Raw genomic sequence first — 72089 nt, forward strand, 5'->3', positions numbered from 1 at the left:
TACCTCAGATTTTCAAACATGGTGTTCCAAGATGATGGTGTATTATGCTTAGTTAGGAGTGAGGTATGCCACAAACAATTTGTTACCCAGGTTAGGCAACGTCTCAAAGCTTTGGATTGCTGCTTTTTACAAATTAGAGCAGATTCAAGGACATCTCTCTGTCATTCCTCTTCCTGACTTGCATTCTGACAGGGAATTAGGCACACGTATAACAGGTTGGTGGAAAACGTCTTGTCCTACACTATTTTCTCTCTTGGTTGTTATGTACTAGACAAATTAGGCTCATTTTATTTTTTTTTAATTTTTAAAATTAGTTTCAAGTGTACAAAGCAATGTAATAGTTAGACATTTACACCCCTCACAAAGTGATAACCCCCATCCCCAAGCTACTACCCCTCTGACATCTTATATAGCTGTTACAATACTATTGACTGTCTTCCCTATGTTGTACTTCACATCCCGAGACTATATATACCTATATATTTAGTTATAGTTGACATTCAGTATTGAACCCACCAAGTCTTTCCAACCGCAGAGCTTTTGCCCATGTTCTTTCCTCTCCTTGAACATAATTGGAAGGTAATGCCCTGAATTTTAGCATTGTAAGTTCTTATCCTTTCAGTCTCTGCTAAAATGTTTCATCTTTAGAGGTAGTTCAAGGTTGGTCCTACCTGTTAGTTTCTACTTTAGATCCTTGTTTGTTTTTCCATGTCACCTATTCTAATCAGCAATTCTTTTATTCTTTTATTGTTAATTTTAATATTAGCTTCATAGGTGGAGGCACAGGTTTCACTTGTTTATCTCAATATTCCATTCACCTAGCATCCAACCTGGTAGAAAATAGAGGCTCCATTTCTATTTGTTGAATGGTGAATGAATGCAAAAATTGGTGTATCTAAGAAATTGTATTTTATCTTTGGAAATGGTCACTGTTTCATACAGGCAGTGGCCACCACTGGGGAGTGAATCATTTCTGTGATTGCATTTCATGTGAGGCCAGTTTGGAGAAGGAACACAGAAGACAATGGTGCAAGTCCTCACTAGTTTGAGGTTTCATCTGTGAAGAAATGGCTGGATTTGGTTTGTGAAAATGTAGTTTAATGCAGTAGAACTCATCTCTATGCACAAAGCAAAAGAGTTGCTTAAAAACCTCTGGATCCACTACTTTAAAGTAAATAAGGTCCCCAGTGACCTGAATATCTTTGTTATCCATTCAGTACATTAATAATATCATTATTTTCAGGGACACAATAGTATTAGTAGTCCTTTGCTTAATTTTAACACAATTTACTCTCCATTTTCTCTTGAATGTGGTGCAAGACACTAAAAAATGAAAAGGAGAGTTCCAGTCAAGACGGTGGAGTAGGTAAATGCTGTGCTTGCCTCCTCCTGTGACCACATTAAAATTAGAACTAAATTGTTGAACAGTCAACCTGGAGAAACATCCAAAGACTAGCTGAACAGAAGTCCTACAACTAAGGATATAAAGAAGAAGCCAGCTCAAGCCTGGTAGGAGGGATGGAGACACAAACAGGCTGGCTCCACACCCATGTGAGGCAGTTGAGAATTGAGAGGGATCTCTTGGCTGCAGAGGTCCCACTGAAGAGTGAGGGGTCTCAGCCACATACCAGGCTTCCCAACTTGGAGCACCAGTGCCAAGAAGAGGAGCCCCCACAACATCTGGTTGTGAAAATCAGCAGGGATTCTGTCTGTCCAGGTGAGACAGAAGGCAGCAGGAAACCCAGGCATCCTCTTAAAGGGTGTGTGCACAGACTCTCTCACTCCCAAGCACTCACCCTGGACTCCAGTGGAGGGACTGCGGCTCGGCAGGTGCCAGAGACACACAGGGAGAGCCTGAGTTGTGTGGCCTCAGGGTGAGGGCTGGAGGGAAAGCCACCATTGTGCCTGTGTTGAGCCCTCCTCCCATGTAGCCAGTGGGCAGATGCCATCTTTCCTTTGTCTAGCCCTCTTCCCACATTGTCGATTTTGAATTTTCATTGGCTTGGTGAGCTCTGCTCACTCCACGCTGGTGACTCCCTGGGATTCTGCTCCACCCAACTTTCACAAATCCAGAGGCTTCTTTTGCAGCTGTCAGGCAGCTGGTGTTGGCCAGCACTGCCATCTTTCTGCAACTCTTAGAGGTTCATGGGCTCCAGGCCGGTGGCACCTGGCCTTTTGTGGAGTGGGCTCAGGCTCAGAACTGGGGTAAAATCTGAATTTGCATTAACCCATTGAACACCACTTGCCTCATGCTGCTAATCCCCTGAGACATTGCCCCACCAAATTCCTGCACCACCCGAAGCTCTTTCAGCAGCTGAGCCTTATGGGCAGCCAGCAGGTAGCAGCAGGCCTTGGGGTTCCCTGGGCCTTTTGCTGAGCTACTCCAGGCCCAGTACTGGTGATGGCTGCCTTGGTTGCATCCTGGCCTATCCCATGCATCTCCAGGTCCAGCACAGGCAGAGAACAATTATAGATTGCTTTATATCTTCTACCAGGTAGCCCCAGACAAGTCACAGGCAGTGGCTGACCTTGGCCTGTGCAGGAGGCCCCTCCAAAAAGCCCCAGCACCAGAACACCTGGTGGCCAGCTACAAACTACAAGAGAATACCACTGGATTAGCCCCACAAGTGGCACACCAAAAGAGTGATCTCAGCAGGCACCAGAGCCTGTTGGGTGAATCCCGTTTGTTGGGTCAGCCCCTGCACAGAAGCTTTGTATGCTGTGGTCATGGCTTATTCTTACAGTCAGTAAGCCTGAGGGTCAGTCCCACCCACTCATGTGCCAACAGCAATCAAGGCTCAACTACAACAGGAAGGCACACACAGCCAACATAAGGGACATTCCTGTAGCATCTGGCTCAGGTGACCAGGGATATTGCACCACTCAGTCCTATAGGAGACCTACTACATAAGGTTACTAAGGTTGGGAGACATAGCAGCCCTACCTAATACATAGAAGCAAACACAAGAGAGACAGCCAAAAAGAGGAAACAATAAAACATGTCCCAAATGAAAGAACAGGAGAAAACTCCAGAAAAACAACTAAACAAAATGGAGGCAAGCAATCTACCAGATACAGATTTCAAAACTCTGGTTATAAGGATGCCTAAGGAACTTAGTAAGAACTTCAGCAAAGAGATAGTAAACATAAAAAAGGATATAGAAATCACAAAAAAGAACCAGTCAGAAATGAAGACCACAATAACTGAAATGAAGACTACAATAGAAGGAATCAGTAGCAGATTAGATGAAGCAGATGATTGAATCAGTGATTTAGAGACAAAGTAGCATAAATAGAACAGCAAAAAGAAAAAGGATTTAAAAAAAAAAAGATTGTTTAAAGGACGTCTGGGACAACATCAAGTGTAACAGCATTTGCATCATAGGGGTACCAGAAGGAGAAGAGAGGACAAGGGATTGAGAACCTATTTGAAGAAATAATGACTGAAAACTTCCCTAACCTGGCAAAGGAAATAGACATACAAGTCTAGGAAGTGCAGAGAGTACCAAACAAGATGAACCCAAACAGGCCCACACCAAGACACAATATAATTAAAATGCCAAAGGTTAAAGACAAAGAGAGACTCTGAAAAGCAGCAAGAGAAAGACAGTTAGTTACCTGCAAGGCAACTTCCATAAAACTGTGAGCTGACTTCTCAACAGAAACTTGCAGGCCAGAAGGGATTGACAGGAACTACTCAATGTAATGGAAAGCAAGGATCTACAACTAAGACTACTCTACGCAAAAGGGCTATCATTTAGAATTGATGGAGAGATAAAGAGCTTCCCAGACAAAAAGTTAAAGGAGTTTATTACCACCAAACCAACATTACACAGAATGTTAAAGGGAATTATTTAAGAAGAAGAAGAGGGGGGGTATAGAACATAAATATGAATAATAAAATGGCAGTAACTATGTATGTACCTATCAGTAATCATTTTAAATGTAAATTGTTAAATACTCCAATCAAAAGACATTGGGTAGCTGAATGGATAATAAAAGAAGGCCAATACACATGCTATCTACAAGAGACCTATTTCAGATTGAAAGACACACACAGACTGAAAGTAAAGGGATAGAAAAACATATTTCATGCAAATGGAAATTAAAAAAAAACTGGGGTAACAATATATCGACATAATAGACTTTGAAACAAAGGCTACAAGAGACAAAGAAGGACATTTCATAATGATAAAGGAATCAATCCAACAAGAGGATATAACCCTTATAAACAATTATACACCCAACATAGGAGCACTACATATGTAAAACAAATATTAACTAACATAAATGGAGAGATTGACAGAAATACAGTCATAGTAGGGGACTTTAACACCCTGACACCAGTGGATAGATCTTCCAGACAACATCAACAAGGAAATAGAGGCCTTAAATGACACACTAGACTAGATGGATTTAATTGATATTTTTAGAACATTTCACCCCAAAGCAGAATATACTTTTTTTTTCAAGTGCACATGGAAAATTTTCCACGACAAACCACATGTTAGGCCACAAAACAAGTCTCAATAAATTTAGGAAGATTGAAATCTTTTTACCAGGCATTTTCTCTGACCACATTGTGTGAAACTAGAAATTATTTACAGGAAAAAAACTGGAAAGCACACGAACACATGGAGGCTAAATAACATATTACTAAATAATAAATGGGTTAGCAATGAGATCAAGGAAGAAATCAAAGGTACCTTGAGACAAATGAAAACAAAAACACGATGACCCAAAATCTATGGGACATAGCAAGAGCAGTCCTAAGAGGGAAATTCATAGCAATACAGGCCTACCTCAAGAAATAAGACAAATCTCAAATAAACAATCTAATCCTACATTTAAAGGAAGTAGAAAAAGAACAGCAAACAAAACCCAAAGTGAAGGTAAACAAAACTGATAAACCTTGAACCAGACTCCTCAAGAAAAAAAGTAAGAGGCCCAAATAAATAAAATCAGAAACAAAAAAGGAGAATGACACCACAGAAATACTGTGAGCAGTTATATGCCAACAATTTTGACATTCTGGAAGAAATGGATAAATTCCTAGAAATATATAATCTTCAAAGACTGAATCAAGAAGAAACAGAAAACATGAACAGACTGATTACCACAAATGGAATCCAGTCAGTAATGAAAAAATTCACAAATAAAAGTCCTGGACCAGATGGCTTCACAGGTGAATTTTATCAAACATTCAGAGCATTAATACCTATCTTTCTCAAGGAATTCCAAAAAATTCAAGAGGATGGAAAGCTCCCAACCTCATTTTATGAGGCCACCATAATCCTGATCCCAAAGCCCAACAAAGACATTACAAAAAAATTAAAAAATTATAGGCTGATATCTCTGATGAACATAAATGTAAAAATACTCAACAAAATATAAGCAAACCGAATTCAGTAATACATTAAAAAGATCATACACCATGATCAAGTGGGATTTATTTCTGGGATCCAAGGTTGATTCACTATTTGCAGATCAATTAACATGATACACCACATAAACAAAATGAAGGATCAAAATTGTATGATCATATCAATAGATTCAGAAAAAGTGTTTTATAAAATCCAATATCCATTTATGATAAAAATTCAGCAAAGTGGGAATAGAGGGACTATACCTCAACATAATAAAGGCTATATATGACAGACTCACAGTTAACATCATACTCAGTGGTGAAAAGCAAAAATCATTTTCCTTCAGATCGGGAACAAGACAAGGATGTCCACTTTCATCACTTTTATTCAATGTAATATTGGAAGTCCTAGCCACAGAAATCAGACAAGAAAAAACAAAAGATATCCAAATTGGAAAGGAAGAAGTAAAAGTGTCATTATTTGCAAGTGACATGATATTATATAGAGAGAATCCTAAAGATTCCACACACACACACAAAGAAAAGCTTTTAGAATTGATAAATGAATTCAGTAAATAGCAGGATACAAAATTATTATTCAGAAATTGGTTGCATTTTTATACACCAATAACAAATTATCAGAAAATTAAGGAAACATCCCATTTACAGTTACATCAAAAAAATAAATACCTAGGAATAAATTTAACCCAGGAGGTAAAAAACCTGTACTCAGAATACTGTAAGACAATGAAGAAAGAAATTGAAGAAGATACAAATAAATGGAAACACATACTATGCAAATGGATAGAAAGAATTAACATCGTTAAAATGTCCACACTACTCAAAGCAATCTATAGATTCAACGCAATTCCTATCCAAATTACCAATGACATTTTTCACAGAACTCAAATAATTCTAAAATTTATATGAAACCATGAAAGACCCCAAATAGCCACAGCGATCTTGAGAAAGAAGAACAAAGTTGGATGTATCACAATACCTGATATTAAGCTATACTACTAATCAAAACTGTATAAAAACAGACATGTAGATCAATGGGATAGAGAGCCCAGAAATAAACCCATGCCTGCATGGTCATTTAATCTATAACAATGGAGGCAAAAATATACAATGGGGTAAAGACAGTCTGTTCAATAAATGCTGCTGGAAAAACTGGACGAATACATGCAAAAACATGAAACTAGACCACCTTACACCATATACAATAATAAATTCCAAATGGATTAAAGACTTAAATGTAAGCTCCCAAACCATAAAACTCCTTGAAGAAAACATAGGCAGTAAACTTGCTGACATTACTCTTAGTGATGTTTTTTTCTGATATGTAGCCTCGGGCAAGGGGAACAGAAGAAAAAATGAACAAATGGAACTACATCAAACTACAAAGTTTTTGCACAGTAAAGGAAACCATCAACGAAACAGAAAGACAACCTACCGAATGGGAGAAAGTATTCGCCAATGATATATCCAATAAAGGGTTAGTATCCAAAATTCATAAAGAACTCATGCAACTTAACACCAGAAAACCAAACAACCAAATTAAAAATGGGCAGAGGATCTGAATAGACATTTCTTCAAAGAAGATGTACAGATGGCCAATAGACATGTGAAGAGATGCTCAAAGTTACTAATCATCACAGAAATGCCAAATAAAACCACAATGATATACCACCTCACACCTGTCAGAATGGCCATCATCAATAAATCAATAAACAAGTGTTGGTGAGGATGTGGAGAAAGGGAATTCCCATGCATTGTTGGTGGGATTGCAAATTGGTGCAGCCACTATGGTAAACAATATGGAGGTTTTTTAAAAAATTAAAAATAGAACTACGTTATGACTCAGCAATTCCGCATCTGGGTATTGATCTGAGAAAATGGAAAACACTAATTAAAAAAGATATATGCACCCCTATGTTTATTGCAGCATTATTTGTAATAGCCAAGATATGGAATCAACATAAGTGCACATCAATAGATAACTGGATAAAGAAGATGTGGTACATATATACAATGGAATATTACTCAGCCATAAAAGGAATGAAATCTTACCATTTGCGACAACATAAATGGACCTAGAAGGTACTAGGCTAAGGAAATAAGTCTGACAGAAAAAGAGAAATACCACATGATCTCACTTATGTGTGGAATCTAAGGCAAAATAAATGAACAGACAAAACAGAAACAGATTCATAGATGCAGAGAACAAGGTGATGTTTGCCAGATGGGAGGGGGGTTGAAGGACCAGATGGGAGGATGAAAAAGGTGAAGGGATTAGAAGTACAAATTGGTAGTTATGAAATAGTCATGGGGATGTAAAGCATAGGGAATATCATCAGTAATGTTGTAACAACTATGTATAGTGCCAGGTGGGTACTAGACTAATTGGGGGGATCACTGCATAAATTATATAAATGTCTAACCACTAAGCTGTACACCTGAAACTAATATAAAATAATATTGAATGTCAACTGTAATTGAAAAATTAAGAAAATGGGTGGGGAATGGTGAAGGGGAATAAGAGATTCAAATTTTTAGATATGAAACAAATAAGTCATGGGGATGTAATGTACAGCATGGGGAATATAGTCAATAATATTGTGATAGCATAGTACCATGTCAGATGGTTGCTGGACTTATGGTGATCAATTCTTTAGGTATATAAATGTTGAACAACTATGGTGTACACCTGAAACTCATATAGTATGTTAGCTATATTTTAATAAAAATCTTTTTTAAGAAAGAAAAAATAAATTGAAAGGGAATGGGATGAGTTTTGTCTTGAGAATTGTATCTAAGAATTTCTCAATATGCTTTGAGATGAGGGGAACCACCTGCAGTTTTGCAAAATCAGTATTGAGAAACAATAAAGTAGGGTGGGCAATGTTTCTGGGTAACATGGGAGTGATGATGAACATTTCTGTGTAGACTTTTTTTTTACAGGCCGTGGCTGTTTGGAAAAAATTGATGGACCCTTTGAAGATGATGTTCCTGCGTGGGTTCAGGGAGGTTCCAGGTTCTGGGTGGGATTTGGTAACCATGGGCGACAGAGCAGGCTCAACATGTTCAGCCCTGGGTTGCTTGGCTGGCTGTCATGCGCTTTTGCCTCCTGTTGACATCACACACACAGACCTCACATGCTCCTTTCCTGCTGCTCCTGCCTGGGAGGAGAGCTAAGGGCATCTGCTTCAAGGAGTGGCAGCTGTGGAGCCAAGCGTTTGTCACTACCCTTATCTCCATGTGGAAGCAGCTTCTGTTAAAGTCAAACCAGAGGTGAGATAGAGCAGGCCTCTGGGTTCTTTCTCAGGGGGTGCCAGCGCTTTTTAACCCAGACTGGTCAAAAATTAATATCCCATCATTCTAGCTTGCAAGACCATCTTAATGCTAGGTCAGTGTGAACTCAATAGAATTTTAAATCACTTACACTAAGGATGCTGTGAGTTTTGCATGTATGTACAGGAAAAAAAAAGGTGGAGAGATGAAGCTATAGATCCCTGGGCCAGCTGTCAAAGAGAAACAGGCTTGATGGCGGTGACAGGAGCTAAGCCCATCCTTTTCTGTTCTTTTCAAGTGAAGGTGGGTTTGAGCAGAGAAAATCCTATTGTGCTGAATGATTCCGTCGGGAGAGAGGCGGAGACTTTGGAATATAAATGAATGGAATATGGTGAGTTGAAGAATAAAGGTTCTCCCTTATCCGTGTATTATGGGCTTCATGTGTAATGAGCATGCGTGTTTCCAGATTAACCCCAGCCTGCCAGGGCTTGTTTAATGGTATTATTATTAATAGCATCTTTGATCCCAGCATGTGTTTACCATACCTGTCTGGGGGGCATTTGTTCTGATTGGCGTTCTGTTGAGCATGTGAGGAAATCTCAGGAGCGAAGCAGGCAGACTTTTAGTCCACAGAGATCTGGGATTTCCTTGGTGGGTGGGAGACATGCTGGGGTAACTTTGGGCATGAAGGAGTACAAGTCTGCAGAGAAATGGATAATTTTAAAGATTATTTTGGGTCCAGGTTTAGTGTTCAGTTTTGAAAGAAGCAACTAATTTTGCAAATTGAATATGAAGCGAAACTAGATAATATAAATGTGGAGGGAAGAAAGAGAATAGTAGACGCAAGAAGAAATTTTTGAGACAGAGAAAGAGAGAGGTGAAGAAAGAAGGATTTGGGAGGAGGAACTTCAGTGGACAGCAAGGTTATGGGGTGGACGGAGAAGGAGTGTGACTATAAATTTGCCAGTGGTCTGTCCCCTCTCTCTGCCCTGCTTCCTTTCCTAATGGCTTATGTAGGAAGAAGTGGGACAGTGGGAAAAGTGTCCAAGGCATCAAGGACCATTCTTCCCTCTTCTCTTCATCCTCTCCTTTCTCCTCCTCCTCCTTTTTTGCTTCCTTTTGTCATCTGTTCCTTCCTTTCCTTTTTTGCTTCCTTTTGTCATCTGTTCCTTCCTTTCCTTCTGTGTTCATACATTTTGGGGAACCTGAGCCTGAGTATTGGAACTGCCTGTTTGGTGTCTGGAAAGTCTCTTAATGCCCCTGCTTCTGAGATCCTTCATCTGTACAGTGGAAATGAGTCACTGGTGCATGTGAAAAACTGGCCTACAGACCATGTACACCAGTGAAAGGCAACCGAGAGTACAAATTATTTGTGTTGTGAAACATGGTGTATGTGTGAATACTCTGAGAAACAGAACTACAAGAAATTAAAGGTATGGTAAAATGTGTGATAAAATAAGAAAAGTTCAGTGATAGTTGTCCTTCCTTCCTAGTCACTTCTTAGGCATCACGTGACCAACATGTTGGCAGTGGAGCGAGCCGTCGGGATGTGCAGGGAAGGGTATGAGGTCTAATTCCTTTTCTGAGATGCAGGGCTCAGGGTTTTTTCTCTCAGAAAAGAAGCTAAATATATTTATTCTGGGTAACATAAACAAAAGCATTACATGTAACTAGTCAATATTACTCTACTTTGGAAATAATAAACCCCAATATACTATTCTTTGAAGAGTCATCTCTCCTTCTTGCTCTTCCCATGGAGGGTCTTGACATCTGGTTATAAAAGGCATAAAGGAGAATGAGTTAAATAAACCAAGTGGCCAACCAACCCACCAGCTAACCAAAATAAAGGAATATGGAGAGCTCAAGTTTGAAATGTGTCTAGTGTTAGGTGAATTGTGAAATGTTCCACTAATCTCTTCTCACTCTTTTCATGGTTGGGAGGTGTGCCCTACCATCTACCCAGGCACTGCACAAGTTCCAGGTGGTGGAGGGGTTGACAAGATCTCCCCATGCATTGAGACAAGGGCAGGGTGTCCCTTTGCTCAATGGAGCAGATGGCTTTGTACAAGCTCTTCAGGTCAGCCCATGCTCTGGTTTCCCGCTCAGATCGCTGAACTGGAAACAAGCCTGTCCACAGAGACACTCACCTTCAACAGGAGTCAGCTGTCTTTTTGCCTTTTACATGTCTCCTCTTTTCTGATGTTTTGCCCTTGAAATGAGGCTTGTGAGTGTCCTGATAGTTGAAGCAGATGGACTGGTGTTTGCCTGGACTCTCCAAACAGTAGGCCTTCTGCTTTTCTTTTTGGTGAACAGCTTTATCTGTAAAATGACTGTCAACATGTACCCTGGCTGTTTGCATGACAATGTGAAATAAAGATGGCAGAGACTGGGAGAATGTCTGCCTGGCAGTTGCACTTTTGTGTGTGATTTTAGCGAAGCAGTGCTAAAATCTCTCAGACATTTCAACACTTCAGACTGTGGGAACCACATTTACAAACATCTTTTCATAACTAAGAAGACTTTATGTGAGAGAGAGGTCAGTGATCAGGAAGCGATGCTTGCTTTGAGCACGGAGATGCTTTACTGATATGAAAAAGCTGTTGGGATTCTCGCTTTCTCTCCTCCCTCTCTCCCTCCCTCCTTCCCACCTGCTGGCCCTGACTGCAAATCCCCTTGTAATTATCCCCATCACCGAAGCCTGGGAGGCTCACCTTCCACAACAGGGCATATTAGAGGGGCTAAATGTCTCTCGCCGCACACGGAGAAATATTCCTTTGTTTGAAGAGGAAGTTTGCTCATCCAAAGATTATGTTCTCCTGTGATTGTGCCATGATCGGAAGGGAGAGAGATTTTCGTGTTCCCTGTGACTGACTGTTGTGGAAAACATTGTAATATCAGGGTTTAGGTTGGCGAGGTAGATGTCGCAGAAGATTTTGAGGTGGTCTCCTTGCCATTGAAAGGTGGTATAGCCATTTTCCGGGATTAGAGAGGATGGGGAGGAAGAGGAGCTGCTCAGGGGCTGCCGTCCTGTTACGTGTGATTCTTCTGGTCTTTGGAAATCCTCCTCAGGCTCAATGGGACACATGTGATCTAGGCAGACCAGTCCCAGGAGAGACAGATGCCACTAATAAATCAGTTTGTTCTCAGTTCAGTGTCCCATGTGGACACTGCTGACCTTTAGGCCTATCAGTTAGGGGCATTAGAATTAGGATGGAAGCACCTATTGGTTCTTCTTGCCTTAGGTGTTTGTGCTTTTAACCAGAATTTTTTAAAATACAACAAAATGATGAGTGGAAAATGACTACCTGTACGCTTTGATATAGATTAAACATAGTTTATACATAAGTCACTGAATCAACAAGTCATTGGCAAATTTTAAGTAAGTTTCAACTATAGTGTAGTTTGGTTGTCAACTACTGAACCCGCCTCATTGGACTTTTGGTAAGATGTTAGTCAGGAGTGGTCTGGGGCTGGACCTACCTTGGTAGGGAGTCCAGTGTCCATGGGCTTGCTCCCGAGTCCTGTGAGGGCCTCAGGTCTGATGATCAGGCCCAGGAATGCTAAACACATCCTCAGCCAGGGCAGACAGAACTCATTGATCTTGCCCGATATTTCACGAAGTGTGGTTTCAGGTTGGATCCACTTTTTAGGCAGTCCAGGATTCCTGGGTCTTGTGAGGGTCTTGAGTCAGGCCCAGGAATGATAAATGCATAACGAGTATGTCTTTTCTCCCTGCCCAGCCATGGCATACCTAGCTAATTGATCAGGGCCTACTTAGTCTTGAGCCCAGATGCTGCCACTGTTCCCAGGTAGCGTCAGGGGTTGGCCTGGGAGATGCAGCCCATTGGTGATCATTGACCCATGATGTCCTGATGCTTGAATTGATGTCCTCATTTCAGGGCTTCTTAGCAATCCTATTTTCAATGCTTGAAGTTCAACTCTTAAAGTAAAAGTTCTGTCTAGTCCACACACGGTTGGTGCACTTTCTGTTCCTTATTGCTATTCGACAAGTTCACGTAATAAAAATGAACATCAGCATGGAAGAGTAAAAAGACAGTGGTGTTGTCTGTTCTGAGCTTGGGTCCCGGCTATTCCACTCACTAGTAGTGTGACCTTCAGCAATTACCTCTTTGAGCAGTGGGCTTTTATGTGTACAATGGCGATAACAAGATTTAACTTGCAAGATTATTGTGAGGATACAAGGTAAGATATATAAGTAGCCTAGCACATTTTCTGATGTGTTTTAAGCACTAATGCATGGTGGCCATTAGTGCTAACAGGTAAAGGAGACTAGTGCAAGTGCACAGCATGTAGTGGACAGTCACTAAATGCCACTTCCTCTTTATCCCATTTATTTCCATTATCACAGATTATTATTATTATTTCTATAAGTTTCATTTTATTGGGAAGAAATATCTCCTAGGGCTTTCAGGTTTGCTCCTGTTTGAATTAATTGATTTCTAGACATTCTGTATAGCTGCCATCTTGAGAGCTCACTTTGTCATTAGCCTAGAGATTCCCTTGGTTTATATTTGGTGATAGAATCTCTCTTCTGGATTTCATGTTTTTCATTTTTGGTTTACTTCCTCATTTGGGTAGAGCATATCTTCCAATGTCTTCCTGAAAATTCATGCATGGGAAATACATTTTTAAAGATCTTTCAGGGACAAAAAAGTTATTTTATCCTCCATCAGAATGAAGAGTTTGGGCAAAATATTGTAGATTGGAAGTTATTTTTTTTTCTCATAACTTTGGAGATATTTCTCAATTTTCATAACTTTGAGGAGAAGGTTGTAGAGAAGTCTGATAATATTTTGAAACTTGATACTCATGTGATTGATACCTGTTTTACCCCCCTCTTTCCAAAAGCTTGTATGATCTTCTCTGTCCCCAATATTCTAAAGTTTCACAAAGCTGTGTTTTTGTGTATTCTTTTATTTTTTATTTATTTTATTTTTTATTAATAGTTTTAGGTGTACAAAACAATACAATAGTTATACTTTTCACCCCTCACAAAGTGACAAACCCCCTCCCCCATCCACTGCCCCACTCCCACCCCTGCTATCTTACATATCTCTTACAATTCTATTGACTCCACTCCCCACACTGTACTCCACATCCTGTGACTATATATATATATATATATATATATATATAAAATTATAGTTGACATACACTATTATTCAACGGCAGCTTCAGATGTACTGTGCAGTGGTCAGGCCTCTACGTCATCCATGAAGTGGTTATGATTATTTTTTTATATGTGTGTTTATTTGTTTCTGAGGTCATCACCACTAAAAGGTAAGCTTCACAAGTGGCTCATTGATTTTGTTTACTGCTGTATCTTCAGAACTTAGCTCCATGCCCATAGCTGTCACTCAGTAGAAAATTGTTGAAACACTAAATGAGCTTCCTTTATTTTTCTTAACAAAATAATAATCTGCAAGAGACATGTGATACAGTTCCCTTCTCCAATGCCCCCTCAAAGGCTTGCCAGATAGCTCTGTGAAAATGCTGTCACCCGGGCACTGTAGCGAGGGGAGGGGTTAATAGGTTGTTAGGGCTTTATATCAGTCTCTTTAGGGTTGGAGGCTGCCTGGGAACCTTTATTCAGCTTCCCAGTGGGGCTGTTGTATGGGTCTAACTTCAACAGTATTGACGACAAAGGAGCTGTCTGACTCAGGGTTGGACTTGGCGGGGCTTTCCTGTTGAACCACCTCAGGCAGACGCCATAATGCTGTAGTGCCAGTAAGATGTCCACATGTAGCCACTCACCACTTGGGATGGGGCTTGTCTAACCTGGGATGTTCTGAACATGTGAAATATACCCCAGATTTTGAAGACTTTATATGAAAAAAAAAAGAATGAAAATATTTTATTAACAATTTTAAATATTGATGAGTTGTTGAAATAATGGTTATATTGGGTTAATGAGTGTCTGTTATTAAAACTAGTTTTACCTTTTCTTTTTACTTTTTAAAATGTGGCCACTAGAAAATTTAAAATGACGTATGTGGCTCACATTTGTGTTTGCATTATATTTCCCTTGGCCAGCGCTGCTAGAAAGGGGTACACTTTTGGGGCAAGGCAGAAGAAAGAACAGTGGACCAGGTGGCCAGAGAGCTCACCTCTGACCTGCTTCTGTACTAATTCAGTATGTGACCTTGAATGAACCATCTAACCATTCTGCACCTTAGATCTTTATGAAAAAGTCTGTTCAGAGGCTTTGATAGTTAAGGAAAAAACATCGTTAGGAAAGTGTATAATTACAATATGTTAACTGTCCTATTTTTATTCCTAAAGCCACTTTGGTTGATGGCTGGGCTGCAGGCAGCCACACCCTCCTGATTCTGAGAAGAATACACTGAGGGCTCCTTCCATTTGCATCAGGTTCACTCTTTGATGGTAAAACATAGATAGACTTCAACAAGTGAGGCAGGAAGCTCTGCCTTCTGTGGCTAACGGGACAAGAATTAATACTTCCTAGTCAAGTGGAAATTCCCTTCGAAACTATGATACTTATGAAATAGACTGACAAACTGTATGATTCTTCTCCTTAACACCTCTGTCCCCCCTTCTGCTAGACTCATTCAGAAAAATAACAGGTCAGTATTTGGACACAGTGGGTACACAATAAAATTTAACTTACTGACCTATGTATGGACTTGGGAAATGCAGACATTTCTGTGTATCAGAGACTCTGGGAAACTTACTCTTACACAGTGCCTGCTGGGAAGGAATCAGAACTCTGATGATGTTGTTTATCTAATTTAGACTGTGTCTATTTAATTTAGATTGTGTCTTTCTAATTTATATTATGACCCTCTCGATTGAAATTGAGTCTCCCTTAATGTTCTGTATGGTGTCTAGTGTGTTTTCTATGCTCAGATAATTTGAACAAAAAGAAACATCTTAGATTCTTGATGCCTATTTTGTTAATGTCTTCTTTGCAGGAAAGTCTCTGTATGAAATTTTGGACTTTTAAGTTATGTCTGTATGTGTCCCAAACATTTTAGGAAAAAGTGGAAAATTCAAGGACCCACTATTTAAATATCTAGATGATTGGTGGAACATTTTCATTTAAAAAAATCCAGCTATTTGATATTATATAGACATGATTTTATGCTATGATATTTCTTTCACTTACCTATATAATTACAAAGTTGCTGCATTGAGCATATGTGTCTTCTGGTAGATAAAACTCAGGGGCCTAGAGTTGCATGCATCCATCCCCTGTGAGTGTATAGAAAGACCTTCAGGTTGCATTTCGATGTGTTCTTTAATTCCTCTCTTTTGGTTTCCTGTAGTGGGATGTGAAAGAATAGGTGTGGGCTTTGGGGTCTACCAGTGTTAGAATCTGTGTTCTGCTGCATAACTTGGTGGGTAGGGCGAATAATTTGAGCTCTTTGGGCCTCAGTTCTCTTACCCTATGTTAGGGGAAATTATATCTAGCTTGCTTAGTTGCTTGAGGATTAAATTAGATAGCCTCCATATGATGCTTAGAACTTAGTGATAGACTTTCTCATAAAAAGTTAAATTAAAGAAAGGATGTGTTTGAGATTTTGCAAATTCACAGATTATGTTTGTTTCCCCCAAGAATAAATATTTTGCTATTAATTTTTAATATCTTTACAAAATATGTATTTACTTATGCATTTATGATTTCTGGTGCCTGCTTTTTAAATGGGGGAAACAAAGTCACTTGGAAATACTCAGAGAGCCCTACTGCTCTCCTTTTAAGCTGCCATGTCTTTATGAGTAACGAAAGCATAAAAATGCTGACCTCTCCTTGTTGGTGAAGAATTCACTCAACACCATTTACTATAATAGCCCCCGATAGAAACAGGAGCTTCAATGCCCAGATCAACCCTTCAATAATGAATAAGCACCAGTGTGTGCCAGGTATTGAAAAGGGTTCAAAGAAGACCGAGAGAGTCACTGTCCTCAACAAATTTGACATCTAATGGGTAAGTCAGGACACATAAATACAAATGAAAACAACAAGGCCAAAGCGCATCAACATATATTTATTTGTTGGATCCGTGCTATGTGCAAAGACATATGTTAATGCCTGTGATTGGCAGAACAGTATAGGATACATAATTCAGAGAAGAGAGGGTTGGTTGAGTCCTGAAGGAGCCAGGAACGTTTTCTTTGGGGTAATCTAAGATTGTGGTTCTGAATTCTTACTGGGCCCCACCTCCTGAGTTTGGATTCAGCAGGTCTGGAATGGAACCTGAGAGTCTGCATTTCTATCAAGCTGTTGGGTGATGCTGATGCTGGTGGTCTTTTGGTCACACTTGAGTTTCAAGGCTAAGGGATGAGCTGGGCCTAGCTCTGGGAGAATTGAGGAGGCACATCCCAGTTTGGCCTGTGTATTTTTGGCCATTGCCTCCCAAATGCCTTTTACCTGGGGAGCCCCTTCATTGTGGTTGGCCAGTGTCATGTGGTTTCGCCAAATGGTGAAGCAGTATGATGCATCTGCTCTTTATGCAGAAAGAGAAAATTCCCACCTTTGCTCTAATGGCCTTCCTCGTAACCCTGCCTTGTCTTTCTCAGAATACTTGCATTTGAACACTACCCCTGCCTCTCCACTCTCACTCTGTCCACCCCCTTTCCCTGCAATTCTTATTTTTGCAGCAGTGAAGATTCCGGGCTTCCCATTTGGAATAACTTTAAAAAGGCTTAAAAACACATAATCCCACAAATTACAATTACTGGTAACTGTATTTACCTACGTAGAACCTAGTATCCTGTTGTTTTGTTGACAGCAGGCCCCAGCCAAATATTGGGTTAGCAGGGGCTGGTAGCATTAAAAAGAGGACCTGGTTGAGTTGCCTCACCATGGGAAGAGAGAGGCATGCACAATCAGATATTTAACACTCCTCAGCAATTATGGGAGTTTTTATTCTCTCCCTGGCAGGGAACATAGCCCTTTACTGCAGTGTTTCAAGTTTGCCTCCAATGCTATCTGATGAAAGTGCTTTTATCCCCTGAAGATACAGTACAAAATACAAATCATCATTGTTTTTATCTCAGCTGGAGCTGCTGCTTCTCCAAATACGTTTACTCTGTGCAACTGCCCATCAGACTCATTTTTCATCCTTCATCCCGCTCCTTTACGATGGCTGGGTTTAAGGCCTTTCTTCTGTTCTTTGTTCGTCTAGCTCAGCGAAGTAAACAGCAGGATTGATCTTACACTGCATTTTGGTATTGTTCCAAGTACTCATCAATAGACACGGCTGGGAATGCACTGACTGGAAAGGAAGGGCAGATGGAAATGCACTTCTTGTGCTTTGTGCCTTTTAGTGTGCAGCGGAATGTCCCTAATCTGAGGGCTGCTACACTGGCTGCCGATCGACATGCAAATTCATCACCAAATGATGACTCCCATATCACTTCTAAGGGAAGTCTTTAAAGGTATCAGGGAGGAAAAGAGGAAGAAAAAAAAAAGAAGAGATAATAAAGAGGGGCTTTTCTTCACTACCTCTTATGCCCAGGTCATTACAGTGCAGGAGCGAGGGATAAATAAGCTGTTATGTCGTGTTTCTTTTTGCATTGCATCTGTTCACAGATACACGAATCAAAATGCTCTGCAGGGCAATTTAAGTTAGTGGTGACTTAGAAGCAGTAGTTGTGACCTTAACGTGAGAAAAAGTATTACAAAGGATGGTGGGCTTTTTTCATTTCTCTCTCTCTTGCTTTGTCATTTCTCCTCAATTATTTGGAAAAAAATCCTAAACGGGCTATTTTTTTTTCTTTAAAGAGAACCAACAGTATTTTGAACTATAACTTTCTCTTGAAAGTTGTGTGACTAAGTTTAATTGGAGGCTGAAAGAGGCTGCTTTTATGGGTCACATACTGTCTGTTATTAAAGGAAGAAGATAAAAGTTGGCCGGATGAACCTTTGGATTTGTTTCATTGAAGGCCCATCTGTTATTATGTTTTAAGGTATTTTTGAGCACTAACAGTTTGGAGGGAGAGTTTATGGAAATAATTATCTTGTTTTAAATACTCCTTAACAGAAGGATGCATCCTATTGCTTATCAGATGGTTGGCACAGAGACAGTCTGACCTTACAATGATTATTATATGCACACCAGCTCTTCTTTGTAAGAGACTCTCAAGTTTTTAGGGCAGCTATAGACAATCCTATATCCTACCTACCTCAGCTTTTAGAAAGCATAGTTTCTCCTTGATTTCCATTTATATTTATATCACTAGAGTTACTTCTTCTGTGAAGCTTTTCCTCTACACCTACCTGCCCCTTCCCAACAGCGCCCACCTAATCCCACCTTCCCCATGACACTGGCCATTCCCCCCTTTGTTCTGGAAATACGTTAAGTACATATTTTGTCATATGCATGTTGTCTCTTTTTGGTCATCCAGGTTTGTAGATTGTGTTTTTTACTACACTTGTAAAAATGTTGCAATTAACAAGAACCTATAATTTTTTTGAACAGTATATAGATTGTTTTTTTTACTATACTTGTAAAAATATCGTAATTAACAATAATCTATAGATTTCTCTTGTTTAGAACTATATTGGTGCTTAATTGTCCACTGTAACATAGCAATACTCTCTCTCTCCAATTAAATGTGTAAAGCTACCAGGCACTTGTGTAAATTTAAATAGTGTAAATTTTAATAGGGCAGTGTTAATGAACAGGTATATGTTTAAATATAATAAAGATAACTAATAAGACATTGGCATGGAAAAAAAATCCTACATAATACTTAACATACCACAAAAATTTTAATATATGGAACAAAGCATAAAAGGGTAAAATATAAAATCAAAATAAAATAAACTGCACATATCAAAGAAATGTGAGTAGTTTAAGGATTTTTAAAAAAGGTAAATTAATTTCTTTTGCATCCGCGGTGAATCCATGAAGCTGAGTGAAAACGAAATGGCAAAACCATGAGAAAGTTCCTATTAGAATAACTGTGATAAGGCAATGCTGGTTTAGATCCATTGGCAGTGGGCAAAAAGAATGCATCTGGGTTGATCTCCGATGGACAAGGAAAATATTTCTTTGACGCTCTTGGAACAGAAGGTATCCTTGATTCACCTTTTACTGGTTAAACAATATTAAATAGGGGTTGAGGATTAAATTCTGGCATTTGAGACCCTTATTAACAGTGACATAGTGGGTGGATGGCAGATACCATCTGCGATAATGAGAGGTTACCTAGCAAAAGTAAGATCACACTGGCACATTTGATCTACGGTGGGCTAATCTCTTTAAGAAATGTGGATGGTTTGGTGCAAGTAAGTTTACTTATGCAAATGAGTTCACATTCAGTTTAAACATCAGTTTACATTAAAATCATTTAAACCATATTTCAACCAGTTACTTTTAAATTCATATTTTGAGTTATATGTGACCTTCCTCCCCCAATTTTGTCAAATATTACAGCTCTCTGGGAAGTAACTGCTGATGTGTTTGCCTGTGCGCTTCTGAAGGAAAGAGATCCTTTTTCATTTAACTTTGCTTTCCTCGTCCATGGCACAGAGCAAGTGCTCATAAATGTTTATTGAATGAATATTTGAATGAATAAATAAATAGATGAATTAAGATCTCTTAGCTTAGATGACCTTGGCCAAAGGTATTTATCATAGAGCTAGAAAACAGATCAAGAATTAAGCGTTCTGCCCCCAGCTTATCCCGAAAATTCCAGGCATCTGGGGTTGTGGGATTGTTTTGGGATTGATTGTTTACCCTTAGTCTGCTGTCTCTGGGAACTGCCTGCACTCTTAGTCTCTAGAAGGGAACTAGGAATAATGATATTGTGAATTGGTTGATAGCAGGACAAAACACTGGCATTCCTTGGGAGTAACTGAAGCAGGTCAACAGAGAAGAGTAGAATCCAGGCCCACGTGTACCTGCTGTTGGGGTCCTGAGCACCACCCTTAATCTACAACCACTCATTGTGCCCAGCTCTTCTCCCACCTCCCCCTTTTCCTCCTTTTTCTGATCTCAGATTTCAGATCTCTTAATTTATTTCTTGCAATAAAATTTCATTTAGATTTCTAAGTAAAGCATCTGGGCAACCTCAATAATTAAATCTGAAAATCCCCTATTTCTTAGGTTCTCCCATACAGGGGCTATGTTCAAGGAAAAGCAATCCATGTTCCCGAGTTGCTCTCTGCTACTTTCCTCCTCATCCAAGGGAAAATGGTTTTTGTGAAACTACAGTTTAGAAAATAACTCCTCTTCTGTTTTAGGAAACATGATGGTAGGAGCATATCAGTTAAGAAACTCAAGCATTAAATTTTAGAGCTGAAAAGCAACAGAGAGGTTGCTTCTTTATTAGAATCTCTAAAAACTCATATCCTGACTCATGGAATGGTAGCTTTTCTCATTCAATGCTGCTGAATGACTTGATTCCTTTGGTCCAGAAAGTACTATGTCAGTGACCACATAGTATGAGCAACATCAAGTCATGTGTGGAAACTGGCAGTACATGGCCACGTCCAAGGGAGAAAATAGCCAGATGATTAATGCAAAGTCCAGACTTGGGCAAAATATTTCTTCGGTTGACAGCACTACGTCCACAAACCTGACTTAAGAACACACTCATTTGGGCTAGTTATTTTGCTGGGTTCAGTGGCCCCATATTATGATCTCTCCTGTATTGTTTACAGTACAGAGTAAGCTGCTGTATCAAGGAGATGCCTAAGTATAGTGGATTAGTTATGATAGAAATTTATTTCTCTCTAATGAAGTCAGTAGTTAGAGATCCAGGATTTGGTAGGATGCCTTCATCTTCCTCAATATGTGGTTTCCATTTCTGGGTTGAAAGCTTGTGCCATTTCCATCCAATAGGAAGGGGTTGGGCATGGGAGGATAAACAAGACGAGTGCATGGCCACTTTTCTTAAGGGCACACCCTGGAGTTTGGATATATCACTCCTGCTCCCCTCTTATTAGCAGGACTTAGTCAGCATGGCCACACTCAGCTGCGAGAATGTCTGGGGAAATGTACTATTTTGTTGGATAGCCAGGAACTCAGCTAAAACTCCAGAGTTTTATTATTAAATAAAAACTGGGAAAATGGATGTTGACAGATAATTAGCAGTGTCTGTCACATTCCTGAAATCCACTCTAACCCCATAACCTGCATCCTCTAAATCCATTCTGTGGGGAGATGTAAACCCTTTCTCAGAAGGGCACAGGGGCACTGAGCTAGAGATAGGACTGATCAGTAGACATCTGTAGAAATCAGTAGAGGGAAAATTCAGAATCCAGTTGTATTGGTTGTGAGTGGTCTCTCTAACTTCTTTTTGTGTATCAGTCAACCAGCCATGGACCTAGGTGAGCATCTGGGCTGCCACTAGCTGATAGGTGAACAGGTACTGACTTCTCAGAAATCATCACCCACCTCTGCTGAATCTCTAATCTAAGGTTTATTCTGTGCTTCCAACTATAGAGATTATATTGTAAGAATAACTTCGAAATTCACAAGGGTAGAAAAATCCTATTTTACTAAATCATCTGCCACTCTCATCACACTCAATAAGCAAGAGGAGAGAGAACAAGAAAATGGAAATTGTTTACAAGTCTTTATATGGCATAAGATTTAGGCTTAAAATAGAGTTGTTGGTGTATACATAAAATGGTCTTGTATGGCATATACTGGATGTAAAGGATCTACAAATATCTGGAAATTCGGGATGGAATAATCCCCTCACTGTTGATAAAATTACCTTAGATTCTTCAGAAAAATATTTATTTAAAATTTACAATTTTAAAAGGACCTGTTGATGTTTCATGGTGTGGTTTTTCATTCTTCCAAAATTCCTAGTATTTTATCTACATAGCATGTTATTTTCTATCTTGTTATAATTTGTCTTTTTTCTTTAAATGTATCTTATTTCTTTGATTTGACTAAATCTCCTCGAGGACAGTATTCACTTATAATTCTCTCTGTGCCCCTCAGCCACTGAGCACTATCCTCTCAGTGGAGCAGGTACATGATAAATGCATATTGGATGGATGAATGAAGTAAGCAATCAGACATTTAGGTTCAGTTCAGGTCGCTGCTCAAGTATCACCTCCTCAGGGAGGCCTTCTCTGACCACCCCATTTCAAATAGCATGTGGATCCCCTCACCCTGGGCTAAGTTTCTTCCCAGTACTTGCCACTGTCCTGCACAACTTCATCTATGAGTTTAACTCTTAGTGTCTGTCTTCTACTTTTGAGACTGTACTCCATGAGATCAAGGAGTTTCTCTTTTGTTGTTCGCTGCTGTATTCTCAGCCTTTAGAACATGGGATGGCTCAATAAATACATATTGAGAAAATTAATGAGTGATTATAATGATATAAGGACAATTTCACTCATCAAAATAACTTTGGACATTTCATATATGTAATTTTTTTTAAAAAATTTTGATCAGCGATTTGGGGGTGCAGCTGGAGACACCAAAGAATCTTCTCAAATAGTTGAACTGCCTTCTGAACAGCATAGTGCTGTTTAATGAAGGGTTCAGTATTTGCTGATAACAGAATGAGTTGCGTAATGCAAGTTCAGGGATATAAGTTAGCACGTGGGAAAGGGATAGAAGAACTAGAAGCTCTTGAGAGTAATCTGGAAGGAAAAAGGACTAGGGAGGCTGGCCACTGGGTCAGAGAAGAGGAAAGAGAGAAACCCTGCTATGATATAACTGATGAGCATTTGGGGAAATTAAAATGCCTAATATAGATTTTAATAGAATGCTATGTGCAACCCTATACAGCATTCTGAAGTCTCCCTGGTCTTCAGAAAACAAACAAACAAACCTGCAAACGCCCCTAATGCTTGGAATTACTGTATTTTTTTATTGGAAACTGTTAAGGGGGCTGAGCCTAACTTCTGGATATGTGTGGATCTGAGGAAGTTAATACCCACGCCTATGGGAATGGGGAGATGTCTGACAGTTGTCTGGGTTACATGAAACATGCCCTAAAGGGAGACATGCAGTCATGTGGGTGTTCTGCTTCCCTTGTTACAGTGAGTTCCTCAGAGTCAGGTCATGAATCTCCAACTTTCTTTGAAGGTCCCACAAGGGAGTAAGGAATCTTTGAATAATGATCACTTAGTGAATGCTAACTGTATCAGTCAGCTACTGCTGCATAAAAAACCACCACTAAATCTCAGTGGCATTTACAGTAAGCATTTATCTCTCACATATCTGCAGATTGACTTGAGAAACACCGATCTGGGCTGAGCTTGAATGGGTGACTCTTGCTTCCAGTTGTAGGTGCAGCTGGGCTTGGGTTCTCACTGTGTCATGGGCTCTGATCTGCTCCAAATGGACTTGTTTGAGGATTCAGGCTGAAGGGATAGCATCTACGTTCTTTTAATTGTGATGGCAGAGTCACAAGAAAACAGGCAGAATATGTCTATTAAAGATTAGACGAGGAACTAGCAAACTCTCAATTTTGCCCACATTTCATTGGCTAAAGTATCACAAGCTAAACTCCAAGTCAAGTGGTGGCCTCCGCTTGGTGAAGGATGCACACCAAATGTTGTGGATACAGGAGGGTTGAAAAATCAACATCAGTAACTCAATCTACATCCTGACAAATTATACATGATGCTGAGAAGCTGGGCCAGACCGAGAGTCCATTCCCAGCAGATGTTGATGTGGCTGGGACTTGAGGACCATTGAGAGAGTCCTTTTATTTTTCCTCTTTGCAAAAGGGCCCATTAAAGTTAAAAACCTATTTTTGTAATAGAATGCACACAACAGTACACATATTGACTTATGTTTTTAGTCAATATCAAGATTTATTGTCCCCAGAGTTAAATAAATCGTGATATTGACCCCATCATAAGCCAATATCTGCCTAATGCATTTTTTTAAAAAGTATTTTGTATTCATTTATACTAATAGGACACAAGCAATCACTCACAGTGTTACTGTCTTTTCCCTTTCTTGCTCTTTCTCCTTTGTTATTTTTCCATCTGTCCTGGTAATTAGCTCAGGGTCAACGTGCGAGTTACTGAAACAGTGTGCAGTGCAGGAAAGATAGCCAGCAGTGGACACTGCCCCACAGTAGAAAGAGGGGCCTTTGTTTCCACAGAGAACCCTGCCTTCTCCGATTCCAGATGGCAGAAATGAATTCTGTTTTCTTCAGCAGTTGTAGTTCCCCGAGTTCCCTTAGCCTGTGATGTTCTTATACATAATTCCTTTGGGTCAGTGGGGGAAATGGGGGCGAAGGGGGTAAGACAGGAAGGGACCATAAGTCAGGGGCTCTTCAATTGTCTTCGAATTGGTTTCTCTGGCTTTCTTTCTGTGCTGCTTTATTCTTGATTTCTTTGTCTTTCTCTTTTTATTTTTGTGGCTGGCATTTACATTTTCTGGAGGAGTGGGAAAAAAATATTTCTTTAATACTGAATTCCATTTATCTCCATAAATTGGTTAGGGTATATGATCTAAAGGACTCAGCTGTTTTTAAAATAGGTTTATTCCTTTCTTTGAAGATTATTTCCACACAGTATAGACGAGTTAGAAGGAGACTCATTTTGTAGACCTCAGTGAGAGCTCCACATTTGCAGGGCATCATTTCAGAAGTGGAGTTTTTGAACAAAGAAATTAAATTTATATGTATCACCTAAATTATTTTGAATTCATGGTTCAGCAAAGAGTTCAGATCCTAATCAAATATGTAGTTTGCATGTGAGCTACTACCCTTCTCAATAATAACATGGCAGTTCTGTTTACGCTGTTGACTAGATTGGGGGGAGCTGCTTTGTGGGACTTATCCCTGGTTGTTTGCAGTTGGGTCTGTGTGAAATGTGCAGTCTCGCCACAATTAAAAATTTTCTAGAGAGGTAATTGAGAGAAGAGCTTTTCAAGCAGTCCTCACCTCTTAGAAATCACAGGACCCCCTCACCCTAAGAATCTTTCACAGCAAATGAATTGTACAGTCTCCCTCTTTTTTCTATCTTTCAAAATTCTGTCGTTGTATGAGGTTTCACGCTGTCTCCTCCGTGAACCATCCCCAGCTCTTCCTGCTCTGCTCTCCCCTCCTCATCCTGACCCCTACAAAGTGTATGGTCTGGCGCCTAATCCATGCCCGACTTAATTCGGGTTGGTTTAATTTTCCTTCTTTGGGTGTTACCTTTATCGCCATACCAGATCATAAACTCCAGGAGACCAAACAGAGTCCTTCACTTTTTTGAAATGATGATGAGGATGGTAAGGGTGAGGAGGATGGTTGTAGCAAAAGTTTATTATTGCTCATTACATGCCAGGGACTGTTCTGTATCCTTTAAATAGGTTAAGTCATTTAATCCTTACGATAACCCTAACAGTTAGATTCAGTTATCATCCCTATCTTACATAGGAAGAAATTAGGCACAGAGAAGTTAAGCAGCTCTCTAAGATAAGAGGTAGACCAGCATTTAAAACTGGGTTATTGGATTTGGAAGCTCATGCTCTTAATGAGTGCCAGTCTCTTTGATGATTATTAGAATAGGCCATTGGTTTCTTGAACCTGGAGGAGACCAAGATGGAACAGGCACTTCTTGTCCATTTGAGGGATGGGATGGGGTACAGGATAGCATTGGGCTGCCAGAAAAGAGCAAGACCTAAGTGTCTTTTATAAGATTTCCTCTGGTGCTTATCCTCACCTGACTTCCTTATGGTGCTCAGAGGTGATGGCTCAGGAATTTCAGAAGCTGTGAAGCACTGGAGGTATGAACAGGTTTTCACTCCAGAGAGCTGCTGCAGCATGAACCCCTGTGCAGGAATGCTGCATTCCTGCTGGGCACTTCCTGTCTCAAGGCAGAATGCCTTGTCAAAGAGGACACAGCCTTTCCCCGCCCATGTGGCGTCAGCTCAGTACCCATTGGTGGAGACTGTATCCTGACGTGCGCCATCTTGAACCCTGTTGGGGCTGGGAGTGACCACTATCCTTACAGAAGAAGGGGGCGCTCTGGGTATCACTTAGTGTGGACGAGGCAGCTTTCAACCTATATTGCGTTTCCACGTAGATCTGTGCCACAATTGCTTCATTTTTATTTTTCTTTCATAAAATTAAGGTAATACCATTTGGTCATGCATATTGCTATCATGAGGCCTGAACACATATCTCCTATTTGGTATTCTAGTGGCTAAAATCATAGAAAATACTAATTTCATTGGTTAACATGTGAAGATAAGGGGGTGGGGGCAGGGCAGGGGACAAAAGAGGGAGAAACATGTGTGGGCCACAGTAATGCCTTGGCTTCACATTCTGACAAGTGCTCCTCTCCCCTTCTCTCACCAACCCTCCCTGTCCTCCTGTCCCCTGCCCTCCCCTCCTCCCTTCCCTGTCCTCTCCTCCCCACACCCCTCCTCTCCCTTCCCCTCCTCCTTGTTCCAGTAGTCCTGCACACCAGGTTGGGGTAGTTGGGTGTCTGATGTCTATAGATAAATCAGCTGGTTCATGTTCACAGCTGTCAAGCAGATGTTTCCATGTCTGTTAGTTCCATAGTGAGCAGGTTAGAAAGATTGGCTTAGGGACGTTCTTGACATCCCTCACCCCAAATGGCAAATTATTCATTGTTCAAAACACGCCACCAAATCTAGACTATCCCCTTGGTCATCTATGGTGGGAGGTGTGGAAATGTGCTCTGTTGTTCAGCCACTGGTCTTTGGTTTAAATGTAACTTTGGGTCAAATGGTATCACGACTTAATGTGTTTCGTTTGGTTTCTGGGCTGGTGGTGAGGGTGTGGAGGCTTTGGTGAGAAGGGGCTGGGCAGACAGTCCCTTAGGCAGTGCTTCAAAATGGAACAACTTCGTAGCAGCCCCTTGTTTGAATGGCTTCACCGACTTTCCCGCTCTCCTTTAGCTGACATTTCTAGGGTTTTGGTTGAGGCTTTTGAATATCACCCCCCTCCCCACCAACTTCTTTAGGAGCGGAAGCTTTTCCTTATCACTCATTTCTAGTGATCTCATTTTACCTCCTAAAGAATGATAAATATTACTGAGTGAGATACACATTGGTTCGAGAATTAGTTTTTAAGGTTAACCCCAGCACGAAATTATCTTCCCAGGGGGTTCATTTGTAGCAATTTAACCATAAAATGTCTTTTATGGTGACATTCAAAAAAGGAAAATCAGATTGCCTAGAGATAGGTGGGAAGATCAGTGATTGAGTGTGTACCAGCAATGTCCAGTAGCTCCCTGGAATTACCCTCGGGGTGGGGGTGGGTGGGGGATCACAGGCAAGTGTCACTGTTTTACTAAGTAAACTTTGAGGGGCGGTGGCAGGTGGGTGGCCTGAGACATTTCAGATGATACCCGTATGGCTGAGATCAACACAGCAGAGATGGTGGGATTGAATCTTACTTGTAATAGTGCTATTCCCGCCCCACTCAGAGGCTGTTTCTATGTAAAACTGTTAATAAATAAAGAGCTTACTGAGCTCTACTGTGTGTAATAAGCATTGTGCTGGGTCAGGTGGGAGACACAGAACAAGTATTAGAACAGACTACATAAAATTGCTTCTGCCAGATCATTTTTACCTACAAAAGTGTCAGTGTTATATAATTCATCCTAAAAGAACCTCTACTTATTCAACAGACATTTATTCAATAAAACAAGGTATGCAAACTGCCTAGCACAACACCTGCACATAACACAGCCTCGCACTAGTACGTAATAATCACTCAATAAACAGTAGCTATTTTGATCAATATGTTGCAGTCATGGCCAGTGATTGTAGGTTGAAAGTATATAATAACCATTAAGTCAACGTTAATCAAGGGCTTCAATGCCATCCTTCTGTCAATCCTTAGATTGACAGGTCAAGTGATCTAAGAACTCATTTTTATCTACCACCCTCCCTCAGATGGTCCAGTTACTTGTAGGAGGTAGCCAAGTCCCCAGGCTGTTTTGGAAGTGTGGATGGTCTCTGCCCCATCACATGACATTTCAGTAGAACAGGCAGTACTGCATGTCTGACATCTGGGATAAACTCCAATGTTTTTTCAGGTCTGCTTGTAATCTAACCTTCTGAGGAATATTAACTTGTCCCTAATTTGTGAAATCTTCATTTTACTCTGAGTTTTAATCTATAAATGTTTTCATATAAACTGCAACATTGAGAATTACAAACCAAATCTGATGGGATAACAAATCGCAGTTTGGGATGATTATATCTGATATAACAGCTGGAAAAAGAAAGCCAGAAACACGAGAGAGGCCAATGAAAAGCTTTCTTTGGCATGAAGAAGGATATTGTCATAATGTTTCCCCCAAATTGAATTGCCTTAAAAAAAAAAAAAAGAACCGTAGGAATATTTGAAGAAACACAAATATTTTTTGAAAAGTTAAAATAAGCGCTTTTTGTGAAAGAATGTTTTCAGTACCATCAGTTTTTGACCTTCAGAATTTTTCAGAGAGTAGTTCATTCACGGAGGGGGGCAAAAAAACTTTCAGGGTTCTAAGAAGCAATTTCCAAAAGCACTCCATAGACTTTCCACTCTTTTCACAGGCATTTTTCTGTTCAAAATCAAACTCAGAAGCAAGGGGATTTATGAACAACCTGATACACTAAATGATAAATCATAGCACTTTCAGTCAATAATCCTCTCCGTGTTTTAACCCCCCAGCAAAAACAATAAGGGGCCCTCAAGGAATGCCCTTCTGGACTCATGAGAGAGTGCTGGTTATGATGGTAGTGATGAGTGCTCACCTCCATCTCACCCATCAGTGGTGGTCAAGGGTGGCTTCTTTAAAAGGGTGATTTTTGAGCGGAGCCTGGATGAACCTGAGAAACAAATGTAGTATTGTATATCTGAGGGACAGAAAAGGCCAGAGTGGCTAGAACTTAGGGAGTAGGGAGGGAGGGGAAGTATTAGGAGGTGAAGTGAGGAAGCAGACGGGGCAGGTGGGGCTATGTCTTCTAGGGTCCCTTAGAAACGGAAAGGGCATATGCCTTGTCCTGGCCCCTGCCACTAACTGCATGACCTTTATATGTAAAAGGCGGCGGGGAGGGGGAGGGAATATGACAGTATTGTATAGTTTTTTCCCCAGCTTTATTGAGCTATGACTGACAAATAAAAATTGTGTATATTTAGGTTGTACAACGTGATTTTTTTTTAAGGTATACAATGTGGTCATTTGATTTACATACTCATTGTGAAACAATGACCATGATCAAGCTAATTAATAATACACCCAGCACCTCACATAGCTACCATATTTTTGTGTGTGTAGTGAAAACACTATCTACTGTTAGCATATTTCTTTTTTAAAGATTTTTATTAAAAATATAGCTAATACTTGTATACAATATTATGTTACTTTCAGGGGTACACCATAATTATTCAAGATTTATATATCTAAAGAAGTGATCACCATGAGAAGTCCAGCAACCATCTGACACCGTACTGTGCTATCACAATATTATTGACTATATTCCCCATCCTGTACATTACATCCCCATGACTTATTTGTTTTACACCTGGAAATTTGGACCTCTTATTCCCCTTCACCTTTTCCACCCTTTTTAAAATTTTCAATTGCAGTTGACATTTAATATTATTTTATATTAATTTCAGGTGTACAGCATAGTGGTTAGACATTTATATAATTTAAGAAGTGATTACCATGTCTAGTCTAGTACTCACCTGGCACTATACATAGTTATTACTTTATTACTGACTATATTCCCCATGCTTTACTTTACATTCCCATTACCATTTTGTAACTACCAATTTGTATTTCTTAATCCCTTCACCTTTTTCACCCTGCCCCCAACCCCTCCCATCTATCACCCCAACAAATCTAGTACCCATCTCACAGCATACAGTTATTATAATATTATTGACAATATTCCTTATGCTATACCCTACATCCCCATAACTACTTTTTAACAACCAATGTGTACTTCTTAATCCCTTCCCCCTTTTTCACTTACACTCCCCAAACTCCCTCCCATCTGGCAACCATCAAAATGTTCTATGTATCTATGAGTTTGTTTCTGTTATGGTTATTAATTTTGTTCTTAGATTCCACATAGAAGCAAAATTACATTGCATATGCCTTTCTCTGTCTGATATACTTCATTCAGCACAATACCCTCCAGGTCCATCTATGCCTTCACAGATGGCAAGAACCCATTCCCTTCCATTGCTGAGCAATATTCCATTGTATATATGTACCACCTCCTCTTTATCCATTCAGCCATTGATGGACACCCAGGCTGCCTCCACATCTTGGCCATTGTAAACAGTGCTACAATGAATGTAGATGCACACGTTCCCTTGAATTAGCATTTTGCGTTTCTTTGGATAAATATCAGGAAGTGGGATTACTGGGTCCTTCATAGTATTTTTTTTTTTTAAGATTTTATTGGAGAATTGGGGGAGGGGAACAGACAAGTGGCTGTCTTTTGTTCTTCAGTCTTGTTGTGGAGGACATTACCTCACTGGCCCATGTTGGTATTATCATTGTGCTCTTCCCGGGAGAGGCAGTCGCTTGCTGGCCATTGGATGGCCGCTCAAGACAGCTCATGGCAGCTCACGAAAGCTCACGCCCGCTGCCGGCCAGCCCCACTGCAGCCTACACCGTTGCTGGCAACTCACAGCAGCCCTGCTCCAGGTCGAGCTGTTGTTCACCATCTTAGCTATAGAGGGTGCAGCATCACTGGCCCTCATGTGGGATCTGAACCAGGGCCCTGCTGCTCAGAGCTGGTGTTCCAAGCCAACTCCTAACCGGCGCGCCACTTGGCCGGCCCTCGTTGTATCTTCTTATAGCCTTTGTTTTAAATTCTGTTTTGTCTGGTATAAGTATGGCTACTCCAGCTTTTTAATTTTTTTGTTGTCATTTTCTTGAAATATCTTTTTCTATCCATTTACATTCAAAGTAATTTTCGATAGACATGTAGCTATCACTGTTTTATTCATAATTTTGATTTTTTTTTCCCATTTGAAGTCCATCTAAGATTCCTTGTAATACTGGTTTGATGGTGATGGTGATGAACTCCTTTAGCTTTTTCTAGTTTGGGAAGCTCTTTGTCTGACCTTCGATTTTAAATAGCCTTGCTGGGTAGAGTAGTCTTGGTTGTAGGTCCTTGTTTTCATTACTTTGACTATTTCATGCCAATTCCTTCTGGCCTCCAAAGTTTCTGTTGAGAAATCAGCTAGTTCTTATGGGAGCTTTCTTATATGTTACTAGTTGCCTTTCTCTTGCTGCTTGTAGGATTCTCTCTTTGTCTTTAACCTTTGCCATTCTAATTATAATGTGTCTAGGTGTAGGCCTATTTGGGTTCATCCTGTTTGGGACTCTCTGTGCTTCCTGGACTTCTATGTATTTTTTTCACCAGGTTAGGAAAGTTTTCAGTCATTGTTTCTTTAAATAGGTTCTCAGTCTCTTGCTTTCTCTCTCCTCCATCTGGTACCCCTATGATGCAGATGTTGTTATCCTTAATGTTGTCCCAGAGGTCTCTTAAACTATCCTTATATTTTTGGATTCATTTTTCTTTTTGCTGTTCTGATTGGGTGTTTTCTGCTACCGTGTCTTTCAAATCACTGATTTTACCCTTTGCTTCATCTAGTCTGCTGGTGATTCCTTCTAGACTATTCTTCATTTCAGTTACTGTTGTCTTCACTTCTGACTGGTTATTTTTTACGGTTTCTATGTCCTTTTTTATGCTTGCTGTCTCTTTGTTGAAGCTCTTACTAAGTTCTTTGAGCAGCCTTATAACCATTGTCTTGAACTCTGTTTCTGGTAGGTTGTGTAACTCCATTTCATTTAGTTCTTTGTCTGGATTTTTCTCCTGTTCTTTCGTTTGGGACATATTTCTTTGTTTCCTCATTTTGGCTGCCTCTCTGTGTTTGTTTCTATGTATTAGGTAGATCTTCTATGTCTCCCAGTCTTGGCCAGGTGGCCTTATGTAGTAGGTGTTCTATGGGGCCGAGTGGCACAGTCTCTCTGGTCACCTACTCTGTGTGCTCCAGGAGTGTCCCTCGTGTGTGTTGTGTGTGTCCTCCTATTATAGTTGAGCCTTGATTGCTATTGGTATTCAGTGGGTGGGATTTACCCTTAAACTAACTGGCTGTGGGGTTTGGCCATGTCCACAGCTTATGGGTTGCTGTGGGATTCGCCCTAGCAGGCTTTGGTGTCTGTTGAAACTACTACCCTTTGTGTGTGTTTCTTGTAGGGCTCATTGGGCAGTGTTTTGCTGTGGTCTGAAGTCAACCTTCAAATATGTTGGTTCTGGGACCTCTGGGAGGAACTCCAGTGCAGGCCCAGGGCACCCAGTACCTGTGACTGTTTTGGGACAAGCTGGTAGGAGATACAAAACAATTTGTGGTGGTTCACTGCCTGTGCTAACCCTGGAGGTGATGGGAGAAACTATGCTATGAACTAAGGATGTCTGCCACCAGTACCAGGCCTGGCATAGTTCCGCAAAAATCCAGGACACCCTGAGGCCTGCTGCCATCTGCTGGTTCTCTTAAGGTTCAGCTGCTGATAGAGCCTCGTGTGGTGTATGCAAGTTGGGTGAGGCAGGGTCTCAGGGAGTCAGTAGGGTGGGAAGAGTTGTGGTCACCAGGTTAATGTAAATTCTGGTTTGGTGCCAGTGCTGAGCCTGGAGCTACTCAGCAAAAGTTTCAGAGCACACTGAGGCCAGTCACCACCCACTGGGGGCCTTCCAGACTCTGATAATGTTCCAAGAAAGAGTACAATACAGAGGGTTGGCTGCTCATGGAGAAAGTCCCCCCAGCATTTTGGGAGTTGGGTGGGGCAGGGTCCCAGTGAGTCAGCAGTGGAGCAGTGGAGCTCACCAGGCCAATGAGATTCAGATTTGGCCGTGCTGGGGGCATGCTGAACACAGGTTGATGGCACTTGCCTGCTGGCTACAGGGGAGAAGGACTCCATACAGGGAAAATACCAACTGACCTCCAGTCCTCTTTCTGAAACCACACACCTCAGTCTGACCCTCCCAGCCCCGTATGGCTTCGATGCCTCCTGAGTCACTGTCCCTCTGCCAGAGCACAAGGTGAGTGCCTGCAAGTGATTGAGCCTGTGCAGTTTAAGAGTACACCTGGGTTTTTCATAGCTTTCTGTCCCACCAGTCGGTTGGAATCCCCGCTGTTTCTCACAGCCAGATGTTGTGGGGACTCCTCTTCCAGGCACCAGTACTTTGGACTGGGGAAACTGTTGTGGGGGGCTGGGGTCGCTTTCTCCTTCCAGAGGCCAAGATATCCCTTCTGAGTCTTAACTGCCACAGGGAGGTTTAGGGCCTGTTCCACATCTTCGCCCCTCCTACCAGTTTCGACATGGCTTCTTCTTTAGATTTTTAGCTATAGGACTTCTGTTTGGCTAGACTTCAGATGGTTCTCCAGGTTGATCATTCTATAATTTAGTTGTAATTTTAATGTGTTCATGGAAGGATACAGGCATAGTGTTTATCTACTCCACCATCTTGGATGCGAGTCAGCATATTTCAAGTATACAATGTAGTATTATTAACTATAACCATCATGCCGTACATTATATCCAGAAGTTATTCATCTTATTATTGGAAGTTTGTACCTTTTGACCAATCTCTTTTCATTTCCCCCACCCACCCACCTGTTGGCAACTACCATTCTACATTCTGGTTCTATGAGTTTGGCTTTTTCAGATTCCACATTTAAACGTGGATTTGTCTTTCTGTGTCTGGCTTATTTCACTTAGCATAATGCCCTCCTGTTTCATTCATGTTGTAGCAAATTGCAGAATTTTCTTTTTTCTCATGGTTGAATACTATTCCATTTACACACACACACACACACACACACACAGAGGGAACATTTTCTTTATCTGTTCTTCTGTCAGTGGACACTGGACAGTTGCTTTAGGTTAAATAATTTAATACATGCGAAGTGCTTAGACCTATGCCCTTTACATATAGTAAGTGCTCAATAAATTTTAGGTAGTATTATTGCTATTAATATCATTGGAAAGGGCAGGAGGATTCTAGCAGAAGTGACATGATCTGATTTGCACTTCGGAAAATGTCACTTTGGTTGCTAGGCAGAGGCTGTAGGGAGATGAGAGGGGAGGCAGGAAACCAGTTAGGAAGCTGTTGTAATAACCAGCTGAGAGAGCGTGATGAAATGGACAGGAAAGTAGGAGGAAGGGAGAGATTGTCAGATTGAGATATTTATTGGGGGTATAACCAGCAGATCCTGCTGGTGGGTTGGATGTGTGGTGTGAGGGAAACAAGATTCAAGATAGTGCTTCACCTTTAGCCTAGCAGGTGGCTGGATGTTGGTGGAATTTACTAGCGAGGGAACACTTTGAGCAAGAAGTAGTGAAATTACTCTATTCCATACCAAAATCACTGGCTGGTTTTGCCAAAGACAGTTACTTTAGTGGAAGGAAAGCAGACAGATGTGTTTGGAGCATGTGCTCTGTTCCTGACTCTGTGCTAGGTGCTCTGGATTAGGGATCTCATTCTCTTCTCACAAGAGCCTGTGGGGTATTACCAGCCCCATTTGTTCAGCAGAGGAAACTGAGTCCAAGAGAGATAATTTATGGGCTTAAGGTCACCTAGCAAATATATGGCAGAACCAGGAAAAGAACGGAAAGCCCATCCACCATTCCACAAAACCTCTTAAGTCATCTAACCTTGTGTATGATGGGAGGTAGGTAGACGGGAAGGGGGCAATAGATGTTCCTGTAGCAGTAAATAAATAAACCATTGGCAGAATTTTTCACTTTTTAAGTCATAGTTACAACCTTGGTTAGAATAGGGCCAGCTATCTAATGATGTTGGATGCTTTTTGACTTGCCCTCAAGGCTTTCTTTTCAATATTTCATGGGACTGCATGGGTATCTTTGAGCATTTGAAAAAGGAAAAACTGATATGAACCCATCTGAACACGGAAACGCTTTTCAGAAGGTCATGCATTTTCTGTTTTGAAGAGTGTTAGGCATCTCTGTTTTTGGGGTGATTTAGGGGCAGAACCACATGGAGACAGAGGGATACCTCTGATGACCTCTCATGAGGACCTCCTCTCAGTTCTGATGTGTATGATAAAGGCTTTTGAAAATGAAAGGTGAGTTTGTGTATTGCAATTTGGGGCTCATTCACATTGAATTTAAAGCATAGGGGTACAGAGTAGAGTCCTAATTTAAGCAGATTTGCAAATGTAATTTGAATTACAGACCCTGGAAATTCTAGGCCTATACTTGTACCAGGAAGTTTGTTCACTAGTCCTCTAGTTTATGTCTTTGCAGAAACACTCTCCCTGAGTCATATTTTAATGTCATGCTCTTAGCATGTGGCGATGGTATATAATTTGAACTGCTTAGGTGGTCAGTGTCTGTAGTACAACTGAAACTAGTTCAAACACAAAGGTAACTTAACTGGATCAGGTAACTTGTAAGTTCAGGGATAAGTCTTTCAGATATGGTTGGACCCAGGTGCTCAGCAACACCATCAGGAATCTGTCCTTTTCCATCTTCCTTCCTCCTGGTTGACTTCAGTCTTACGAATATGTCCCCCGATGCAATGCCAAACACCACCAGCAAGTTCAGGCTTTCATTCTATCAATGGAGTGAAAAGGGAAGGCCTCTTTTTCAGGAGTTCATGAAACATTTTCATGTGAATTGAGTCAGGAATGGGGTGAAGGTAGCTTTTAAACTAGTTAGGAAGAAAAAGTTTCCCAAACAAATGAATGAATAAGATTGTAGAAAAGGTGGTTTATTAGAGTGAATTCTTTGCAAATGGCCTAGGAAGATGTGTTTATGTACGAGTATATGTGACATGTGTTGCACACAAACCACCGCCAACTGTGCATCCAGGCATCATCTTCTGGTTCTGCTTGACATGTGGTTAACCTCGTTCTAAATGCAGTCTTACCCCCAAAATATTAGCTGCATTTCTCTTCAAATATTCTGTTGAGCAGATTTTGTTCTATTCCAAGACCCTCTCCTTAGTGGCTGAAATCAGTAAACTTTCTTGTAAAACTTGGGCTGCACACCGCTCCGCATTTACCAGATACTGAGGAATGTCCTGTGGTGATTGTGTTGTCATCCAGGCTTTGGTTCAGTTTCCTCCTTTGTTTGCATATGGCCAGCTGTGTGACCTGGGCAATTTCTTTGGCCTTGGTGAAACTCATCTTTCTCATTTGGAAGGTGACAATAATGATCACCCACAATAGCAATGGCCATAAGGATGAAATGTGGCAGTGTTTGTAAAATGCACAAAAAGGTGCTCAATGAAAGCTAGCTAACATTAATACTGAAAACTCATTTATGAGCAGTCCTCGGGCCAGATTATCTTCCCTTGATCGTTCCAAGCACAATTCATCCGTCTGCTGTGGGCCATGAAATAAACAAAGAGCTTGCTCCTAATTTTGCAGCTCTGTAGATGGTGTTTGGGTCAAAAGATGGGTGTTGTAGATAAAATGGTGTTTGGGTAAGTGACTAGTGGTGGAGATCCGATCTCTGAATTCGGGTATCCACTCATTCTTCTCTCTGGCAATGGAGAATGAGGGTGCTTAAAATCGTAGCAAACAGATGCGCATGTTTTGTCCCCCTCTTCCTCTCCCCAACACGTCAGTTGCCTTTGTTCCTTTCCAAAGGAAATGTGAGACTGCTTTGAGCCATTGTAGGTTCAGTGCCCAGATCCTGGGTTTCCCAGCCTGATGCAGGGGCAGAGCTCCCATATTTGAGCCCTACCCCTCCACACCAAAGCCTGCCTGAGCCAAAAGCAGTGGGTGGTCTTACTGTTCTCCCAGTGTTTTAGGAACTACCCCACCTAGGCACACGGAGAGAGGCAGAGATGCTATTAAACTCTCCACTTCCTGGGGTATGTGCCTGAGCTGTTGCCAGAAACTTAATGTTGTTTTAACGCATTTTTGTGCGTGTGTGAGAATCCATTTTCCAGCACTGCTGATGGGCACTCACCCCCCTTTTTATGACTGAAAGCCAGCTGAAGATTCAAACGCAAGGTTCACTCTGGAAAACACAAGGGTGGTTTCTCCTCCCCTCCCGTCGTCGTCGTCCTTCACTTGGGCATCAGCTCTTTAATCTTTTTCCTGGGGAAAAAAAAATCTAATATACTGTAACTAGGATGTTTTTCAAAACTAGGAACACTTCAAAACAAGTTTAAATATAAATGGAATTGGTTTCCAAATGTCTTGTTAAAAAAATGCAGATGTTTTATATTTATTATATCATTTTTGTTTTATCACCTTGCAAAATTTTACAGCATGGAATTTTATTTAATGCAGTGGCATTTGAACAGCAATATTAGACAGCTGTATTTGTTTCATATTTGGGGACTCTTTTTTTTTCTCTCTTTGGCAGGATATTAAAACTGAAACTAATGTAACTTGGTGTTTTGGGATATGTGGACGAGGCATTTTGCTTATTGGTAATTGAAAACAACATCTCCCCTCCAAATGCACCCCTCAAAAAGTAAGCTTTATTGCTTAGATAAGTGATTATACGTTTTCAGAATGCCAGGAAGTTCAAATGAAGCCACTTTAAGGACGACTTGGCTCCTCCAGTGCAAGGACTGTGTCTCTTGACTTTTGCTATCCAATGCCAGGCAGGGCCTAATAAATCCTACTGTTGATTTGTGTCTTTTGCTGGCTTAGGATTTAGTAAGGACATATGGCACAGATACAGATTACAATGCAGCTAAGAAACAGAATTATTTTCAGGGAATAAATAAGCCAAACCCCCCCAGGCCCCCCACCATTTGTACCTCTTAGACCCTTCCCCACCTCCTTTTAATTTGCTTTTCAAGATGCTCCACTGGTGTCTTTAATGAGGGTGTCGGCTGGATGTTCACAGCTGAGAAAATGCCAGTTTTGTTTTCTTTATTTGTAAAATTTTCCTTCTGCAAGCACAGACAGGTTGTCTCCTAACCGAACCACAGACTCTCTGCTGGTTTTCACACCCTCCAGGTCACAATGAAATCCCCTATTAATTAAACTGAAATTATATCTGAAATAAATCACTTGGTGAAAGAAGCCCACTGTGGCATTTTTCTAAAGATGTTTGCAATCATTAATGAAACATTTGGTGACTGGTGACACTTTTGCTAACTCTTAAAGTGCCAGAAGATGTTGATATGTAAATAGTCTCTGTGGACTCGAGAGCAAAAAGTCAGAAGATCTAACAAGGGCTGAATAATAATTTTGGTTTTTCTAACGATCTTGTTGCTTTGTGGGGGGACAGGGAGAGCAGGATGGTGAAAGATGTTCTTTGAAGAGAAATTCATAGAGGTCAGGGGTTGGCAAACTATGGCCCACCAAATCTAGTTGAAGTCTGTTTTTATAAGTAAAGCTTTATTGGAACACAGCTACACCCACTGCTTATTGTCTGTGGCCCCTTTTGTGCAGAATTGAGTGGTTTCCACAAAGAAAGACTATTGTTCGGTCCATGACACCTAAAGTATTAGCTGTCTGACCCTTTCCATATAAAACTTGATGTAGGTAATGACCTTACAGGAGTTTGGTTAAGTGGCAGTCATTCTGTACCAATTAGAAAACCAGATCTACTCATAGTGGAATGATTTGAGGATTAGGAATAACATATATTCACATATCATGTACATCACTGCTCCCGTTCTTTTATCCATGGCAGACATTACAAAATTATAATGCAAATCAATCTTGGCACGTTTTCCTTCTGTACTCAGACCTGGTCTCAGAATCTTTCTCAAAATAGTTTCCAGGCAGCCATTGCCCATGGACCACAGGTGTCATGGCAGATAAAGCCATCTTTCCATCCCTATATTATAGATTTTGTCCATCCAAAGTTATAATCGTAGTCATGAATAGGTTACACAGCAGTTCTAAACCAGTGTGTGTGTGTGTGTGTGTGGGGGGGTGTTGTGTGATGTTGTAGTGTTATTGCAAGGGTTTATGAATCTACAAAGACATCAAGCCCTGTAAAGATACAAAAACAAAAACAAAAGCCTCCCATATATCCCTTCATGCAATAAATGTCTCTTGAAGCTCAGCTTACTATGGCCAGGCTCTGTCCTAGGCATTGGGGAGTCAGTGGAGGAATGAAACATACCAAGTCCCTGCTGTTCAAGGAGGAAAATACAAACAGTAGAAACAAAAGTACAGACTATAATGGCAGGTAGTGCTGACAGCCACAAAAAACACCAGACAGGGTGAAGGGATAGAGAGAATGTGTGGGAACACTATTTTAAGTAGTAGGGTCAAGGAGGATTTTCCTGGGGAGGTGATGTTTGAGCAGAGGGAGGTGAAGCGAGGGAGAAAGTTCTGCAGACACTGCGGGAAGGACATTTCCAGTAGAGGGGGCAGAGACTGGGTATGCGTGGGAATATCAGGGCAGAGCACACAGGTGCAGTGGGGGCGAACTGAGGAAGGTGGCAGGCATTTCACTTTTGTGGCCGTGGGGTGGAGCTTGGCAGCTGAAACTAATTTTCTATGTCTTGCCCCGTCTGATCCCTCAGCAACTCCTGAGGGAAGGTAGGGCCACCCTGCCTATCTTACAGAGCGGAGACTGCAACAAGCCACTCTTAGCAAAGTGACCCATCCCAGGTCATACAGCTGAGACTGGAGCCCAAGCTCCTGGCTTCCAGGTTGTGCATTTTTTAAAAAAATGGATTTCTGTTTCATATTGAGGAGTCTATCCTAAGGCAGAATGTGATGAAATTGCTGTACTCCCCCTTGAATATGGGCTGGACTTAGTGACTTGCTTACAAAGAATGCAGAAAGGGAAGTGGGGGTATAGTAAGTTTGTAGCAGAGGAACCTGGTAGACACCACCTTAACCAATGTTCAAGGTGAACAGCTCCAGTGATGTCATGTGGATGTATGTATATCAAATACCTCTTGATATAATGTGATGAGAAGGGTTCTTCACCTCTGTGTTATTCTTCCTCCAAACCTGTAACCTCTGTCTCAGCATGAGAAAAACATCAGACCCACCTAAATGGAGGGACTTTCTACAGAATACCTGACCAGCACTCAAAAGTGTCAAGGTCGTGAGAAACCCGGAAGACTGAGAAACGGACATAGATGAGAGGAGACTAAGTTGACTGAATGCAGCGAGTTATCCAGATTAGATCTTGGAACAGAAAAAATAACATGAATAGAAAAACTGGTGAAATCTAAATCAAGTCTGAAGTTTAATTAATAATAATAATAAAATAAACAAATCATGTATTATCTAATAAATCGTGTTTCTTCTCAGTAGTGGGGCAAAAAAGCTCCACCAGCCATGGGTACTTTGGGGAACGACCCTAATTTTATGGTTGGGGGTCACCACAACATGAGGAACTGTATTAAGGGGTCGCGGCATTAGGAAGGTTGAGAACCGCTGTGCTAGGCACTTCGAAGGTGCTTTCCAAACCCCTGATGGATGGGTTTAATATCTGTAGTGTGACATGCCATAGAACTTCTCTTCTCCCCCCAGAAGTCTACTTCCAGAAAAATCTGAGAAAGCAGGTAAAAAGGATTTAATTAATGCATGGGGCATGAGGGAGTTAAATATTCTTAAGACTTGTTAGCGCAAATGGTTGACAGAGCAGCCCTTAATTACTCCATCCAGCTCTGTAGTCTGCAGCGCCTCTGACAGTGAGCCCTTGTTTCCGAGGGGGCTGGTGGAGATGCGAGGGGCAGGAGGCAGTGGGAGGAGAGGGGCCTCCCAAGCTTGGGCCCCAGGGACCAGGTTTCAAAAACAAACCTTCCCCGCCCCACTTCACCATGAAGGCTGGCACTTGGCGTTGATCTTAGGAAACCTTAGTAGTGTGAAGCAGGCTTTTTTGGGGGGAGGCGGATGGGGGAGTTGTTATCTGTTAAACCCACCACCATCTTGTGTGTGGTTCCGCTAAGTGCATGGCTTACTTTTCAAAGGAACTAAAAGCAATTAGGCACTAGAGAGGTGGCTTTCCACAAGGGGAAACTAGGGAACTATTCCCAGTCACTGTTCTCCCATCCATCTCCATTTCCTGAAAGAAAGGACCTCGGAGGGCAATTCAGCTGGTAGGGGCCATCTCCCCATGTGGCCAGTCCTAGCTTACAGTTTCTGCATGTACAGCTCTGCAACCCCAATTCTTAGCTTCCTTATGAGCCACATGAGGGAGTATTAGCCATGCCCTTCCCATAAGCCCCCGGGAGCTGGGTAGTGTCATGGAAATGTGAGGTCCTGTTCATCCTCTCTGTCTCCCCTCCACTGAAGTGAGCAGCTCCAATGAGCAGTGATGGAGAGGTCATGAGCTTGCCTTGCCTGAGCATCTGGCCTGGGGCATAATCAGTGATACCCAGAGGTGGTCTCCGGCCAGCCTGAATCTGCCTCTCATGCAGTCTGCCCTTCTTCGGCTTCCCTGACACAGAGCAGCTGGCTGACTTTATTCATTCTCCATTCATTCATTCATTCATTCATTCAGGGAGATACAGTGGCTCTTTGGACCCATAGACTTGAGATCCATTCCTGGCCTGTCCACTTTCTTGCTACGCAACTTTGGAGAAGTTACTTAAACTCTTTGAGCTTTATCTGTAAAATGAGGATGAGAGAAAACCTGTTTCATAATTTCTGTGAATTTTTCAATTGGATAAAGCAGGGTTTCTCAACACTATTGACATTTTAGGTGGAATAATTCTTTTTTGTGGGTCTCTCCTGTGCATTGTAGCATGTTTACCAGCATCCCTGTTTTCTACCCACTAGATGCCAGTAGCTCCCGTCCTCAGTGTGATAACCAGGAATGTTTCCACATATTGCCAAATGTCTCCAGAGTGGGGAAGGGGACAAATTGTTCCTTGTTGAGAATCACTGACCTAAAGAATGGAATGCAGATTGCATGGTTTGTGGCACTTTAATGTTAACTCCTACCTTCCCCCAGATGCCATGGGGCTTAGCAGGGAGATGTATAGCAGAGTTCCTGCGTTCTAGACATTTTATGTAGTCAATGTAGAAAGACGGGACAAAGTCAGATGAAAAGATACTTAACAATGCAAATTATGATTGGGATCTTGGTCCCTTGAAGCCATGGCATTGATTGCCAAGATTGCTGGGGAGAGGGAGCAGTGAGAGTTTAGAAACAGCCCAGCGATGAGAGGAACACTTCAGGCTCTGCTGTGGTGACCTGGCTGTTCATGAAACCTGGACACCACTGTCTCCCCAGTCGTAAGGGACAGGCTCAGCCATTCATTCAAGAGGAGGCATAGACTCAATAACTTCTAACTAGATAAATTACAATCATGGGGGCGGGGGAAGACAATTTTCATCAGATAAAAGTATCTCCTGATGAAAGAGTGAAAAAAATATATATATACCCCCCCCCGATTTTATTTATTTATTTTTTAGCTGAGCCATCCTGCCACTTGTTGGCAGCTCAGTGGCTGCTCAGCTCGGGCCGGACTCGAACCGCTGTTGCTCAGAGCTTGCACTCTTGAGCGAGCTCTTAACCAGCTGAGCCACTCGGCCGGCCTGAAAGACTGAAATAATAATAATAAAAAAAAATTGACTCTTGGGGTTTGCATGTTCTGTGGGTCCTTTACCTGCAGGTTTGACAGTGAGTTTGTTTTTATCTAATTGTCCCCAGCTCTCTCCTCTTTTCTTTATATATTTAGTAGGGAGGAGGATACTGATATTTGTCTGTAGTGACTGCTGTGGTTTTCCTATAAAAAAATATTTCCATGAATACCGAGAGGAAATCGAAAAATGAGGCAAACGAAAGAAAGTGTAGAATTGTCAATTTTAGAGTTGGCATGGACTTGTGATCATCGTTAACTCCCTGCTGTTAACGATGAAGACACCAAGGCCTGGAGAGGCACAGTAACTTGCCCAAGGTCACCCAGCCCATCAGGTCAGAGAGAATTCTTCAGCCCAGGACTCCTGACTTAGTTTGTCTCCCACACCTCCGACCTTCTGGTCTGCTTCCAGTATTTCAAAGGAGAACTTAGGCTCTTGATACATTTGTTTTGTTTTCTTTTAATCACCGAAACAAAAACCCATGACATATTAAATAATTTCCTTATGAACACAAGATAAATGTTCTTTTGTGTTTGATTTGTTTTTATTGTGGTAAAATATGGATAATATAAAATTTGCCATTGTAACCACTTTTATGTGTACAGTTCAGTGGCAGTAAGTGCATTGAAATTGTTGTGCAGCCATCACCACCATCCATCTTTAGAATGTTTTCATCATCCCAGGCTGAAACTGTGTACCCATTACACAACTCTCTATTCTCCCATCCCCTCCCCAGTCCTTAATAACGACTGTTCTACTTTCTCTTTATGATTTTTGGCTATTCTAGATATATCATGTAAGTAGAATCATACAATATTTGCCCTTTCTGTGTTTGATTTTAAGTACGTTGGTGTGCCGGTCTATTTTAAGTTTCCTTTTACAACCCACTGTTGATTAGTTTCTCTGCTAGCTTGTCTCTCTCCCATGATCCTTTTGTAGGGCGAAAAAGCAGCCAGAGGTCAGCAAAGAAGGGGCTTTGATGTCTCTGATTGGGCGGGGACTAGACTCTCCTATGCTTCCCCAGGACAGGAGGGCTGTGCTAACCTGTTACTGCTGGTGATGAGCTGATCCCCTTTCATGGTTCCAGTAACCACCACCGTCAATGTAAATCCCTTCCTGCCGGAAGAAAACTATGAGTTGAAATGAATGATGAGTTTAGATGCTGCTTAGTGTTCTTAATTTCTTTTTTTTTTTTTTAAATTGTGGTTTTTCTATTATTTCGTACATAGTCTTGGAAGTCTGTCTGTGGCGGAAGTATCTTCAATATTAAAAGCAAATAAATAAATAGAGGATTGTCTTTTGAGCACCTGGCAGATTTATTTAGGTTTGACGAGCCTAAGGAGTTGAAATTTTTACTTCTCCTAGATCCTGGAAATGTAAGTGTCAAGCAGCTGCCAAAGTCATCCAGATAGCTAAGGATTTAACCAGTTAGATTGGTCACATACATTCAGAGTTAGCCTGAATCTAACTTCGTCCATTCTGACAGGTTACTCTTCACTCTTCAGAAACCTGAGTGGTAGCCATTTCTTCCCCGAATGGCCTAACTGTGATCTCTCTGGGTAGGTTTTGCATAGGCCACCCTTCCTAGACCACTAGGGAAGACAGTCTTTGCACCAGAGCTCACTGGCGACCTCTTGCTTTTTGGCTTGTGTGCGTCCTGGCCCCAGACGAGAGTGTTCAAGTCACAGGTGGCCATCCTGTGGGAACATTTGGCTGCATGTATTATGCTCTGTGTATTGGAAATGGACCACTTTGCCAGCTGGAAAAGACAACAGGCACATTCCTTCAGCCAAGGCTGTGGTTACTCCTTCATGGGCCATAAATGCTTTAAACCCTCAACATCTCAAAGCGGAGCTGCAGCATTCCCATTGCTCTCCAGGAGACCCAGACAAGGGCTTTGCCACTTGCCAAGATGTAGGCCTTTGAGCTGGCAGCATCACGTTTTAAATATTGCGCATCGGCATTGCGGCTGAGTGTCAGTGGGTTCCAGTCCCGGTCGCACACGGAATCATGCACAGAGCTTTAAAAACTACCACCCAGGAGACCCTGATATAACTGGGCTGGGGAGGGCGAATTCAGGGGAGGTGATTGCGTGTAACCAGGTTTGAAAACCACTGTTTGAAATCCTTGAACCCCTTTCAGAGCAAGCCATGCCTGCCTCCTGTCTGTGGTCATGACTATAATGATGACAATGATGATGCTGACCAGAGCTAGCGTTTATTGAAACTTCCTATGTGCCAGATCGTGTTATGAGCACTTTTACATGCTTCTTCTCAGATTACCTTTGAGCAGCCCCATGAAGCAGATACTATGTTTGCCCTTATTTGGGGATGTGGAAGCCGAGGCACAGAGGAGTTAAGTCACCCTCCTAAGATCACCCAGCTAGTATGCGGCAGAGCCCAGCAAGATCTCATGCTGCAGCCACTGTACTGACGGAAAGGTGTTTGGGCCGTTAGGCTGGGTAGTCCTCTCTGAAGACCCTCAGAGGGGAGGGTCCCCCAGTAGCCTCAGATTCGGCTCTTGTGCTGTTGTTTCATTGTGCAACTGGATGTGGACATTGCCAGCACAGAGCATGGGGACATCGGAATGTAGGGCACAGCCCCTGCCAAAGGTCTAGAGCTCTCCTGGGGCCTCTCCTGTGCCCGTGTGGGTAACCACTGCCTGATGGAAATACCTGCAGTGACTTCTGTACTTAAATCAAGTGCTGTTAGGAGGAAACATTAAGGAGTGATTGAAGGCGAGGACAATAATGCTGAGATCTTTTCCTGACATTGCATTAATAGGAGAATGTGGAAACGCAGCCAGTTCCCTTTAACTCTTACTTGGCTCTCCTGTGGCTGCTTCTAAGGGCGTCAGGCTGGGCCTTGCAAACCAGTTGTCTTTGGTGATCCCTGCACATCTCATGCTGATTTGCAAGCCATTGGGCTGTCCAAAATGCCAAGCATTTTTCCTATGGAAATGTGCTCTGTGTGGTTCTGATTAATGTCCCATCTTCTGCTGTCTTCCTTTCATTTCCTGCTGCTTCCTGTAGTTTTTCTTTCCTTGGTCCAGGTCCACCTCTTCTTGTTCACCTACTGCTGTTCTCCAGGGAGTCCACCTCTTCCTGCTGTATCTCATGACCTCTCTGTTCTACTGGGTTCAACTTCCAAATCCCTCTTCTGAGCACCTATTCCTGTAAAGTTTATGTTAAATACATTACTACTTGTCACCACTTCCCTTCAAACTTTATCAGTGCCAGAATGAACAGACTCACTAATGACAATGACACAGTCATCTCTTTACCATCTTCAAGCTGATTGTCATCTGGTGGTGGTGGTGGTGGTGGTGGTGGTGGTGGTGTGTGTGTGTGTGTGTGTGTGTGTGTGTGTGTGTGTGTGGCGGGTTTTCATTTATTATCTTAGTCAGACATTTGTTTATTTGGGGTCTGAAACTGGGCGGGGAGAATTTCTGTCTCCTTATAATGCTTCAGGAACTGTGCCACTGCCTGCTCAGTGCTAATTAGTGTGAAACCAATGATCTTTAAGTCGGGGATCTTTCATGGTGTGAAAGTTGGATGCTTAGTTCCTAAAAAAAAAAAAAAAAAAGTAGCATTCTCTTGTTATAGCCAACTGTTCATCTTGTGGTGTGTGGATTTTTCCAAGTCATTCTCTTCTTCTATCAATTTCATTTATCAAACTGCTTGGTGCTCATAAGGCAGATGATTAGGGAAAGTGCAGCCCAGATTAATCAAATCAGCTGTTTGGCAATGATTCCTATGAAAGACTGATGTCAGGCAGAAGTTCAGCTCTAGGAACACTTGGGTTTGAGGTCAAATGGGGATCTCATTTATCTATGCCAACCCCATTGCCCTCTGCCCTCTCTCGAGTGCCCTTTGCCCTTGCCCAGTAACCTAATTTGCGTTTGAAAAAGAGCAGCAGTTGCAACAGCACCTGAGTGCCAGCGTTAATCCAACGTGGAGGGAGGGTAGAGAAACCAGGTGGGTCTCTGCTGGGACCTGGCAGTGTGCAGAACTGGGCCAGGGACCAGGTCTCCTTTCCAGGCTGAAGGCGTTTCTCAGGAGGTCAGAAGCAAGGAACTTGGTGAGAAAGGGAGGCAAGGAAAGGGTGCGAGGAAAGGAGGCAGAAGAAAGGAGGCTTTCACAAAGGAAAGTTGCTGATTCTGTCTGTGATCAATCATGCCTAACACAGAGACCCCTGACACAGGGCCTTGTCCCTCCAGAGCATCGCCATTCTGCCATCCAAAGCCTAGCAGAAGACGCCGACATTAATTTAAATGAATGTCCCTGTTCTCGTTGGCAGCTTTTTCTCAACACGGATGGAATTGATGGACTGATGGCAGTGATTTTTTTTTTTTTTTTTGTCCTCGCAAATTTCCTTGATGTGGTCCTGGGTGATAGGAACTACCTTTGCAAGAAACCACACATTTGCCTAGATGCATCCCCAAAAATGTCAACCTCCACTATAAAGCTGAAAAAGACGTTTCACATACATAAAATATGTAATTAAAATGATGAATTATTGTAAGATAGAATATTAGCCTTGTGACATTTTAATCTGAGCGTGAGAGAGAGGGAGAAAGAGAGCGCAATCTGAAGCGCTCAATTAAATTTAGAATTTCCCCCTCCATTGTTATGAATAAATAGAAAAGATTCTGTAGCAGTCAGTGGAATTATTAATTGCAACTAGTGTAGAAGGTGCATGCACCATATCATGAAATGGAATATCATTGTTAGTGACTATATTTCTTGGTAATTAAGGCCCAGACTAATGATGCAAGTTTTCTCCAGCATGATTTTCATCTGATTATGAGGCTGCTTCATTAAGAGCACTCAGCCTAACGAGCTGTAGCTGTAATAAAGTAATTTTCTGTCTTGTGCTCTGATTGATAAAGAGTTTCTATAGCTAAAAGGAATTGAAAATATAATTATAATTAGAAATGGTTGAATAAAGTTATTACAGGATTGCTGAAGGGTAGTGCAATTGACACCATAATGTTTTTTTTGAAAGTGAGCATCTTAAAATTAGACTTTATAAAGCAACAAAACTCCTTTGCTAATAACTGGGCCGAATGTTGCTGCTTCCATAAAATGAACATTTAGATTAAAGGAAAATGAGACTTTCCCACATTGTTCTCGGCAAGAAAAACATATGCAAGAAGAATGCCGTCGCCTTTCTTCCCAGCATTCTTCCCTCGTGAAGTAAAGCTTATGAACATACTTTTTACTCCATTTATAATAATTTTCCTTCTGCCATATGTTGGAAAAAGATCTTTTTGATTAAACTGATGTCTTTTTAAGCATACAGTATAATTTTGGAGTTTCTCCTTGCCAATGTGCAAAGAGTTATGCTGTCTTTTTTTAATATATTTATATTTATGAAGCAGTGGGTTTCATATAATTTTTCAAATTGTGTAGAGGGTTTTTTTTTCTGTCTTTGTCACGCATTGGTTGATATCAAACTATAACTGGGGAGGATACAAGATTCCACCCCCCCTCCCATGGGAAATGCTAATCAACTTTTTATCCTAGAAACCTGATTTCTTTTTATGATGTTCACATTTATAAACCATGAAAACTCTGTTAGCGCGGTCCTTGGTGTGTATGTCATTGGATATGTCTGCAATATTGACATATAAATCTATGGCGGTGCTTTTATTTAGAATTAGCTGATATACTTTGTGCTCCAAATTAGTTTCACATATTTAATTTAATCTCTTTTGTCCCATTTTAGCTCCCTGCACTGCATGAAAAACACGCATATGCTTTAAAGCTATACGGTTATGTAAATCTATTTTATGTAAACTCACCCAGATATTATTGGATCTGAACTGTACTGAGGAGTGAGTGGATCTTTCTAGATCCACACTTATGACTGATTATTTCAAAGCTACCATTTTATACTGATTCTGACAATTGGAAAGACTTTCAGAATTTCTGAGAATCATTTCTAACATATTATCTGGTAATAAAAGCATGTTATTGGAATACCATTAGTAAGATTAGAGAGGGGAAAAAAGAGCAGAATTTTATTGGTTGTTCATTGAAAATGTTAGCTGTGATTAGTTACATAATCCTACATTAACCTGTAAATTAAAATTCCTTGGTGCAATTTGATGGCTGATTTAATTTTGTCTTTCTTTGTTTGCCGCAGGCTAATTCCATTATGAATTCTTTATACAGCCTTTTCCCTCAATGATTAGCAGCTTCTACTCAAGTTCTGATTACTATTGTACACTTAGCACTACATAAAGCCGGGGATTAATATTCCCCTGAAGAATTGTTGCTATGGATCTGCTCTATTCCTTCTAAGAGATGTTTCTGCAGCTTCAATTGTCCATAAATTATGATCTCTAGTGAATTATCAGTGGGAGTGAGCTGAGCTTAACAAGCTGAAGAGTGCACTCTAGTTCGGAGAGAAAAAGGCTAGGGAGAAAGAGAAAAAGAGATTCTCAATTATTAATTGTGAGGTTGAATCATTCAGAAGAAGTGATATTTCCCCCCATCTCTATCCTTGTAGACAGGCACAAATCAGAATGTGGTTGTTGGTTAAGACAGAAGCTTTAAAAATCTTCCAGTATTTAGTGATCATAACACGCCACAGGATCTAAATTACCTATAAACAGGGAGAGAGAATGCTGGCTCTGCCACCCAGTCACATAGCAGGGTTATAAGGTGTGTTTCATTTTGAGAAGTGGCATTGTCTTAATTTGCGAAGTGGGATTTCCCCTCTGTTGGTTTAGGAATATGTATTTGGGTACCATCGTTTTAAAACATCACTGGGAATAACAGAAGACTTATGCAAAATTGACTTAAGGATTTTTCAAGATGAGGAAGGATTTTCTCAAGAAGCTTATATTTCCAGGTGAAGGTAATATGTAGCTTGGGACGGGTTTCTCAGTTTTACTTTGCTGGGACCAAAAATCAAGGTTGGATAATATTTGGGCATGTTTTCCTTCAGGATTAACAGCACAAGGTACTATGTTCAGCATTTCTTAAACGTTAGTTTAAAGAACCCCAGGTAGACATCCCTCCCACTATACAGCAGCCTGCTGGGTGGAGTCTTGCTCTTCTTGAGGACTCTGTGGTCCTGCGATGTGTGGCAGAAGCTCTTACTGGCTCAGACACCGGGAGCGAGTTTAGCTGGAGAAGCCCGTTGGAATCAGGCTGAGACCACCATGCTTGATGAATTGCTAGCTTTTACCAACACATGTTCCAGTCCAAGGGAAATAAACACTTGAGTAATATATCGTGTAAGATGACTCTTTTCCTTCTTCTCCTTTTCCTCTCATTTAATTTTCTTCTTTCTTTTTACTTCCTTTCTCTTCTGATTTTCTCTCTCTGCTCTCTATTCATCCATTCTTTTTCTTTTCTTTCCCCTCCCCCCACAGCCATTCATCCCCAAGAGACTAAAATACTGCAAATATGCTGGCATTTTAAAGTTGAAGAAAAAAGGTGAATTTTATTGCTACTTGGAAGGCAGCTAAGGGCAGAGTCCTGAGGGAAGTGAGATAAAATAACGGAGTCTGAGAAATGCACTTAACAGAACAGACACAGTGGAAAGAATCTTTTCCAGGAATTATCACTTCCCGGTTTTCCAACTGCAAAGCAACAAATCATACACCAAGTCAAGGCAGTTCAGTTATTAGGGACGTGGTTCTTGTGAATCATTCTTAAGTTTGAGTCTCAAATTGTGCTGAGCAGTTCCTGGAAGTGAAGGTGGTGTCCAGGTCATCAGAGCCTAGTCTCTGCAGCACAATTCACAGCTGTTTGGGAATATGCACACATATACACACACATACATGCAAATCCCTGCACACCTCATTTGAGGCTCAGTGCAGGACATGAGTCTTAGGGAGCATGACAATATAGTTCATATCCAAGCTGTAATCCTTCTGAGAGTGAAAAGGATGTGATTAATCATGAAGCCAGGGCATAAGTGAAGCATAAGTGAGATGGTCCCTGGCACACAGGACATGGGGTCACCTTAGTCTGAGGGGAAGATAACAGTCAAGTCCCTGAAGGTGAAGTCTCTCAGAGTCCTATGTCCTCATGTCCTTTCTGCTGCCTGACATTTGAGCCTCTCCCATATTGAGGAATTCGGCTCCGTGGTCTTGTTAGGGCTCAGAGGCTGTCTCCCACTCTGTTTTCTCAGATCCCTTTGCACAAGGGCACAAGCATGTGACCCTGAGTTGCCCGGCAGACACACCCACAAGGACTTTGGCTTGGGCACTAGTAGTACAGAGAAGTGGGGTCTCTGCAGAGCTGCCTGCAATTTTCAGGTTCAGCATGGAACGGTGGTCTTGTGGTGGGATCCAGAGCCCAGGGCGGGGTCCACGAGGCACAACTCCCGTTCTTCTTCTCCAGTCCTGTAGATTTTGTGAAAATTAATATCTAATCATCAAGGATTTGCTGTGAGAATTAAGCGTGAAACGATATGGGAGACAGAGCAAATCAGTCAGAAATCACTCCTCCATTCCACGAACAGGTGCTTGGCCTTGAATTCCAGGTGCAGGGACTGGACAGTAAGCCCTGAGTGGTCAGAGTGTGGAGGAGGTCACTGGTGCCTTATCTTTATTACCTGAAAATCCAGCTCTGGCCCTGTGGACATGCTCACTTTACTCACCCTGGGGTGGGAACAAGGAGCCAGGGGCTAGCTGGGTCCTTAGAAAGTGCATGCTCTCTGGGAGCACTTAACGCTGTTTCTTGGCAAGGTAGCCAATGGCATTTTAGACAGAAAAGTCCTATTTCATGGATTATTGTTCCTGGCCCTGCCCACTGCATGCTAATTGCCAGGATGTGCTCTCCTGATAGTTGTGACTCCACAAATCCCCCTCTTCAGCCATTTGCAGATGCCCGGAGTTACTGTATTCTTCCAAGTACATCCAGTGGTCTCCCTGAGAAGAATCTTGACCAGCACAGCTTTCACTATTTCATGACAGTTTTAGAAATGTTCTGTGTCCTAGTGATGTTTTAGTGCCCCTTACAAATTGATCCCCGCACAGCTTCCTAGCACCCATCCTGCTGTTTCGTCCAGCTCTGCTTGACATGGGCTCAGCATAGAGTACCAAAGAAGGTTGATCACAGGACACAGTTTTGCATACTCGATTTGGCTAAAGACCCACCTTTAAGGGTCTTTAAGGAAGCCAAATTTGAAGGAACAATGAAACACCCAATGCTTGTTTTATTTTGGCTTACAGTCTTGTGCAGTAGCATTTTCACATACTGAAGGTTGAGTGCTCTTTTGGGAGTGAAGCCTCCTCCTAGAACCTTATCCTTCAGAACCCGGAGTTCAGCCCCCAGGCAGGAGTCCAGTGGAAGTTCCCGGGGCAGTGCCTGCTGTGTGAAGACAGTGTGCTGGCTACAGGAGGAGGCTGATTTTGTGTCAGATAACACCGGGAGTCCTGATTTACAGTACGATCACCCACAGAAAGTTCCCTACATCTGCAGGGTTAGGCAGTTGTTTTCCCAAGGCGTGTGCCAAGTAGTACATAGTTGATGGTAGAATGATAGGCTATTAGAGATAAAAATAACTGGTTTAGCCTCTCTTTCTAAATAAAAAAAGAAAAAGTCAGGAGTGTTGAAATGACTATCACCAGATTATCATCATCATAATAGCAACTCACTATGTGCCAGATGCTATTCTAACATGATCCGTTCGAAACATTAGCTCATTTGAGCTTCATGACAGTTCCATTAGGTAGCTATTATCCTCATCACTGTTTTACAGATGAGAAAACTGAGGCACAAAGAAGTTAAGAAATTGACCTATAGAAATCATATAAATGGCAAGTGGCAGAGCCAGGGTTTGAACTGTGGGCCTTTAGCTCCAGAGTCTGGGTGGTCCTCAGTCATTATCTACGTATGTCCGGAGGTGGAAGCAGCATTTGAACCTGAGTTTGTTTGCTCTTAGGTGTAGACTTCCCCTGTCTCCTTCCCTTCTCCTGTCCCTCCCTCTTTCTCTCTTCATTCTTTCCTTCTCCATCAGAGAGCGATGTCACCTCTCTATGATGGAAGCTCCTCTCCACTGAGAGTGCTCCTTGGTGCTTGCTGTCCCTGCCTCCTTTCCGTGCCCACTGCCTCTCAGTTTTTACCGATGCCTTTCTTGCCAAATACAAATAATGACTGTTCTTTCGCTGTTTCCTGTTTCTGGTGTGGTGGGACAATGAGGGGAGCTCAGATCAGTGTTTCTCAGAGCACGGCTGCGGTGAGCCTTGAAAAGAGGGAACCCTGATAACACACCCAGAGGAAGAGACAATTTCCTTGTTCCATTAATGTCCCTCCCAGGGAAGAGATTCTCCGTAGAGTCGCCAACTCTGGATTCAGAGGAAGCCAGTGACAGTTTAAATGGTGTGTGTGTGTGTGTGTGTGTGTGTGTGTGTGTGTGTGTGTGTGTGAACAATTGCCATGCAGTGAGGATACAGAAGTCTCAAGCTAGGTGATTCCCTGAATAGCAAGCATAGGCCTAAATTAAAACATTTTCTTGCTCTCATATTGGCCAGGGTGAGGCAGTGAATGAAACCCTCAATGAAAGGAATCCACATTCTATGGATGCCTGCTCTTGCCTTTTATTTCCTCTCCATTCTACCCACAGCCCAAGTTTGCTTTTGAGCCAAGGAAGCTGAATACTTTTCCTTCGCCTTTGCCTAAAGACTTGCTGTCAAATTCCGTGCAAGCTGATTCTGCTGATTTGCATGAAAGGAAATATAATCTGATGAAGATGTAAATGTACACAATTGTTTTCTTATCTGCAGGCTTTCTGTTTCTTATTTGGAAAGCGTCTGATTTAAATATGCCTATTTGAAGTAACTTATAGGGGCTCACACGTTGCCAAGTGATTACATTTTTAAAGACCTCTTTTGGTTAATTCCGGCATCTCTTTTATATTGATTCATCTAGTCATGCTTATAATAAGAACTTTGGAGCATTTATATTAAAAATATTCTGAGAAATAAGATACGAAGATAAGAAATGTGCCCTGCATCTAGGAGCTTATAGTGAGGCACATTTTAAAATATATTTTGAAGTCATTTGGAATTTGGAATGAATTTTCCATATAAACAAGGTTCTGACACATTGCGATGATACAATACTTTATTGTTTACAAAATAGTGTTCATAATCCTAGGCAAGACAACAAAAGCCTGTTTAACTCCTTAGGTAGTTGAAACAATGCAATTAGAAGCCAGTTCTGTTAAAACCCAGAACTCCCAGTATTGGGATCCTAAACTTTTCATCTGCCCACTTCACTTTGAATTGGGATCACCAAGGTGTCAAGACACGATCCTGAGTGTTGGGTAAGGAATGCCGGTGGGGCCCAACTTTTATATACCCCTCACTTTTGCACATTGTAGTTGATACCCCTAAACTTTCATGGGCCAGACTTAGGCTTTCTTACAGCCAATAGGATATTTCCAAATTTCAAAATTGCCTGCCAGCCTCTAATTATTTGTGTATTGTAGTTGTAGAATATATTTGTAGTCTGTAGTTGTACAATATATTTACCTATGCAATTATTTAAATATTTTATTGAATTTTTCCCTATTAAAAAAATGAATTCAATAATGGAGAATGGAAATGTTAATTTGGTGACTCAAAGTGTAGGTTTCATCAAGTGAATAGCAATGAGATAGGTTGAATCATTTTTAGTATGTGGTAAGTGGGAACTCTAGCCTCTTTTATCCTAGTCAGTCAGGCAAACGAATGTTCAATTGTGAAGGAAAGAAGAAAATTATGACATACAATATGATAGAAATAGATTATTAAAGATTGTGGATGAAAGGCAAAGTATTGTTAGGAATTCCATCAGCTTATTTTAGCTCTCTGAGAACAGACCCTCTGTGCAAGTTCATGGTTTAGCTTGCATACCTTTGGCTTTCAAACATGTTTCAGGGTCAGTGTGGATGGAATTAGTGGACACTAGGGCTACTCCTTGTACGTGGGGCTTAACTCTTTCACTGAAAGGATGGATGGTGCCAGTGAGGGCTGAAGCATCTGGCTACTGCAGAGAAGTAGCAGGGCAAAGCAAGGGAAAAGGGAAAGGTTAGAGGGGCCGGGCCTAGAGGGGTGAGAGGTGGGCAGGAAGGGGAGGCGAGCCTCCTGCCGAGGTGACACTTCTATAAGCAGGAGACATAGAAAGTCGTACAGAATGTTTTAAATTCCTTAAGCAATAGGACAAAGAGCTCTGCTCAGAAAGAGACGAGATCATATTCGATGGTGGGTTGGGGGAGGCTTCAGGATGCGTGTGACATTTGAGCAGAGTCTAGAAGAATGCAAAGATTTTTTTTTTCCAGCTAGACACTGGGGGAAATGATATGATGAGAACAAAATGGGTTGGGATGAATGATGAGAACAAAAGTGCAGAGCAGGAAAAATAAGCATATGTTTGGGGGAACAGTGAACTGGAGGACAATTACAGATTAGTTTAAGGTTCACTGAGAAGAGTAGAGAATGATTAAGGGGGAAGGCTAGGTTTCGGCCAGATCATGGAGCTTCTGGAATTCCAAGCTAAACTCTGATTTATATTTAATTTGTTAGCCACTTAATCTGGTGGTGGGAACCCTGGGATTTAGGAGGAAAGAAAAGCAGTTCCAAAGCTCTTAGGTGAGAGTTCTGAGGGGCCTGAAGCAGAGAGGCGCAGATGGGAATAGGAGGCAGTGATGGACTCAAAAGTTGAATAGGTGTGATTTGGCATGATTGGATTACCAAGGAAGACAGAAATGGAGGAGTAAAGAACGATGAAATGAATGGCAGAGTGGTAGTGTTATAATAGAAATAGGAGAAAGATAGTGGGAGAAAGGATCAAGATAAGTTTTAAAGATGTTGCCTTTGAGGTGCCCATGGACCATCCTGACACAAATCCTCTGGGGTGTTGGGTAGAATTGAAGGCACAGAATTTCGAAGTGATTTCTTGGAGGTAATGGCAAAAGTAATGGGGATGAATGAGATTTCCAATGAGAGTAGCGAGGGCAGAGGGTCAAGGCCTGTGGTTCAGAACGGTGGGAATTATGCTTTTAGCATTGAGAGGAGGAAGTGAGCCAATGAGGAAAGAGATGGGAGAATTAAGTACAGTGTACGGGATGACAAGGAAAGAGCAAGCTTCAAGAAGGAAGTGGTGAGCATCAGGACTGAGTGCCGGGAAGTGGTTGAGGATGTGGCTATTAGAGGTCACCAGAGACTCTTAAGTGAGCAGGTCCATTTAGAGAGATGCCGTGATAGCTCCTGTCGTATGGACTTGAATGTCTCCACACGCAGGACGCGATGCCGCTGCTCAGAGTCAGAGGGTTGGGGTTGACAATGGGCTGTCAGTGAGAGTTCTGAAGAGCCAAGGGGAGGAGTCTCATCAGGAGTGAGGGGCCAGCTAAAGTGAAACAGCACTGAAAGTGAATCCAGCCAGCATGGTTTGAGAATGTTATCAGATGAAAGTAGATGGTGAGTGTTCCCAGGACTTGGAGAGTGGCAGGACATCCAGGAGTTGAAGGATGAGGCTGAAGTGCCTGGCATGGGGCCTGGGCAGTCGGACGAATGGTAGGTAGGTGGGCATGAGGCCCTGGTCTTGGAGAACAGGGAGAAGGTGAATGGCTGGCTTGCATGTTAAGGGCATAAAATATATTTAGGAGGAGTGAACATGTGGGGAAGCAAGGACTTTTAGGAGAAGGGAATTTCAGGGTTTTGGACTTTTTAGCTGAGGTAGTTTCCAGGATTGTGATAACTGAGGGTATGGCTGACAAGGTGTTGAAGTAGAATGGGGATGAGGTTTTTGAAGCTCTGCAGGCCTGGATGGTGGTAAGTCAGTGCTGAAAGGATCATTAATATGAATTAGTGGATGCTTTGGAAGAGAGGTCTGGAAATGGAAATGCAGGGCCAGTGGTTATATGGTGATATTGCGGGTATGAGAAGGGGTGGGCTTTGAGGGACTCTCAGGGGAAATGAAGACCCAATTAGAGGACCATGGATGTATTGTAATGGTTTAGGCTTACCCCAAGAGGAGCTTTGCCTCCTTATTGCCTGCAAGCCAATACAAATGTGACACTTGTTTGCATCCTCTCCATTTCTAGTCTTATGTCTGCCAAGATCAATACTTAAGGATGGGCACTTCTCTAAGAACTGTGATCGAGCTTGGTAAATATTTCAGGGGCCATTCAAATGGATTCTTTTGAATCCTGAAACATTTATTTAAAATAAGAAACGTGAAGTAATAGCTATTGCTCCTCTCAACGGAAGGTGTAGGTTTTGAGTTTTGTAGAAAATGGACTAAATTCTTGCCTAGCACAATGCTCTTGAACATACCCTACACATTAAAATCATACAGGCAGCTTAAAAAAAAAAAGAAAATTGATGAAATTCTTCATCCTTTTTCTTACCTGTGGAAGGCCAATTAGAAGGCAGTCGTCGGCACAGTGGTTTCGGAAGATAACTGTCCTTCATTATTGTTTGTACTATTTTGCTTTCCAGGTTCCCTGACCAAAATCCATTTGCTCTCTAAGCTGAGCATATTAATTACAAACTCTTAAAATGGCTGATGGGACATTATGAAGACTTTTAATGGGCCTTGGCACTATGAATGGAGTTATTTCCCGGGCATGAATAAGAAATAGTTGACATCACCAAGTGATTAGCAGGCTCCTTGATGTCATGTTTTCTGGTTTCTAGAGGGCTGTTTCTATGAGGCTGACATCTATAGGGACCAGTTGAGGCCAGCTTCAGTCAAATGTTGTAAGAGTTCAGCCAGTATTTAAGTTGAGCTTGATCTGACTTAGGTTTCTTTCATTCTTAATGAATTTTCCCTTATATAACAAACTTAAAAACAGAGTTGGCTCTACATAAAAAAAATTAAAAAATCCCCTTTTCCTCCTAGGGAGAAATTTCTTTGATTTTATAGTTGTTAAACTTAGAACTACTTGGCACACTAAAATCCATTCATTTTGGGATTTATTCAGGTGAATTTTCTAACATGTGTCCTTGTTACATGAAAATGTCTCAGATACATTAGCATTAAATGGAATCATTGTTTCTGTCTTTGAGTAGGGGTCTACTTTTTTTTCTGGTGGTTAGCTAGGAGATAATTCATCAAGAAGAGTTATTTGCCCCTGTCCTCATCAGCTTGGTGGTGTGGAGTGAAAAGAGTTACTCATCTATTCAAAAAATAGTTATTGAGGGCCGGCCGAGTGGCTGAGTTAGTTAAGAGCTTGCTCAAGAGTGCGAGCTCTGAGCAACAGCGGTTCGAGTCCCAGCCCGAGCTGAGCTGCCGCTGAGCTGCCAAAAGGTAGCAGGATGGCTCAGCTAAAACAAACAAACAAACAAACAAACAAAAAGTAGTTATTGCGTGCCCAATAGGTCAGGTGCAGTTCTGGGGCCTGGAATCATAGTAGGTGATAAGACAAAAACTCTTGCCCATGGATTTCTAGTGGGAGAGACAGACAATAAATAAATAACCAACTAACTATATAAATTATAATGTAATGTCAGGGAGTGGTAAGCAGTAGAGAGGAAAGCAGGGAAAGGTGACAGAGGGAGAGGCGTGATCATTTTTGTACATGGTCAGGGATGGCTTCTCTGAGGAGATAACGTTGGAGCTAAGATTGCCATTGATGGGCTGGGGAAGTTTGGCATTGGCTTTTTAAATGCACAAAGTGCTTTGACATGTCTTCAGTTTTCACACAACTGCCCTGTGAAGATGTTGATATTGCCACTTTCAGATGAAACAACCAAGCGCAGGCTGTAAAATGACTAGGTAGAGAGCTCAGAGCTGTGCCTTGAATCAGACTGCCTCAGCCCAAGTGGAGTGTCTTACCCCCACACCATAAATCAGAGCTGCCAGTAAATACACACCGGTGCACCCAAGAGAGATGCCAGTGTGGGTGTAAATTCACACAGAAAAGTTGCTAAATGCTGAGGGGGGAATGCTGAAAAGGATGGGTCCTCAGAGGTGTCAACCTGGGGAAAAGGTGGGAGCAGTTGCATGCTCATTGACCTCTTTGGTCCAGCAAACTCAGAATGAACTAAGACCTCAGAGGACCAATGTCTGACATTGACCTTGGGGTATCCCCAATAACCTTTATTTGAAGACATTTTTTAAAAATCTGAAAACTGCCTGCATTTAAAATGATATCCACCAACCCCTCCCTACCAAGTCACGCCTCAGGTGTTTAAGAAATGCTGTGAAGTAACCGACAGTAAGCAAAATGCACAACGTGCCTTTTTGTTCTTTCCTTTCCATTTCAGAGAACTCAAGCTTTCTGCAGCTCCCTCTGGTAACAAAACATCTAAACATGTTCAAAACACTGTTGTTATCTTTCACTTTACCCTTGAGCAATGCAAAGAAAATACTGTGAACTGGCAGACATCATTTTGCTAACACTCGCTGGTACATCCTGGCTGTGCTTCTGCTAGGAAACCTCCCTTTTCCTTGTTATAAGGATAATTTCTGCACAGTATTTGGGGGTCTGTTTCCAGGAAGCATATGGTTTGGCTTCTTTTTTTAAACTTCATCCCAGCCCTATCCATTACATCTTTAAATAAGCACTGTTCAGCAGATACATCGCCTGAACTTGTCTCCAGCTTTATGGAAGGGATTTTACTTGGAATGCAAGGAGGCTGCAGCCTGAGCCTTGCTTCTGGCTTTGTAGAACATCTAGGCAAATACATGGTACATGTGCCATCACTGTCCCTTCCCTAGCAGACATCAATAATCGGACCTGGCTTTTTTTTTTTTTTCCCCCACATTATATCTGGACACGCCCCCAGGGCCCTTCTTAATTCATGGCAGCCACTGCCGACTACTGGAGTTGACCCATGGATACAACTTCTTTGTCATCTCCAACTAATCAGAATAATTTTCTGCTGACAGCTACCTTTACTGTGCCCACCATAACCTTTAAAATAATTTACTCTTCATATTAGCATGACAAATAGAAACATAACGGAATACAGTAGACCAGCTAATCTGTGGGGGATACGTTCTGTGACCCTCTGTAGATGCCTGAAACCATGGATAATTCCAAACCCTAGATATACTATGTTTTTTCCTATACAGACATGCCTACGATAAAGTTTAATTTATAAATTAGGCACATTAAGGGATTAACAACAGAACCTAATAATAAAATAGAACAATTATAACAATATACTGTAATAAAGGTTATGTGAATGTGGTCTCGCTCTCTCTCAGAATATCTTACTGTACTGTAATGTACCCTTCTTGTGATGATGTGAGATGATACAATGCCTTTGTGGTGAGATGTGTTTGCAGTTTGAGGTGAGACAGCAACACTACCATGAATTTTCTTTTTCCTTCTTCACAATTTCACAGATAGAAAATTTGTTCTTATTGTAGATCTTAGCAACCTCAGCATACAATTTGTTTACTCTTCTTATTAAATTGAGAACTTTCACCTTTTCACATAAAAGAAGCACTCTATGCTTGCTCTTTGGCGTATCCGAATTGCCAGCATCACTGCGCTTGTGCCTTGGGGCCATTATTAAGTAATATAAGGGTGACTTGAATACAACACTGTGATACTGCAACAGTTGATCTGACAACCAAGACAACTACTAAGTGACTAACGGGCAGGGAGTGTACATAGGGTGGATACACCGGACAAAAGGGATGACTCACCTCCTGGGTGGGCGGAAGTGGACAGCATGAGATTTCATCACACTACTCAGAACGGCAGCAATTTAAAATTTAGAATTGTTTATTTCTGGAATTTTCTATTAATAAATTTCGAACTGAGGTTGACCACTGGTAATTGAAACCTTGGAAAGTGAAACGGCAGATAAGAGGGGATTACTGCACCTATGATTACCAGCATGAGAAGAAGGTGTATTTGGAATCTTTGGGAGGGAGTCTAGACATGTATATTTTTAAAAAGTTCCCTAGGTTTTGCTAACATTTCCACCTGTGGGCAGAGAAACATTAGAGCACACCTTTCCAGGTTTTGGCCCAGGCTTTCACCGCACAATGGAGTGCGGGCACCCTTGTGGGGAAGAGAGGTCTGGAAAGCATTTTGAGTGGGTGAGAATCTCTAAGAGGGTCAACCTGACTTGACATGACCACTCGTCTTCATCCCAGGGGACCGCAGCAGAGGCTGAGTTTCCTGAGAACAGGGAGGCAAGTCTTCCCCCGTCCAAGCAACGGGGTTGCCTGCTGGCTTTGCCTTTCCTAGTACTCATTTCGGGCCTGGAAGGAAGATGATCTCCCTTAGCGGAGGGCCAGTGCTGCTGTCAGCACGGAGCTGGCCAAGCACACCTGGCCGGGGCAGGAGGCAGCTTCTCTCACAAAGACCCCAATTGTAGCTTTCAGGAAAGAACTTTTCAGAATGTCCACAAGCAAGTTGTGAAAATATTTTTGTGGAGGCACCTCATTACTTCTCACAATAAATGCTTATAACTGGAAGTAATGATTTGGCAATTATAATTCAAACTTCAGGTAGGAGCAGGAGACCTATTTCTAGAGAAACAAATAAGGCTGCCTCCCATGGAGCGAAATCGTACTTTGAACTTACCTAGAGTTTATTTTCCCCAAGGACCTTTGGGAACTGAGCAAATATCAGTTCATTAATAATAACTGTGTTTATAGATAGTGTGTGCCAAAGGAGTCAGTGTTTTTTAGAGGTTGCCTCTGTGTCCATGTTTGTCCAGATCATCTCAGAGGGGCCTTTCATCTCTGTCTAACACTCAGTGTATGCAGGGGGGTATGCTGTGGGGCAGAGGTGAGTAGGAAGCATTATGCCTCCTGGTCCTTACAGGAGATCAACTGCCCTGGGAGTCTGCCTGGCATGTGTTATTATGACATTCATGCCAGTCCCTCTTCCCTGGAGTAGTTTATGTACTTGTTTGTCCATTCAATGATTCAACAACAGTTAATGCTTGCCCTCTAGTGCCAAGTCCTGGGCTTTGTGTTGGGAAACAAAGATGAGTAAAATATTGTCCTGCCCTCATGTGATTCAAAGTCTAGTGGGGAAAACAGACCCATCCATGCATAGATGTTTTGAAGCAATGAAGCAGGGCGCAATAAAGAACGCATAAGCAAAATTCTCTAATCCTGATTAGGGAATAGAGAGACGTGTCGTCGGGGAGAAGCTTCTTTGAGAAGGTAACAAATAACTTGCGTTTTAATGGATACCCAATAGGATGCCATTTTTTTTTCTTCCTATTAACCACCCTTTCTAGGTGGGGCCTGGTGTGTCCCAAAGTTAGACAAACAGAATAGAAGAGCATGAAATTAGATACACATGGACGTAGAACTGCAGATGTTGGGAGGTTGTAGGTTGAGGAAGTTCCACGTAATGGCCCCGATTTCCTGAAGGAGAGCTCAATCTCCCTTAAGACTCAGGGTGCGTGGTAGGTGTTGTAAGGAGAGTGGTAAGGAAAGTGGGGAACTTTGGAATAGTCACTGAGGTAAATGGGGGGACCAAGGACACGGACAAGGACAAGTGTTGGGGGGTGGAGCTTTGACCCCTGTGCATCTGGGATCAGCGTTTGTAGTGGCTTTCATCATTCCAGCTCTGCTGTACGTGGGAGCAGAAGAGGTTGATTCTTGCGTTGTTCTGAGGATGGTGTTTTTCGGAATGGATTTGGAAGAAAGGATAAAGATATGGAAGAAATGAGAGTACAGGTGGGTAAGTAGTTTGAAGATCAAGCATAGAGTTCATGCTAGTAGAGAAGAGGCTAAGAGAGGAATGAAAGCTTGAGGCAAAATGGAGAGAGCAGGAACCCTCTGTGAGATGGGAAAGCAGTTGTAGAATTAATTTTCAATAGAGTTTTAATTTTGTATTTATTTTTCACCTAGCAATAGCAACCTGAGCTCTAGATGTTGCACCAGGCGGGCCAGGAGATATTAAGAAGGTCTGTTTGAGTAGATTTACCCTCTTCAGACAGAAGTGTTTATTGGGAAGGCCAAAAGGAAGGATCTTGGAGAGGAGAAGGAAAAGTTGAAAGGAAACAGGTCAGAAGAAAGGAGGCTTTCAGATAGGAAAGCTGCTGATTCTGTCTGTGGTCAATCACGCTAACAAAGAGGCTCGTGACACAGATTGATCTTCCAGAACATGGCCATTCTACCAGCTGAAGCCCCATCAGGAGATGCCGATGGTGATCTATAGGAAGGTCTCCTGATCACCTTGGCATGAGTAGTTTATTCCCCTGTGCCTGGGGTTCTTTGCTGGTGGCACAGTTTCTTTTACATTTTTTTTTGTGTGTGTACAAGCAACATTCACATGTCAACAAAGCAGCCTTTGGAAGAGAAAGACTTCATCTTTCATTTAAAAATAAAAGTTTCCCAATAATTTAGCCAGACCTGAGGTTTTAGAAGTATGAAAACATGCAAGAACCAGCTCATTTGGCCAAATCTAAATTTTCAGGAAATCTCATGCATGTCTTTCATTGAGATATTTCTTAGACCTTCTTGAAACAACTCCAGAGTTTCTACTGCTTTTATTATTTTTTTAAATTTTACTGTATTATGCTAAAATTATTATCAATGTAATGCACATTCCCTTTGTTTTCAGAGTCTTATTGCTAACCAGGCATTTAATGAGTACTTATTGATTGATTAGTTGCCTGACCTTTCACTGTTCCACCCAGGGGCAGCCAGGACAGTGGCCTGTAGCCAGTTCCATAGGATAATAATTAGTGAAAAGCAAAAAAATGTCCAGTGATCAAAAAGGTTGGAGACACTCTGGATAAAACAATGTTAAATGGATTTTTTTTTTTTTACTGCTGACTTTCTGAGAGGTTTTAATGTGTTAAGAAGTATTGAGAATTTCCAAGAAGGAGATAAAGGGTGCAGTGTGTCTACCTCCTTTCAAACACAGGGTCCTCTTTTGTTCGAGAATCTTTTGGGACTGATATTCCACAGAACACATTTTGGAACATACAGCATTAAGATCAGCAGTAGAGAAGAGTGGGGCAGAACAGGAATGAAACTCAGAATAATGGACTTCATACACAAGAAGACAAGATGCCAAATTCTCCTTTAGTTCTCCCTTGGTAATTGTTTCATTGTTTCTATGTTCTGTCTACCTGCTATCCTTGATGTCAGATTAATCTTCATAAAATACAACTTTTCTCAGATTGGTCTTCTATTAAAATGACTTTGTGTTGTCTAAAAGTGTGGCAGATGGTATTTTTCAAAGATTAATCTTTCATCTATCTACCTGTCTATCTATCTTTCTACCTATCATCTATTCTCTTCTTCCAAGTGATTAATACTTCTTCCATATACTCTTCTTACATTGTGACAACACTCCTCCAACTAAGAAGTGACAACTCCTCTTGAAAATGAGATGGAGCTGTAACTGCTTCAACCCAAACAGGATGACAAAAATGTGTGACTTTCAGTGTTAGGTCATAAAAAGGATACAATTTCTGCCCCTCCCTCTATCTCTGTCTGTCTCCACTGCCATCTCTGTCATCTCCATGTCCTTCATCTCCATGTGTACCATCTCCATCTCTTTCAGTGCTTTCCCTTGGAACTCAGCCCTATGCTGTGAGGAAGTCTGAACTAGCCCACCTGGAGAGGGCCTTGTGGAGAGGAACTGAGACCCCTAGCCAACAATCAACATCCACTTCTAGAATGTGAGTGAATGAGACTTCAGATGATTCCACATCTCAGCTTTTGCGACTTCTGGGTGAGCCTCAGATGTTATGGAGCAGAGACGAGCTGTCCCCACTGTGCTTTGTCTGAATTTCTGACCCATGAAAACTGAGCCTAATTGGATGTTTTACGGCAATAAATTTTGAAGTAATTTATAACACAGCCATAGTTACTAGAACAAAAGCTTAAAACTCCAGATTATTAATCTGACATTAAAGATCCCTCTCTATCATGGTCCCAAATGAACCTTCCATTCTCTTCTTCCACTATTCCTTTATGAACTCACTGATGACAATCCAGCTACCTTATTTTTTGTCCCCACAGCAAAAGTCATATTTTCCTTCTTGTACATCTTTGCCGATAGTAGGATCCTTGAATAGTTCTTTCAGCCATATTGTCTCAGGACTTAACACGGTGCTAAGAATATAGACTTGCATAATAAATAGTTGAAAAATAAATCAATGAATAAATGAATGACATCATTCTCCTAGGTAGACATACTTTTCCCACACTTTTTTACATATTCAAGTTCTGTTCACCCTAAAACACTAAATTTGAATGTTACTCCTTGCTGAAGCTTTTCTTATTTATCCCCAAATTAAGTAACCTGTTCCTACCTTGAGTACCAGTATAACGCATTGAATATACTACTTACATAGCCCTCACTATTTACCAATTGCAAAGATTCGTCAGCTCTCCATGAGCTTATATGTAATTTCTCCAACTAACTCGTCCTTTAGGAGAGTACCATGCCCTGTTGCCCTTTTTCTTCTTATCCTCCTTTTTCTTCTCCTTCTCATTCTTTAGTTCTTCTTGGAACTATTGCATATGTTCAAAATCCCTTTGTTTATTATTATGAGCCAACAGCAAAACAACAACAACTTCCAAAAGAAAAACCAAACCCCAAACCTGATTTAATCTTAGGCTGTATTATGTTTGTAGTGTGTTTGAACCCAGCGCGATCCTGCCAAACTCTCTGTTCCGTTCATACCCCATCATGAGCAATATGCACTGTTTTAGGAGGATGATGTATTATGAGGAAATTAATGTAATAGAGCAACAGAGGTTTGGAGATGGTGCCTCCAGGGCCTCCACAGTAGTGGGGAGATTGGTAAGTCAGGAGAGGAGGAAACGCAGATTCCCAGTTCTTCAAGAGCAGTTCTACCTTACCAGAGGTCTGTTATGTACGATTTCATTTGGATAAAGTTCTGTGGGTAGAACAGGATTAGGTGGAGCATGGCAAAGGAAGTGAGCAATTCAGAAATCATAAGGACCTACCTACTGGAAGCGCTGGGGCGTCCAGGTGTGTCTGAGATGATATTTCACGTGAAAAGTCATGATTCCTCTTTTTAATGAACTGAGGGAGTGTCAGGCACACGAAGGGCTCATGCTGACTAGCTCCCAGTGAGTGGATGGGCAGATCTGGGGTCATTCTCAGGAAGACTTACTAACACAGACTACCATCAATGGCCTGGACCCCTGCTAAGAAGGGTGCTCGCGTCGCTGAAATTCTCCAAACAGGATCTAATAGGTAGTCTGTTAGAAAGGATGCTTTGATGACAAGAGGTTGAACGTAGTAAATTTGTTCCAACTTTTAATTTCTGAGCTGTTTTGGTCTAAGTTGTCGGGGAAATGGCAAACATTCTAGGTATTTTAAACCGAGGGAATTAAATACAGGTAACTGGTCTGTAGAGAAGGCTGGAGGAGCAAAAAGGAGGTGGAGAGGGGGCCTGGAAGTGAGGTGACACCAAATATAAGAAGCTGCCAATGTCGTGGGGTGAAGCCCCTAGAGCTGAATCTTCTGCAGCTGTGTGGGAGTTCAGTCCAGATGTGTTGAAGAGGAGCCTGCAGCTTCTGAAAGGGAGCCGCCTCAGCCCGGCCTGCTGCAGTGCGGTCACTCCGTCCCTGCTGCCACAACAGCAGCCCCTGCAGCTGACGGCAGTGGCCTCCCTGTCAGAGCCGGAAGTGGGACTCTTTTCTTTCTTCTACGCCTTGGCCTCCTGCCAGTGCCTTCACTTGGCAAAGCCTAACAGGAAGGTGGTAGACAAGGGAACCTGGGAAATGTGGCTCACAGACTCCCAGCTCAGGATAGAGCACAGTATTTAAAGGCAGGTGTGGGGCTGAGAGACGAAAGGTCAGTAATTGGCATACAGGCCCACAAACCATCATGGCACAAACATCCACCTCTCCCTTGAACAACTGTAGCAACACCAGCTGATCTCCTTACATCCTCCCTGGCCTCTTCTGCCATCTACTCTATGCTATAGTTAGAAGGGTACTGTTAAAAGTCAAGAGCCATATGATTTCACTCATGTGGAATATAAAACTGAAAGTAACAAACGAACAAACAAGACAGATAAAACTCATAGACACAGACAACAGTATGGTGGCTACCAGAGGGATAGGGGAGTTGTGGTGGTGGTGAGGTGGTAGGAAAGGGTAAAGGGAGTGAAATGTATGGTCATGGAAGGAGATTTGATTTTGGGTGGTGAACACAAAATGCAATATACAGATGATGTATTATTGAGTTGTACACTTGAAACTTACGTAATTTTATTAACCAGTGTCACCCCAATAAATTTAATAAATTTAAAAACAAAACAAACAGAAAACCCCAAATCTAATTGTGTCACTGCCTAAAACCTTGAATAGATTCCATTTCCATTAAGAGTATGAACCTAATCCTTTGCAAACATGGTCTAGAACGGCTTGTGTGATCTGCCCCTTGTTCATGTTTATAGCTTTCTCTGACCCCAGGCTGCTTTTTGGTCTCTGCAATGCAGCTACAATGTTCTCTTTCAGTTTCTTGAAAGTGCTGTTCTCCTTTTCTGCCACAGGTCCTTTGAACATGCTTTTCCTTTATCTGGTATGTTACCTCCACTCCCTAACCCCCAGATATCTCAGAAAATCTTTTTTCAGAATTCAGTTCAATCAGCCTTCCCTCGTGGAAGCTTTCTTTGGCCTCACTGACTAGGTCAGTTGTACCATTTTAATATAAATGTTTCTAGTTATCGGTTACTTACTTCTGTCGTTTTATTTCTCCCCCACATATCCATTTAATTTCTGTTTCCCCCTCTAGACTATAAACTTCATCATGAATACAGGAATCATGGGTTTTTTGTTGTTGTTTTTGTTCAATAATGCTCACTTAACACCTAGCATTAGTGCCTGGAATGTAAAAGATGCTTAATAAGTGAATAAGTGTACACACATATGGGTGGGTGTATTTGATAATTCATTCTTACTGAGTGGAAGTTAAAACCATCTTGGGAACCAGTGTCAGTTGTCTGTTTTTTATTGTGTTCTTGAAATACTGAATTCACTGCTGGGCTTACCATAGGCATCATTTAAATATTAGAAAAAATGACAGTCATTTTTCTCTGTTTGAGAGGACTCTAAGGAAAGGCTCTCTCTGTATAAAAATGTAACATCCCTCGGAAGATATTTTGCCTTTCCTTTAAACTCCCTGAGATCCCCAGCTCTCCTCAGTGGCTCCACGCTTCAGTCACAAACTCTCCCATGAGACAAGCCCTCTAAGAATGCTGCTTTTGTTTACTAGGTGATTTTGAAGCCTCGTCTATTCTGGGAATAAAAACCCAAGCTGAAATGGTTGGAGTTTGCCAGTGGGGAATTTAAACCACTTGACTCTAAGACTGGTGACAGGAGCACAGGGAAAAAAATAGATCAGACTCTGAACTGCAAGAATTCCTTAGGACTCACTAGAAAGCTACCTAAGGAAGAAGGAAGACAACCCCAAAACCAGATAATTCTCTACAAAGGGCTGTATTGGTGTTAGCACCCTGCTCACTTATTTCTTTGATGGTAGTTTTTTCCATCCGTAGCAGTTGCTCCTGAATCTGGGAAAGAATCCTGGCACCATTGGTACCCAGTTCAGTTTGTGGGGAGGCCATATTTGGCAGTGCAGGCGCCACCTGGATTTTCATCTTGACATTACACCCTCTCCTGGGCTGGAGGTTTTCAGAAGATGGTGAGATAAGCAATAAAAGAGAAATAGGCATTTCTGATGAGTGATTGTTGTCATTTTTCACTACCCGTTAACCCATAGGTAAAGTGTCCTAGTCAAGGACTTTAGCTGACTGGGGGACTCCTGGTCTCTGCCAGATGGAGGAAATATGAACCTGAAGGGATATATTTTTGCAGTGTTTACAGTGCATGGAAGTTTCCTTAAATATATAATCAGAGGTAATTAGACTATGTGGTGTAAGAAGGGATATAAACACTATTGACATGCTAGTCTCGGAATAGGCACATCTGAGTTGATTTGCCTTTGACAGTTCCTGATTTTCGATATTTTTGGTATTTTGGGAAGCAGATGTGATGAGGGTAAAGAAGTTTAAGCTTAAGAATAACATCTCTTGGTTCCAAAATAATATTGCTTGTTTGCACTCTCTTAGTTTTTTAACCTACATAGAGACACAGGCACATGGAGAGATGCTGTCAATCTAGGGCTTAGTAAATCAGATGATTCAAGATGGTAGGATTCTATCTGCCACCAGACTAGTAAGCTTGAATGAAAGCTACTGAAATTCTCTGACATCTTTTACTCCTGGCTGAATTTTTTACATTCACTTCTTTTAGTCTTGAGACAGATTTGATATCAGAGGTGTTTTTTTTTGTTTGTTTTTTGTTGTTGTTGTTGTTGTTGTGTGTGTGTGTGTGTGTGTGTGTGTGTGTGTGTGTGCGCGCTGACTAATAAGTTGTTTCTTATATTGTGTGAAAATATAAAACGCAATAACAATATAAGCACAGTATGATTATTAACAATTCCAAATAGAAACAAATGGTATTTCCTATATTTGAGACACATTTGATAACTCCAGATATGTTTCCCCTTGCTTTCATACATAATAGATATGGCCCAGGGCCATGCCAGCCTGGAGATAGACCCTGGTTACTAAACACTAGCACAGCATTTTTCTGAGGTTTGGTGCCTTCCTGTAGAGCTCCACATAAATGCTTCCAGACCTCACTGCTTGTGCTGCCACATAACAAATTACCTAAGAGCTTAGTGGCTAAAAACAACAAACATCTATGACCTCAGAAAATGCAGTTTCGGTAGGTTAGGAATCTGAGAGTGGCTTAGCTGGATGGCTCAGGGTGTCTCATGAGATTATCATCAAATATCAGTTGGAATTGTAGTCATCTGAGAGTTTACGGGGGCTAGAGGGTCAGCTTCCAAAATGGTTCACTCACCTGGCTGTTGGCAGGAGGCCTCAGCTTCTTGTCATGTGGGCCTCTCCCTGTGGCTGCTGGAGTGTCCTCAGGACAAGGCAGCTGGATTTCCCCAGAGCGAGTGATCTGATAGCGAGCGAGGAGGAAGCCATGTTGTCCTTTGTATTCTCTTATCCTGGGAGTCACACTGCTTTACTTTTTCCACATTCTATTCCTCAAGTCACAAAGTTCAGTTTAGACTCAAGGGAAGAGAAATTAGGCTCCATCTTGTGAAGACAGGAGTATCAAAGAATTTGTTGACATATTTAAAGCCACCCTATTGCTAATTGTGACCTGCTCTACAATGAAACGTTTATTTCGTTTGTACTGGAAGTTCTTGCCCCTTTCCACTGGTACTGCTAATGGTACTGTGATGCCTCCATCCAGGAGCTGCAGCTAGTTTTATGATGCTCTCCTTCCCTGGCTGAGGACAACACCAGGTGCACCTTGCAGGGAAACTACTTGGGTTAAACCTAAGTTCTTCATTTTAAGAAAGACAGTCATTTGAGGCTTTGAGGAAAGTCTAGTTTCTAGTGATGGAGGAGATCAACTAACTTTGTGATCAGCTTCCTTTGTTTTAAAAAAAAGACCTTCAAAATGAAGTGAGTTATCCAAAATTATGGCAAGTCTTCCTCCTGCACTGTGCTGGGAAGAGGTGGAACCTCCTTTCCAAGGACCTTGTGATCCCTTCCTCCCAGGTGGCCTTTGTCAGGACTACACCGTCCATCAAATTTGTTTCCTAATGGGAACAGGTCAGAGACTCTTGAGGAGTGCAGGTGTCTGCAGGAACCTGGACCCCTGATACAGACTTAGCACCAGGACCCAGGTTGTTCTTAGGAAGGGTCAGTGCTGGACATGGCCTCTGGCCAAGGTTTGAACCCCTCCTGATCCTGACACCTGCTAAGATCAGCCAGGTCCATTCCTCCTCGGGACCTTTGCACTTGCCATTCCAGGCACGAGCCTCCAATGTCCATGCCTCACTTTGTTGCTTGTCATCTAGGATCTCAGCCCAAATGCCACCTTATCAGTGAGGCTTTCTGAGACCACTCCATCTAGGCTGATCGCCTTTCTGCTAGCAGGCACTCTTTAATAGTCCATCCAACTTTATTTTCTTCAAGGGCGTATTAATCTTTGAACTTCTTGTTCATTTTCTGTGTGTTTGGTCTACCTCACCCTCCCAGAATGTTTGGACCATGACAGTAAAGGATCTTGTTTTTATTTTACTCTGCTGCATCTTTAGTATTTACAGCAGTGCCTGATGCAAAGCAGGTGCTCAATAAATATTTATTGGATGAATGAATGAATAAGTGAGTATTGGGGTGAATACAGATTCTGCTGTGAAATGAAAAAACCAAGACTAACATTCTGGACTGAGCATCCTGTTCTTGAGAATGTCTGGGGAATGTTCTTAGCAACATTGCTACTTTAAGAGAAGCACTACTAACCTGGGATGGTCAGCTTTGGAGTTAGTATCCCTTGAAATTGAAGAAATGTGACTTTCTTGGCATCTCAGTTACTGAAGCAGAGCATATTGTTACAGATGTTTTCTGTATATGTATTGGAAACCCCAGTCCTACCACTTGGCCACTCATTGGCAGATAGCTTCCTATGCCTCACTGCCCCCAAAGGTGAGAATTTGATTACCTCACATCCAACCTGAGACTTCACCTCACTTCTCTGTCTCCTCACCTCTCTTCTTTCTTGATCCTACCCAGGTTTTTTCTTCCGTAACCATCTTTTCCTCAGCTCAGTTGCCCAGTTTGGCTCATGGGCTTTACTCCTCTCTCTTCTAACTGCCATATATATATATGTATTTGTCCACTTTGGAGTTTTTCTTACACATAATTCAGAATTCAAAGGTGATGAAAACAAAGCCAGCCCAAATCCCGGTGAATCTCTAAGTGCCAGAATTCAGCTGCTGTTGGCATTTGTTTCTTCTGCGTTCCAATGATGTTTTCACTGTTCCTCTGCCCTATCTCTCCTTTTTGTCTCTAGGGGGAAGTCTTTGCGGCTGGCTTCTTGAAAGGGTACCGTAGACAAAAGGAATACAAAGGACAGACTTAAAAGAGGGAAGAAGACTATTATTTGAAGGGAGGTGAGGCCACCAAGGGGATCTGGGTATGGTCCTTTCCAAGTCCACCCCATTGCTGAAAGCACACAGCA

Source organism: Hipposideros armiger, unplaced genomic scaffold, assembly GCF_001890085.2.
Source record: "Hipposideros armiger isolate ML-2016 unplaced genomic scaffold, ASM189008v1 scaffold_2, whole genome shotgun sequence".
Lineage (NCBI taxonomy): Eukaryota > Metazoa > Chordata > Mammalia > Chiroptera > Hipposideridae > Hipposideros > Hipposideros armiger.